The sequence below is a fragment of the Rutilus rutilus genome (assembly GCF_951802725.1).
Source record: "Rutilus rutilus genome assembly, chromosome: 10".
NCBI classification, from domain to species: Eukaryota; Metazoa; Chordata; class Actinopteri; order Cypriniformes; family Leuciscidae; genus Rutilus; species Rutilus rutilus.
Genome location: NC_140215.1, coordinates 39,236,981 through 39,309,069, shown reverse-complemented (window position 1 = coordinate 39,309,069; position 72,089 = coordinate 39,236,981). Strand labels below are relative to the sequence as shown.

Sequence of the window (72,089 nt, the reverse complement as noted above, 5' to 3'; positions counted from 1 at the left end):
ACATCCTCCAGTCCTCGAAGCACTTGACAAACGCTTTGATGCCATCAGCCATGAAGCAAAAATGGCAACAACCACAATGCCAACATTTGGCTTGTGTTGGCTTTCTCCAGAGAAGAGAGGAGATGGTTGAGGAGGAAACATCTTAAAAAACCAATGCTCCTTGTGCAGCTGAGATGAGCATTAGCCCAGAGACTGATGAATCAGATAAGGAGTTTTTTTTTTTTTTTTTGCATTCGAAAAAGGAAAAAAGTGCGGGAAGTGGAGGAAGAGGTTCAGAGATTCCTTGATGATCCTAAAAAAACATGAAATCTCTTAATTCTTATCCCTTGGTCAAGCAGCTCTTCATGAAGTATAACACCACACTGCCTCCTAGTACTCCCGCTGAACGCTTATTCAGTTATGGGGAAAATTTACTTTCATCATCTCGAAGCAGAATGTCCGATGCCCAAACTAAATCAACAGTTTGAATAATAACAATAACAATAATTCTGTCTTTCATTACGTATGGCAAATGCTGCCAACAGACTAACTGCAATATTTAACAGGATTAAAATTTGCAGTAATTTTGAATCCTATGATACTTTTATTTTTGTTTGATGTTGTGCAAAAATCCTAATTTCATATTTGCAGAGCAAATGTTAAGCATAGTTACAACTATAAGGCATTTTCTTAAATTGACTTTGTCAATAACATTTGTGCATTGAAGATCTCTGAAGTGATATTGGGTTTGTCTTTTTCTTAGGTCAATCCAGGTTCGGCTATTAATGTATGGAGCTTAAAATATGACAATATGATTTGAATTTGAATTGTGTCAATTTGAATTATTTACAAGTGAAATCTAACAAAATTGAATTTTAGGTGGTAGTTTAAATAGTTCTGAATTAGATTTTTTTTTAAACGAATATTGAACATTTGAAATTTAACAAATTGAAATGTTTTTATGGTTGAATTTTATAGACATGTATTTTCAAACAGCTAGTTTTTTTTTGTTCTGAATTCGTATACTGCAAATATTCAGTTTAAAAAAATACAGATTCAAGTTTTCAAGATGAAGAAATTCGGAACTTCAAATTCAGTTTTCTAAAATTAAAGTAAAAAAATTAAAGTTAAAAAATTCAGATCTTACAGAAAGTAGGTCACAGGTCATCCACAGGGAAGAGTTAAGGATCTCAGATAAGTCGAACAGAGCATTTTGGCTGCAGTGCAGTAGCTTTCTGACGCAAACGCGGTGGTGGTTCAAGAGAATCCGTGTATCTTTCGTTCAGTTGTTTTTTTATTTAATATTAAGAGTAGAAAAATGAGAAAACAGCTTGAGTATTAAATTTCTAATATTCTAGTAGCCTAATAATAGTCCGCTGCAGCAGTTGCACGGAGCTTACAAAACGCGTGTATTGCAACTATAGGCTACATTTAATTTTCTCATCAAACAACTAGACTAACGAATAGCTCGGTACAACAGAAGAGCCTAAGGGCTTTTTCTCTGTGTAGACCAGCAGTTGGTCTGAATTTGCTATAACCTATTTCCGGACTGTATAGGCTAAGTCACGTTTTATCATGAAACACGCTGTGATTTATTCCAAAGTGACTCAGGCATATATAATGCATTTAACGTTAAATAATCTAAATGTTGACTTTCAAAAGTAGGCGCGCCAAGAAGGCTATTCGCTGTATTTTGGTTCATTTTTGGTGAGCGCCAGAAAGATCTAAAGAGACAGAGACGCGCTAAAAATAATACATTTTACTGTTTCGGATGATGTCATATTATCTGTATGACTATAAATAACAGAGTATTAAGTTATTTCCCAGCAGTGGAACAAATCCAAGTGATGGCGCTCGCGCATCGCGCTCTCACACAACATAGTATCAGTTCTGGCGTTGCTTCATATCGCAGACTGCTCATTATCAAAATGAAACAGTCAACCAAACATATAAAAAGTTATTCTGCCTAATTTAATTGGTCTGTTGTACAATATAAAGGGCAAGCTGTGCCGCACACAGTCCTACGTGTTATTCCAAACATTTCCCTTGCTGTGAAGACGCTGATTTAGTCTATACGTGTATTTTGGGACTCGACTGAAGTATGAAGCCTTTGTTGTAAACTCAGAATCGAAGACCAGGAGACTTGGTTGTTTCTTCAGCAGGATTCTTTATTGAGATCACGAGCTGTCGGTAGCTGCAGTCACCAAAGTCTAACTAAAACATTATACATTGTAGTTATATACATTCCAAGGGGGAGGGATTACATAGAGGCGGAAACTCTGAATAAAGCATGCAAATGAAGTGGGAACACACCCTACTCTGAGAGCACTACCAGTCCAATTGAATCAGCATAACTATTCACATGCTGATACTGGCCAGGAACTCCAATTCCAAGAGCCATCCCAGAGCCATTAAAGACAAAAGGTGAAAGTCAATCAACCTAACGATTCAATGTCTGGGCTCCGAAAGGTGAGAATCTCAGTGATCTGACTCATTTAAAACACAATAGAGAAAACAGGTCTGGCAGGAAAGGAGACTCTTGCTGGAGACTCAATAATCATCTGAAATCAGTCTACTAAACTTTATCAGTTTATATACTATTGCAGTGGAAAAACTAAATTAAACATTTAATAAAATATGTAATACAACACCTTCTTTATATTAATAGTTAGCATCCACATGTTACATTGCAAATATGAAAACTTTTGACTGAATGAGAGATGTGCGACCGTTTCGATTTAAATAAATTTGTTTAGGCTTGGCGTTTAAAATAGGCTAAATGTTGTTTGTAATAAAGGGCACAATATAGGGTATTGTTATAGGCTATGTAGCCTATATTATTTTATTATACATGGCTACTTATTTTTCATTCTTGTTGTTTTCTGCATTCATTTGTCATACAGTAAGGGAAAGTAAAATAGGCAACACATAGCCTACATGTTAATAGTGTTTATCATGTAAATGTTGTATTTTATTTACAGGTCTTTTACACTATTGCTGAATAGGCTAATATTAAAATGTTTTTTTTTATGACGCGTTTCTCTCTCAACATGATCCGGTGTGACTTGCACTCATGTGCATGCGACTTATTTTCTGGCAAATACGGTCAGTTAAAAAATGTTGCTGTATTATTACAAAATGCAGAGAGTGGAGACCATTTGGGCAAAAAAACAAACAAAAAACCATATTGTGTTCATTACACCCACCCACATTTGGGCTTAATCACTGTTATTATTAGGAAATGCATTTAGTTGTAGACAAAATCAGTTATGTTTATTTATAAATATGAACGTACCTCGCATTTCCCGGACACTAGCCATTAGTATACTTCCTTGGCCTATTTTTTTTAGCTGGCCAATTCTCAAAATCTGTGTGGAAAAGCTGCGGAGAGAAAGCACAATGGCTTTGCTTTGGAAGTTTTTTTTTGTTTTTTTTGGAAGTTTAGTTGCCAGAGAAAATAACACACCGTTTTGTTTAACATCAATTGATACTCAATATTAAATAAATAAATAAATATAATGTCAGAGAATGCACAAAGCGCATCTTTTTGAGATGTAAATTATAATACATTTGAATAAAACACACAAGGCCTACATCATAAAACTCAGAAGATTATGTATTTTAATATATTATTATAATACAAATAAAAAGGCGTCATACTTCAGTCGAGTCCCAATATACATGTATAGACTAAATCAGCGTCTTCACAGCAAGGGAAATGTTTGGAATAACACGTAGGACTGTGTGCGGCACAGCTTGCCCTTTATATTGTACAACAGACCAATTAAATTAGGCAGAATAACTTTTTATATGTTTGGTTGACTGTGTTTCATTTTGATAATGAGCAGTCTGCGATATGAAGCAACGCCAGAACTGATAGCCTACTATGTTGTGTGAGAGCGCGATGCGCGAGCGCCATCACTTGGATTTGTTCCACTGCTGGGAAATAACTTAATACTCTGTTATTTATAGTCATACAGATAATATGACATCATCTGAAACAGTAAAATGTATATTTTTATTTGTGTACATTCAAAATGACTACAAAATATCATGTCATTGAAAAATAAATAAAACAACATGATACGCTGCTTTAGCGCGTCTCGGTCTCTTTAGATCTTTCTGGCGCTCACCAAAAATGAACCAAAATACAGCGAATAGCCTTCTTGGCGCGCCTACTTTTGAAAGTCAACATTTAGATTATTTAACGTTAAATGCATTATATATGCCTGAGTCACTTTGGAATAAATCACAGCGTGTTTCATGATAAAACGTGACTTAGCCTATACAGTCCGGAAATAGGTTATAGCAAATTCAGACCAACTGCTGGTCTACACAGAGAAAAAGCCCTTAGGCTCTTCTGTTGTACCGAGCTATTCGTTAGTCTAGTTGTTTGATGAGAAAATTAAATGTAGCCTATAGTTGCAATACACGCGTTTTGTAAGCTCCGTGCAACTGCTGCAGCGGACTATTATTAGGCTACTAGAATATTAGAAATTTAATACTCAAGCTGTTTTCTCATTTTTCTACTCTTAATATTAAATAAAAAAAACAACTGAACGAAAGATACACGGATTCTCTTGAACCACCACCGCGTTTGCGTCAGAAAGCTACTGCACTGCAGCCAAAATGCTCTGTTCGACTTATCTGAGATCCTTAACTCTTCCCTGTGGATGACCTGTGACCTACTTTCTGTAAGATCTGAATTTTTTAACTTGAATTTTTTAACTTGAATTTTAGAAAACTGAATTTGAAGTTCCGAATTTCTTCATCTTGAAAACTTGAATCTGTATTTTTTTTAAACTGAATATTTGCAGTATACGAATTCAGAACAAAAAAAAACTAGCTGTTTGAAAATACATGTCTATAAAATTCAGCCATAAAAACATTTCAATTTGTTAAATTTCAAATGTTCAATATTCGTTTAAAAAAATCTAATTCAGAACTATTTAAACTACCACCTAAAATTCTATTTTGTTAGATTTCACTTGTAAATAATTCAAATTTACACAATCCAAATTCAAATCATATTGTCATATTTTAAGCTCCATATTAATGGGAGAAAAAAAACCATGTGTCTTGGCATTGTTTGTGTCCAAAAAAAGAGTTCAGCTTTTTCATCAGATGTTCCAGGGTCCTGTAAGGACAACAATGTTTTATTTTATTTCTATTTTATTTTATTTATAAATGCATTTATCAGTAGCTCTGAAATGGTAAAACTCTTCTTTTTTTTTTTTTTTATGACTCCAAACTTTAGGGCTCCTATAGTTTACACAAAAAAACAAAACAAAGCAAATGTCCTATCTGTATCTGTTTTGATCATAAAATCATGATTAAACTCAGTATTTAGAACTACGCATTATGGTTTTGAAATTGTTTCAGCAAAGGTGGGGTTACCCAATTATACAATATATTGGAGAGAGATTTATATTGGAGGATATTTCATTGGATGGGGTTTACCACACAAATCATTAATGCTCGAATGAGATTAATGCAATGTAATTGTATAATAAGGACACACATGTTCCACCATGCCACATGAGGGCGCCACCTCCTGAGTATTAACACACATCAGAGTTACATTTGGTCAACTAATACAGTCTATATAAGCCTCGATCTATCCACCATTTCCCTACGCCTCATGATTTAAAACTGCAAAAGCATTAATAAATGACTACAACAGACAATGAATAACCCCAAAAGCTTGATTTTTCCACACAAATATTACTGATGTGTTAAATATCACTGTAGTAATATAAGTCCCCATATGAAAAAAACCTGCATGCTTCATATACAGCAACCATATATCTTCCTTACTTAAATCGGCCAGAATTACCTTATGTGTTTCATGTAAGGCCAATACATGTCCTATACAAAATCAGACCGATTATGGCCCATTTCATACTAAACAGCACACATACAACTTGTAGGGGATTTTTGTGTTATATATGAATACTGTAAAAAGTCTTATATGAGTTTTACATGACAAAAGTATGCAAATGTGTATGGTATTAGTAGAAAATAACTGATATTCATATATAAATCATTTAAAGTTCTTATATTGAATCATATGCTAGTCAAATTAAAGCCATATAGAATTTATACACATTTTGTGTCATTTGTGTTTTATACAGATGATGACCTACATCTGATTCACTTATATATTGAATATAAGATGTGTGTGAATATGTGTGAATGTGTGTGTGTGAATACAAGAACACATTACACCTATACTAAAATCATTACATTGGTTACCTGTTAGTTTTCGTATTGATTTTAAAAACCTTTTATTAGTTTATAAAGCACTGCATGGACTTGCTCCAGACTATCTTTTAAAAATGCTTATAATATATGAACCTATAAGGACTCTTAGATCATCGGATTCTTTACTTTTAACAGTACCACACAGTAGGACTAAAAGATTTGGTGATGCTGCCTTTAGCCGCTACGCTCCTCGCCTCTGGAATAATCTTCCAGAAGAAGTAAGACGTGCTAGAAATATAAATAGTTTTAAGTCAAAATTAAAAACATATCTTTTTAGCCTGGCCTTCCTATAAAACCCATAATTTCCTTTTCTTCTTCTTTTCTTCATTTTAATACATTTTCATACATTTTTATTTTTATTCTTGTATTTGACTTGTACTTTTATTTTTGGTGTGCCTGTAAAGCACTTTGAACTGCATTGACTTGTCTGGAAAAGTGCTATATAAATAAAATTTGCTTGCTTTCTTATATGCTGTTGTCAAATTTTTTAATTGTACAGTGCAGAAGCCAGTTTGAGGATTACTGTTAGAATATCTCTGAGCTTTATGAAGACTGATGATGAATATCACTGACCTTTATGAAGACTGTTCATTTTCCTACAGGATTTGAAAGAGCAGTTGAAAAGCAATGACATTGTAAGACCGTGTATTTACATTAACCGTGAACTGTCTGGGCCTGTTGTTTGTTTGTGAACAAATCATAACATATTATTGCAAATGAACAAAGTTGAGTCAAATATGTTTCTAGAACAGTGATTAAAATGTTGAAAATTGGCTGGAATATGTTTTTGTATATGTGACATGAACTCTGGTGGTGATGCACTCTAAAAACTTTTAATATGATTTACTAAATTTTTTTGGTGAAACATTTTTACACTTAGAATATTGATTACATTTTTAAGCAGTGAAACCAATTACATACACTGTATTAACTGAGTAAATGTAAGTAAAACAAATTAAATAGATCTGAGTAACTGCATTTAACAAATAAACTTCAGTAGAAATAATTGGGGGGGAAACATTTAAAAACAAATATTTATGAGTAATATTAACTGTGTTTATATGTGAGTAATATTCACTTTTTTTATTTCCTCTAAACCTTTGCAAAAATATTCCATACAACCACCGGTATAACTACATGACATTGGCCTTTATTGTCGATGAGTAGCCTACAGCAATACAGCATATTTTATACTATTTTAACACGTATACAATATTGCCTACATTTAAACTCATGTAACAAACATTTTCGAAGTAAAAATTAAACATGTAGACTTAAACATTCAAGTAATTCAAGTGTAATCAACCGGTCTGTTATCCAGTATCCACCGGATCAGCGCTGATTCCCGTGCCGGAGATGGACTCGCCTCTGCGGGGGAACCTCTAACTTTACACCGCCGTCCTGCGTCACTCACAGCCGAAAGATGCTGCGACGCGACTGACTCCATAACCTGCCAATAAACAAACAGTGCACAGTTCTGAGGACATTTTATCATCCAAATTAGTTATATTCATTATCTTTAGGAATATAGTCGTGTGTTTTTTATGCAAGGCGTTACACGCGAAAAGACAGGCGCGAGTCGACACTCGTATAAGGTGAGTAACATTGCGTCTCTGTATGTTCTTTCGCATTAAATAAAATGATTTAAAGCACATTAATGATCATACAGATAAAATAAAACATACACACACCTGAATTTCACAGAGGAAATGCACAAAATCTGCGCTGCTGAGAAGAGAAGAGAGAACTGTTCTGGACTGGAGAGAGCTCAAACAGCGCGCGCTCACTCAACCGTTGAGCTGTCGTCACGTCAGAGGGTGGGGGAGGGGTGCGTTGTTTTAATTGAGTAAACTTAATCAATTTCTTATACGTGTTAAATATGAATAATATTTATTTTATTTAAGTAATATTTGTGGTTCTTGAAACAGATCAGTTTAATTATCCATTCTCAAATATTGTGATGGAAATTTCACAAATATATTATTAGCTAAGTGTATTTTAAATAAATAATTGGTTAGTCAAATACTAAATTATTTTAGTGAAAAACTTCAAACTTAGATATAACTGTAAATTTCAGACAAAATTAATTGTTGGAGTTTTAGTCAAGTATTTCGGTATGTTCAACTCAAACGATCAAGTAAATGATATTCAGAGATTTTATTAAGTTAATAAAGTTAATTATTACTGTGATATTTACTAAGCCACTGAATTATTAATTCAGTGTAAATATTAACTATTACTTAGCCATATTAATTTTTAGCGTTATAAGCATAAGATTCACTTTGACATTTATGAAAGTTTTATGTTTGTAGGTTAAGAATAGAGCTGTTGTACTATAGTAGTACTGTGATAAAGTTTAGAGAAATTGTCACAAATGAAAATGAAATCTGGTGATTCAGGATTTAAAATGAATGATGTGAAATATGCAACTGTATCTTGTAGAATACACTCTAATAAATAATTTTGTAATTAAAATGTGTGCTTGTGTGTGTAGTTTAAATGTTGTGTTTCATATAAGGCTGATTATACAGTATATAACCATGATTGACTACAGGCATAGGGCTTGACTTAGGACAAGATAAGAACAAGCATGAGTGAAGTCCAGCCTTATACTGATTGGTAAACTGCACTGTGTTTTATACACGTCCATGCTGGACATTCATATTAAATAAGCATTATTTTCCTATGTTTTTACATCATGAAAATCTATATGGCTTTAGTTGTATGTAGGACATATATGACATAATATGATAAAAATACATTAATATTATGCAATTTATATATGTGTTTTTTGCAGCATATATGTCCCTTACAATATTCTGTTGGAACATATAAGAATCACAGGTGTTTTTAGCAAACCTTTTCCATACCGGTCTGTATTATGAAACATACGTTGCCTAATCAAAAATGTTCATTAACGGGAAGATTGAGTGATGATATTTCCATCATTTTGACAGTAAATATTGTATTCATCCGGTTTAAAAGCATTTCAGTAAACACTGCTAATAGAGATTAGAAGTTAAAAGGGGAGAGAAGTACGTTTTAAAGCATCCGTGTGAAAAACCTGGATTTAGGGGGGAAAACGTGAGATTCTCAGTGCATTCCAATTAATTAGTCATGGGATTTATCATAAATTAAATCGGGAGAGCAGACACAATGTTGACACAGTATATGTTGTCTTTTTTTCATATGTCACAGCGGAATACAAATGAAAAAAAGAAAATAATCATGAGGAATAGAATGCAAAAGCGCTTTTGATATTTGGATAATGGTTATTTGTGGCACAACCTTATGATCTGAAATGATTTGTTTCAGTCTTTTTGTGTGGAAATTCCCCAAACCGGAAGTGCCACCCTTAATCGAAAACGACTTAATCGATTTTTATGGTGCTTATAAACCCTTTTATGTTCATTGTAAATTGCTTTTAAACACGTCAAAGGTAATGGTCGCCTTTCAAGTTAAACGTGCGGCTCACAGGTTTGAGTTTGTCGTGTTGCTGTGGTCCTGGATCTTTCACAGCAGTGATTGTGTATGTGATGTGACACACAGTGCTTTCTCCTGCTGTATGAGCGAGAGACGTCTTTCATCATTCATTCAGTTCCGACATCTGCTTTAGCTCAAAGCTCAGTGACAGGATAGTCTGGTGTTTTGTCCCCGGGAACCAGAATCATTATGGCCATTTATTCCTGGAACAGCTGAAGAGATCAGATCTTTAACATGATGGAAAGCTCTTTCGGCAAAGGTAGCTTGGAGATACGAGGCACGATCCAGCCCTCACGTTCTTTCAATTCTACATCAATCACCATTCACTATAGAGACCTGAATCGGGCAATTCATATACATATACATAAAGATACATAAAAACATACAAAAGAAATGGTATGCAAAAAAGGCTACACAGAAACAAATAAAAACACAAGTAAGTTTACCATTTGAAATACTGAGATAGCCACAGATGGGTGTGGATGTGTGTGAGAAGTCAAATAGGGAAGGAATGATTGCTTTTAAATAAATGGCTTGATATAAAAAATGTATATGCTCAAAATGCGGAAGTGTGGATGATTTGGCCTCTAGTGGTTGAGGCATTAAACCCTTGGTTACAGGTTATCACTTTATCACAAATTTCACTAACAATGTCAAAACTCACCCCCTCTTAAAAGAAAAGACATAACAGCAAAAGATAAATACCTGTAAGCGATGTCTTCTGAGCAGGTTAGTTATAATGATACAAAATTTAGGCAGTGGTGACATAAAGCATAATGATGGTTAAATATCTTACCCGTGGACAGGGGCGATCGCAGTCTCTTGCTTTGAGGGTGTTATGTTTGTAAAACGGTCATACTGATGTTTTTCAAACTTTCCACAAATATCAAACAGGGAGAGCAATCCCATCTGTCCCATCCTGCAAAAGAACAGCTGTTGCTCCTACATTGCTAGCATCTACTTCCAGCTTGAATGGGATGAGTAATTTGGGGCAGATAACACCAAAGCACTGCATTACAGGGCTTTAATGTAGTTGAAAGCAAGTGACCATACAGATGACCCTGCAGGACTAAGTAAAGGAGAGGCAACAGAAAAATCCTATAATAACCAGCCATGCCAAGAAATGCTTGCAGCTGTGTCTATTAGTTGGCACACACTTGACCCTGTCCGACCCATTTACCTAAACAGGTCCCAGTCGTGATCTCACACTTTGCATTTCAAGGTGTTTAACACTGTTTCTAGTAAAGATGCTCTGCAGAAAATAAAATAAAAATAAAAATCAAACCAACCTTTAAAATGTGGCCACTGCATTTCGTAGCCCAAATGCCATAACATTATATCGTAGAAATCGATCTGGCATCACCAAAGCAGACATTTCCAATGGTGGATTCCTGGTTATCAAAGGAACTTGCCTTTCATGATTCCTGTCTTGTGTGGACTTTTGTTATTTCCTGTTCTGTGCCATGTTTTGTAGTCCTTTGTAGTTTTTCTAATTAGTAGTTTCTAATTAGCCCCGCCCCCTTGTTATCTTGTTTAGCTTGTTTGCCTGTGTATTTAAACCTCTGTGCTTCAGTTGTTGTTTGTCGGTTGTTGTTGCTTGTTGCTGATTATTGTTCCTGTCCTGAGTTTCCGTTGTTTGCTCTGGATTACATTTGCTTTATTAAAGCTCCCATTGCATGAAAATTTCACTTTATGAGTTTTTTTTAACCTTAATATGAGTTTCCCTAGCCTGCCTATGGTCCCCCAGTGGCTAGACGTTTTGATGGGTGTAAAGCTCAGACGGGCGAATCTAGGGGAAAGGTCACCTGCCCTTTCTCTTCTTTGCCTGCAAAGATAATTTGGCCCGCCCATGAGAAAATGAGCGCGAGCGCGATACTGGTTTTTCCTCGAGACATCATGGCTTGCAAACGAGCGAGAATGGCAGTTGCTCAGTGTTTGGATGTACAAATGAACACAAAAGTATTTTTTTTTTGTTCCTTCATCCGAGCCTCTGAAGAACCAGTGGGTTATGTGAATTTCTGATGTGTAATTGTTCAAGTTCAGACAGGTAATCTTTCTCTCAAAGTCATTCAATACTGTTTATGCATCAGTAAATCAAGCCAGTGACTAAACGATCAACTTCACGTCGTTTCTCTTAGTAGGATGAAAATAATCTTACTTAAACTGTGAGCATTAGCGAGAGTGCAGAAACTGCGTTGCAATGATAAGATCTTCATTCACGCGATCAACCGACTGTCCTTTTAACTGCAACCTTTTATGTGATGGAAATAGATCTAAATAATTAAAAAACTTCTCTCGATTCGGTAATCCTGATAGCTGTAATAGTAAAAACGTATAATAGCTGTAACAGTAGAAGTTTTCGAGAGAGTTCCACATGTAATGCTAAATATTTCATAAGCAAGCATGTCAGCCAATCACAGCAGTGGGCGTTTACACTGAAGTCTCACAGCAGCCAATCACAGAAGTGGGCGTTTACACTGAAGTCTCACAGCAGCCCTTCAAACAGAACGTCCAAATCAGACGCTAAAATCAGGCTAGGAAATATTCCTTTTATTTCTAAATTATAACAACGTTTGATCTAAAAAACATACTAACATTATAAGGGCACCCCAGGAAACATTATAAAATAATAAAATAATCCATGCAATGGGACCTTTAAAGTAGTGTTTGCATGTGGATTCTCTCTCCGCTTCATTCCTGCCTCATCATTACATTGCCAATATCCTTTAAAGTCGCCATGAAATCAAAATTTACCATTCTTATTTTTTTATATGTAATTTTTTATTTTTTATTCATATGCCCTCATAATCTTTTATTGAAAACATTAACCTCCCCTCCCCCCCCCTCGAAACGACTTCTCTTCTCTTCCTGTCACGTGCAATGGCGCGCGGGCGGGACTATCGTTTCTGCCCCTCCTCTCCAGAAACCAGTAAAGCGCCAATATGGTGGTTAGGTGCATTTTTGGATGCGCTCCTCCGCAAGTCCTTTACACTATCCCCAAACAACCCTGCCTGCGTGCTCGCTGGCTCGAATTCTTACATTTCGAAGAAGGAGGAATAACGGCGAATTCGCGTATGTGTGCTAGGCATTTTACCAAAGAATGTTTCAAGAACTTGAGACGGTATGAAATGAGCTTAGTCCAAGTCCTACATTTGTGTACACAGTTGGGACGTCAATGAATGTGAAGGTTAGTACAATGAATTAACTTGCTAACTAGAAAGAAATGTGTAATGTTTTTAGACGGATGCTCTGAAATTTAAGTTGTTTCATTTGTCCAATAGCCACTTACACGAGATGTTGGATGCCAATGTCCCGCCAAAACAGTTGCCAGCATTGGCGTGCAAGCGGCATTTTCTATTCCAAAACCGAAACGACGGAGTAAAGGTAAAGTTATATTCTACTACTTGTGTGTTTTTGATATTATGAGTAAATGGTGATCTACGTGTATTTCATTGGTTTGATTTATTTTCTTTGTGTTGTGCCCCTCTGTGTCCTGCTCTACTGAGGATCTTGGCGCCTTCATCGACCCTCCTTTTATAACGTCTACACCAATCAAAAGGCCACGGATGGAAAATAGCGCCGATGAGATCAAAGACACCTCGTCGGGTACAATAAAGGACTCAACAAAGTTCGATTCCACATACGAGCCTGATATCACTCAAGAGGACAGCCAAACGTAAGTCTATCTTGGGGTTTTGCTGTGTGTGTGACTTAATTTAGTTTATAGTGCTAATGGTGTACGTGTCCTGCTTTCTGTACAGGGTTTGCCAACCCCTCTACAGTGCATCAAAATACATAGTGTACGAGGACAACTTGCTGGACCTATTTAGAAAGTGTCCGAGCAGTATGCACACCTGCACTGTCAACAAATTTGTGATTGGAACCTTCTTGTCAGTCACTCAGGTGATCACAACATAGCACACTACACTTACACACACATTCAGTATACATGACCATTTGTAATATTATTATTGCTCAGATATGTTCTCACTGTCTCCACAAAACCCAGTGGAACAGCCAGCCGTACATCATGAAGATCCCAGCTGGCAATCTGCACCTTCACCGCGTCATCATACATACAAGTTCACAAGGTTTGCGTTTATTCTTCCAATGTATAAATCTAATGGGTCATATGCTACTTGTGCAGTCAGTAATGTTGTTGTTGATTTTAAGGTTCTCTCAGCTCTGCGCCTTGAATGTATGTGTCCCAGGACGTTTTTTTTTAACCATCAAAAGGCTTTCCTCTTACCAACAATTTTGTGGCACTGGAGGTCTGAGCAAAAAACCCTTGTGGAACATGCAAAGCTGTCTGGAAAGGCCATAGTTCTGGGTGGTGATCTGAGAGCTGATTCACCAGGTTTGATCTTTTTTGTTGACATTTAGCATTTAACTGTTCAAACATGAAGCAACTATTCATGTTGTCAATAAGACACTTGTATGACAAATTACAAAATAAGATTTTAGATCCAAAGGCTGCTGGTGATATCTAGTCAGTTATTTAACTTTTTAAACTTGCAATACAAACACAACTAAACACAACTTTTTTTTTTTTTTTTTTTTAATGCTGAAGGACACTGTGCAAAGTACGGTAGCTACACAATGATGAGCTTGGATGACAACAGGGTGGTGGACATTCAGTTGGTGCAGGTAAATTAAACATCCCCTAATTTGTTTATTTTCCAAGATATTTAATGTGTTAAAGCACTAACAAAATTATTTTATTCTTTCAGAGTAACGAGGTAGGTTCAAGCCCTCGGATGGAACTGGAAGGTTTTTTGAGGAGCATCAGTTTCTTAGAATCTGCAGGTGTGAATATTGGTGCACTTGTCACTGATCGCCATCCTTCAGTTCAGAAGTACCGACATTACTTTGACACTTGGCATGTATCTAAAGGTATGTAGTTTTCAACGTGAATTCGAAATTGACAATTACGGCTGTTGCAGCGAAGGAATTTAGGAGTGGCTCAATATCACAATATGCAATATTAATGTCTTTTGTATATTATATTAATAAGATGGTTGGGCTTTTATATGTATAACAGTTAGTTCCGACAAATTCCCTTTCAGGGTCTGTTCACTCAGAGTCTGTTCACTCAGCGGTCATATTTGCAATGCCATACAATCTCTCTCTCTCTCTCTCTCTCTCTCTCTCTCTCTCTCTCTCTCTCTCTCTCTCTCTCTCTCTCTCTCTCTCTCTCTCTCTCTCTCTCAGGTCTCGCCAAGAAAATAGATGTTCTTGGAAAAGAACGAGGTTGCGGAGAAGTTCTTTCCTGGAGAAAGAGTGTCGTGAATCACCTCTACTGGTGCGGAGTCTCTTCAAAGACCGGAGAAGAAGCTGTGGCAAAGTGGAGGTCGATAACAAATCACGTGCAAAATGTGCATCATCACAACAGTGAGCTATTCCCTGTTTGTGCCCATCAACCTCTTGAGGAGCGAGCATGGCTGAAACCTAGTAAGTAGCTTAGCATATATATTATAGTTTATAAAATGTTAAATATGGATTTCACTCTATATGTCACAACAGGGAAGAGAACACTATCAAAACTTATATTTTATGTAGACTTTAAAACAACATGGATTGTGCACTTAAAATTATGTTATACACATGCTATGGTTAAAACAACATTGTACTCTTCTGTGTGACTGTAGAGTGCCATTTTATTAGATTTGGAAGTAAAACATCCTTCCATCCTTTTCTGTTAATATCTCATTCAGGCATTATAAAGCGTGTGAAAAATGTTGTGACCTCATGCTGCAAAATCGTCTCTTGAAGGACATTCGTAAAATTGAGCCCTCACCACCAGACGTCTTCAATTGAAGGCTTTCATAGTCTGATATTGAAATTTGCACCAAAGAATGTGGCATTTCCATTTTTAGGAATGTTGAGCAGGTAGGACAACTGGTCATCCATTTCTGTTTCAAAGACAGTCTTTTCTTGCAATTAGAAAATTAAGTTCAATTCTAATCATAATAGGTCACCTGAATTATTAAATTTAAAATTATATATTTTTTTGCTATTTTGTTGTGTAAGGGCACAGAGAACTAGGAAAGAGACCCATTGTTTGGCTGCAAGACTGTGAGACAGAATGCATTCAAATGAAATGATGCAATATTAACAACTTTATATACTGATAAACCTGATAAATATCATTCTCTTTGTAGCATGTCTAACAGGCTTAGCAGTATACAAAGTTGTTAATATTGCATCTTTTCATTTGAATGTCAGATGACATAACATATAAAGTACTTCTCTATGCATCACTCAAGTTTCTCTAAAGTATATTCCCTTTTTGGAAACATGTAGATTACTCCTTGCTGCTCTCCACTACAATGAAATCGCAGATCGGGAACCAGCACGCAACGAGAGTGGTGACATCTCGGTTATAGTCAGATGGCAAAAGTTCAAAAAGGGTGAATGCAGTATTTTCAGCAGAAAACCAGCACCCACACACAGTAAGTTGGACAAGCTATATTAACATGCATACACAGTATACATTTTTTTTGACGCAGTGTAATTTTTTATTTATTTATTTATTATTATTATTATACTGCTGCTTGTTTTACCAGGATGTGATTGAAAAATAATTTTGCCATTTTAGACTATGTGGACACCCTGCTGAAGATACTTTTTGAAGATGTTGTTCCTAACCCTGGCCCATACCAGGAACTGAAGGTCCCTGACAATCTGTGTGCTGCCGTCGAAAGGCCTGACCTGCAGGAAGCTGCAGCAAGACGTTGGTCCCGCTTTTCACAGCCTCCTTTGGTTGTTTCAAGTGAACATGTAATGTATGAGTGAAATGCATGCAGTCTTGTGTATATAGTTAATATCAAACACTATATAGTTCTAAAAAAAAAAATAATAATAAAAAATAATAAAAAAAGGAATGATATGGTACAAATTAAGTCTTGGAATCATTTATTTAAAAAATAAAAATAAAAAATGTAATCACTAAGCATGTAACCAAGGCAGTTGGAATCCTTGGTATTGTTCAGAAGGAAATGCATTTCTGATTTTATCTACAACACATGATGGGACAGACACGGACACTTCTTCCCAAGTAGCCCCAGCACCACCTGACAAATGTCCTGTAGGCAGTGTGACGGTATTGCCTGAAAGTGGAAATTTGACAACCAGTTATGATTAATAAAATAATAAAAATAAAAAAAACATAAAATTGTAGGTGTGAAGCCTACATTAAAGCATATAGAACACTGACTTATGCAGAATAGTAGTTGTAGCTCAGGTATTTAATATATTACTTACTCCTCCTCTGTAAATTCATCTTGGTCATAATCATCATAATACTGGAGCATGGATGCATACTCGACTTGCAGAACCCATGGATTGAGACAGACTGCTTCAAACCCAGGGTGTTGAGTCATGCATTCAGGTTGGGGGTGAGCTTCAGAACATTTGTCCATAACCTTTAAAAACGGTAACAACAAAGGTTTGTTGCAGTGATAAATGTATACTAATATAACATCAATAATAATGTATTTGGTTATTCCTGATTCCTGTTTCTGATGTTTAGGAAGTTGAGTCTATCTTTAAACTTTATCTACTGCTTATGTGTGTGTGTGTGTGTGTGTGTGTATATATATATATAACCCCAACAGGCTGATCAGTACCCCGACGTATGGCAAGCCGTTTTAACTTTTATTCATTTCCAGGATATGAATCCTTGATATCAACAATTCAGTTTTCACTAGTTAAAATGATAGTTATTGATATCAGGAATTAGATTTCTACTAGTAACAATGCTAATTCTTGATATCAACAATTGAATTTCAACTAGTAAAAACTATAATTCTTGATATCTGTAATTGTATTTTCACTAGTGAAATGTCACCATAGGCTGCCATTCAAAATCAATTGTTGATATCAAGAATTTATTTCTTACTAGTAAAAATGCGAATTACTGATATCAAGAATTGATTTTCTTACATTTTTGATATCAACAATTCATATCCTGGAAATGAATAAAAGTTAAAACGTCTTGCCATACCCGACGCGAAGCGGAGCTTGAATCAGCCTGAAGGGGTTGTATTCGCTATAATTTGACACAAATTATTGATTTAAAAAGGAGTTTATTGATTTAAAAACGATTGTATTGCTTCCCCTAAAGAAAATAGTCTGTTCTGCGTCCATAGCAATGCTCTGTTTTTCATGGCAACGGTGTGTTATACTTAGCAGTGGTCTGTTATCAAGAAATAACAGACCACATTCCAGGCACGGCGTTATGGGTGATACCACCCAAAACTTTTTTTCAACAAAAAAAAAACTTTGGTAACACTTTATAATAACTGCACGCTATTAATCATTAGTTAAGCATTACTAAACAGTTAATTCAGCATTTATAAAGCATTAATAGACATTAATAAGCAGTTTATAAATACAGCTATAAATGATTTATTCTTGATTTATAAGCATATCTATAATGTGTTTAATAATTGTATTTTCATACTTTATTAATGATCAATTTATCATTTCTAAATAAACTACAGCATTATTTACAAACCAGTTATATTATTTACCATTATTTACAAACTAGGTGTTGTCATTGATTAATAAGACCACTTAGAAAGTGTGAGTAAATGTAGTAAATGCAGGGAGTTATAAAGCATTTAGTAGTGGTCAGTTAACTATTTTGTGAGCTCATCTGAAGTGAGGACTAGTTATGCCTTGTAAAGCATTTATAAAGGAGATTTAAAGGCTCATTTATCTTCTAAACAGAAAAAGGAAACAAACACACACAGTGATACAGAACATAGAAATATTAACAGACTTTAAATCTCCTTTATAAATGCTTTACAAGGCATAACTAGTCCTCACTTTAGATGAGCTCACACACATAGTTAACTGACCACTACTAAATGCTTTATAACCACCTGAATTAACCCTGAATTACAGTAGAAATACATGTTAATAAAGCATTTATTAACACACTAAGTAACTATTACTATATGTCTGAATAATAATGTATTTAAACAGTTTATTAATCATTTACTCACACTTTCTAAGTGGTCTTATGAACCACTGACAACTCCTAAATAACCGGTTTGTAAATAATGCTATACTTCATTTAGAAATGATAAATTGATCATTAATAAAGCATGAAAATACAATTATTAAACACATTATAGATATGCTTATAAATCAAGAACAAAGCATTTATAACTGTATTTATAAACTGCTTATTAATGTATATTAATGCTTTATAAATGACACATGCTTAACTAATGATTAATAGCATGCAGTTATTATAAAGTGTTACCAAAACTTTTAATGTATATTCTAATTTTGTCAAGAATTATAAAAAAATCGTCAATAAGCTCATAATTTGTGCTAAAATAGTCTAAATATTTAGTTTTAAAAACAATTTTAACTCCATGTCTCCAGACATATTGCGCATCTCATAATGTATCATATCTTTCTCATGCTGCATGCTCACTTTCATAATCAACATTGATAAAATTAAAAAACATAATGACGTCACATATTTTCCAACCCAGCCCTCAGCCCCCCCAGCACTTAACATTAGCTTGTGAAAGTGTGAAAATAATTTCCAGTAAAGGACAATGCAGTCGTTGTTTAGGTCCCTTAAACGCGCACGTACAGTCTTGGAGTCATCGCTGCAACCATGAAGGAGAGCTGAGATCCACATCACCTAGCACATCTTATTCTCTGCCACCCCAGGATGCTAGCACGGCTAGCACAGCTAGCGCGACCAGCGCCGTTGCAAGGAGGGCGCCAGCGCCTCTGCCTCGCGAGTGGATGATACCCCTGAAGACGCCTAGCAATGATATACCTTTAGTGGTAGTATACCTTTAGTTAAGTTATACCTTAAGAGTCTTCGTAGCGCGCTAAGAGACAACGTTATTGGAAAATGCAGCCAAGGTATGGATGTGTATGATGATGCGTAATGGAGATTCCAAAGCGCTCTTCTTTGGTCAGAACCATGGAGAGCGATCGTGGAGAGGTCCGTCCTATGCACCGAAACTTTTTACTATGCAACAAAATATTTAAAGAGCATCAAGCTATTAAAATCTATATTATGTATACTCACAGATAATATAACAGTATATTAGTCAATATTTTTTATTAGGTTAAACAGTGATTGCATAACGTTTTTAATTTAACGTTTTTAATTTAAGGCCCACCCACAATTGGTCTGGCCTATCCAAAACTGGAATCCTGGCACCGTGTCTGCCGCATTCTACATTAGAATTCAACCAAGCCATGTAAGGACAACTCTTCTGATTATTCTTTTCACTCCTCTGTCAGAAATCTTGCGAGGAGCACTGGTCGAGGCAAATTTATGGTGAAATGATTGTCTTTCCACTTCCGTATTATGGCCCCAAAAGTGCTCACTGGACCATTCAGAAGCTTAGAATGGCGCCTATAACCAATGCCATCATTATGTCTTGGAACAATTAGGTTGCGAAGGTCTTGAGACAGCTCTTTGCTTTTACCCATCATGAGATGTGTCTTGTGTGACACCTTGGCAATGAGACCTTTTTGTAGGCCATCATCTGGGACTGAACCAGCTGTTATTAATTTCCACTGACAGGGGGCTGGATTGCTTTTTAATTACTAATAGTTTTCAGCAGTTGTCTTGGTGAATATTGCGAACAAATAAGAATTGTAAATTTTGTGGTGACTGTAAATGCCGGTTATTGTCATGACAGTTGTTGTGGCAAATCAACAGCATTTAAAAAATTAGTTTTACCATTCGGACACGTCGAGATGCTCTCGAGGGTGAACTTGACCATCAGCCGCCTCGTCTTGGTCCCTCTCTCGGTTCGCAGGAAGCAGTAGTTCGAATAAATATGGGCTGATTCCGTCCGTAAGCTGCAGTTGATTGTCCTCCTCGTACTCGTCATTGTCGTTGGGCTCCTTAATAAAAAATCCTACATAGGAGGATGCCTGCGGTGAGTCCGGTGGAGAGTAATCCTCCACAACTGAGTGCATATTGCTGAGTGCAAACTGGCATTCAAATCTGCCTCCATTTTGTAAGCAACGCCCAGTGTCGGCTCTGGCAACGCCTAACTTCCAACGATCCAATCAATTCTCGATGGATGAAGTGATTCGATGGAAAAAACAATTTTCCCATAAATATGATGTATCCTCATTTCTTTTTTTCGGCTACGTTCTGACACAATTTCCTGTCAATTTCTTGGAAGCAGCCGACTTCAAGCCGAAAAGTAAGCTTTTCTTTGACTATTAGCATTTTTAAGACCCTTTTTGGGCTCGCCATCTTCTAACATTACACTCTGACACACTGTATTTCTAGGCTGCTTGAAGAGTTGTTCGATGACTGCTGCGTTTATCACCATGAGCTTAAAGTTTGCATCATAACTTCTCCTCAGTTGCTGGTTTACTTGCTCGACTTTTGAGCCGCTGTGTTCGCCATCATGCAGTCCCCTGACACTGTAAACAACCGGTCGTTTACAGGGGCGTATCGCTTCAGTTCAATTTCGAGCCGACGTCACAGTTACGTCACGGCGTTAGCTGGTGGCAAAACAAAGGGAAATCTGGAGGGCCAATACAAACCAGCACAGATTCAGCTACATAATAAGGAGCTTAAATTATTATTATTGTTATTAAATGTCATCTTGTTGTGTTGTTGGGTGCAAGAATCGACGGACTACAGGCTCCAATTTGAAATTTTATCGCATAATATTTTCTAAATGATTGTGATTATTTGTGAATCAACTATTATTGTATACTGTATATTGTATATGTACAGTATATTGTTTTGATTGATTGTGACTAGACTTTTTGAAGAACCTGGTAAGAAAGGGTAATCAAATACATAGTTAAAAAATGAATATGCTGTATCTGGAATTTTTATTTTCTAGAAAATATTCACATCATTAAAATTGCACCGTAATGTCACTCTTGACATTCGTCTTCTGTCTGGCCTTGGCGCTGGCTAGGCAGAACTGCGGATCGTAGGCTACTACACAAGTCTTATGACTATTTTACAGTTTAAAACTAGATTAAAGAAGCATCTCTTCAGCCAGGCATTCATATAATATTTTGAATCTTACAGTTAAATCCTGTCTCTAGTTCATAAATGCCAGAGGAGAACTGGCCCCCGACTGAGCCTGGGTTCTCCCAAGGTTTTTTTTTTTTTCTCCATTGGGTCACCTGATGGAGTTTTAGGAAACCATTAGGTCACTTGATGGAGTTTTTCGGTTCCTTGCCACTGTTGCCTTTGGCTTGCTCAGTTGGGGATATTTTGGGGATATTTAATTTAATTTAATCAATCAATAAATTCCACTAGAAACAAACCTTATTATTTTAATTTAATACTGTGAAGCTGCTTTGATACAATCTGTATTGTGAAAAGCGCTATACAAATATACTTGACTTGACTTGACTTGACTATTTAGTACAGTTATAGGCATCTAAATATGTATATGCCCTCAATTTCTCTTTACCCTCGGTTTCTCTATCGGGTAGGTGTAGAAGTCAGGCCACTCAACCACAGGTAGCGTTGACGTTAATCCTGTCAGATTGTCCATCCATTGACTGAGCGTGTACGGGTCACCCAATCTGGGATGTCCGTTAAAATGAACTTTTGCAAATAACAATTGCGGTCCTGGACAGTGAGTGACCTTGCACATTAAGATAAAATGGGATTTTCTCCAGTCATTATTAAAAAACAAGCTAGCAAAACTTGCAAACTAACGTTAGTGAAGCGGCCGGAAGGATCGTTCTGCCTCCACCTAAGCTCCGCCCACAAAAAAAACGTCACCATGTTTACCAACTGAAAAGGGGTCTATTGTTGCGGGTGTATTATCGACATGTAAAAGTCTAGACCCTGACTATAAGACGACCCCATTTTTTCAGATGTATTTGGTACATAAAAGTTAAACTCAATCCAATGTATACAGGGCTGTGTTTCTCAGAGAGTTTCTCAGGGTCTCAAATGTAAAAAAGAAACATCTGTCACTACATTACTACAGTAATTTATAGGCCTACACATTAGGAATATCCTGAGCTGATCTCAAGAATCGGTATTGGGGCTGATTAAGCATTTTATTAACTGATCGGTATTGGCTATCCCATTTGTAAAGCAGGACAGATGCTTTTCTTCAGTAGTTCCTTCTTATGGGATCATCAGACTGTAATTGGAGAGCTGTTACATGTGCTATTCAACACAAATCAGGATTATTTTTAATGGACCCTAACAAGCTGAATAATAATGAGATAGCAATTTTTATTGCAATATGGTGTGGTATCTTTTTATCAGTCAAACAATGGTACGGATAGAATCTTTTAATTGGTTGCTTAAAGAACCATTGATACATGGAGCCATATTTGACATTTCTGGCAATGGCAAAAATTTTCCTGAATATTTTTTTCTTTTGGTTGATACAACTTGGCATTCTGTCCTTGAGTATAATAATAAAAAGAAACCTCAATTGAGAGTATTGTATAAACCACTGTTCAATTCAATTCAATTCACGTTTCAATTATTTATTCACTTTTCACAATATATGAACATATAAACATTTCAAAGCAGCTTTACAGAAAGTGCATGAGTCCACATTACAGTTTAGAGTGTCTGTTATCAGATGAAAACTGTCTAAGTATTTAAGAAATGTACATATACAAAGTCACAGTTAGCTAAAAGTTTATTAATTTAAAGAATGTAATAATTGAATGCAGAGACACTGTTGACAAAGAATCGAGGTGATGTGTAATGGAGAATGCTTTGGTGTCAATGCCACAAATGTTTCTGTGTCTGTTTTAAACCCTGAGGTTGATTGTCTCTTTTTGTTCATTTGTTGTTTTGTTTCTTAGAGTGAAACCCTTATCTGATGTTTCACAACATGTTTTAGCTGTTTTACTGAAAAGGTTTTGCATGGAGTATTTTTATTTAATTTTGAGTTTTAGAGTTAAAACTCACTCTTGTTTTTACTGATTTGGTAAAATCAAGAATCCTAATTGATTTGTGTTTGTAGTCTATACAAGATTTTTTCAGTTTTGAGATGATTCGGTGTTGTAAGGCAGCTTTGTGTTTTATTTTTGAGGGGGAGCTAATATTTTTGCACATTCAGTATAACTACTTTTATATCTATTTTTGTGGTTGTAACCATTCTTACTTATGAGGTTGTAAAAAATTTTTTATTGTACTTGTCCATGACTCATGTAGTGTAAATCTATTAGTTTATTTTGTAAAAAAGGTCTTTAAAAAAAAAAAATGATATCACTCTCTCAATCTCTCACCCTCTTCAAACAAACTCCCATTCCTCCCTCCCCTTCTTATCAGCTGTGACACAGACAAGCACACAGAGACACACACACACTTCTGCGCGTATTCTCCAGTAAAGATGCTGCATAAAGTCCGAGCTCAGGTCAGGAAACATCCTGGAGTGAGTATTTTTAATTCTACTTCCCTGTTTTCAAATTAGATTTATTAATCTATGACAAGCATTAATAAGGAAATAAAACATAATCAGCTCATTTGATTAGGTTGCTAATATAATGCTAAAATACATCCTGAAGTGTCAAGAATAATCTGAAATATATAAAATGTTGCATGCACTGTAGGACTAAACGTTTGTTTGGCATTAATAACTTCTGAGCAATGAGAAAACTGCTAACAATGTAGAATTAGTACACTCATCTACTGTGAATGCTCTTCAAACGTTTAAAAATGTTAAACTTAACTTAATAAAAATAACTTTGAATTAAGATAATTGGTACTGAAAAAAAAAAGGATCATTTCATTTCATTTCATTTCAAAATATGATAATAAAGATCTAATCTGATGGCAAACCGGACCTTTTATTTGATAATACTTTCCAAGAGAGCAAACCATAAATCATCTCCTCTTTCACAGCTCATCCCGCAGTTTTTCTTCATCTGTCTGGGAATGGGTGGAGCGTTCCTTTATTTGTTTCGTCTTGCCAGAGGACCTCATGTCACGTAAGGAAATTATTAAATACAATAATGGGTAAAACATATGAGCAGTGCCATTTAAATACACGTTGAACTGATTCTTCAGACATGGGACAATTGGTTTGGAAATTGTAGATAAATAATTCGATCCCATTACCATAAAACACCATAAAATGGCTATTACATTTAATACATGTGTGATATGCAAAATAAGGTATTTTATCACCAGAGTAAGCATAATTTATGTCTAACTGTGTCATAATTCAATAAGCAAAGCTGAAAATGAATGCTAGATTTAATTTTAATTATTACATTTATTAAACTTTAATTTAAAATAAACAAAGTAGGCATTATAATTTTACATCTGACAGTGTTACCTGTAACTGCCATCTCTGGGTCAACACTGTCAGATACGAAATGTGATGGCAAGTACTTAAGCAAGTGTGGTTTATTTGAAATATGTCTTAATCTTTTGGCTCTTGACAGCTGGAACAAAAGCAGTAACCCTGAACCCTGGAATCAGCTCAGCCCAGGATACCAGTACAAGGTACATGTGCCCACTGGGGACATCATAGCAGTAGACTGGGGGTTTGGACCATGACATTAAACTATAAACCTCTATAGAGGTACAGACCATAACATAACAATTAATATTATATTTTGTGTTATCCTCATTTGCTTCATCAGCAAAAGGAATTTGCATGTCCATGACTTAGATAGAGGTGGATTATAGCAAAAGAAAGCAGCAAGCAAAAGGGAAGGATGTCAAAATTACAATAACTCCCTCAGTATATGTTTAAGAAACACTTGCTTTTTCTATAGTTTAATGCTAGGGTATTATAGCACAAAGTATAATGTTACAAATTAGCATTAAAAAAAGAAAATAAATTGAACCATGTTAATTATTGCAGAAATAGATCATCACAGTCTGTGAAAATGGTTAACACCAGCAATCTTCTCTGTTGTTATATGTCATACTGATATGTCAAGGTTTAGCACTAAATCCATATTTCTGCCATCAAAAGTGCAGGTTTTAGTTTGCAATGTGATAAAATATCCATTTACGGTTGTTTTTGTCTGATCAACAGACCATGAGTTATTTCATAGCTACTTTCTAATTGCTTATTTGCAAACATTTCACAGTCACAGTTGCATTATAGGTTACTATGGAGCTGATATATATGTGTATAAGTAAATATAGAAACAGAAGTAGCTCTCCTCGCGAGAAGCACAAAAAGAGACACAAAAACAGAATTTATCTGGACGTGTATTTTGAGAGTGATTCATCGCTCGACTAAGTGGCTTCATTAGTGTAGAACAGTATGATTTGGTATTTCCTGTGGATCTCATTTCCCTGAGGGTTTGATTTGCAGTAAATAAGGACTCCAGGAGGAGCCAACAGAGAGCTGTTGTGAGAGTTCAGACATTTCATCAGACTGATGTCCGGCATGACTGACTTCAGCACAACATCAAAGTTCAAATTAAAGCTAAACGCTGGTCAATAGGGCCATTCCTCTGTGGGTGACAAACTCCTATCTGCCCAGCTGAGACATGATTTAACAAACAGCCTGGTTTCCATTACAGATTTGCGCAAAACTTTTGCAATATTTTCTAAATGTCGATAAAAAAATTACGGCATTTCCATTAAAGGGATAGTTCAAGCAAAAATTTTAATTAGCCCATGATTTACTCACCCTGAAGCCACCCTAGGTGTATACGACTTTCTTCTTTCAGACGAATACAATCAGAGTTATATAAATAAAAATGGAAAAAAATGATTCGTTGAATTTAATTAAAAAAAATATAGTAAGTGGTTGCACAAAATTGATTTTAGCTACATTTAAACAAATGCATTAAGTTGAACTTAATCAATTTTAGTTCAACTTAATGCATTTGTTTAAATGTAGTTAAAATCAATTTTGTGCAACCACTTACTATAATTTTTTTTATTAAATTCAACGAATCATTTTTTCAGTCTCGCTCTTCCAAGCTTTATAGTGAGAGTCAATGGGTATATTCCATATTTAAAACTTTATATACTAAAATAACTGATGATGGATAGATGCACTTTTATGATGGATAGATGCACTTTTATGATGGATAGAGGCACTTTTATGATGGATAGATGCACTTTTATGACGGATAGATGCACTTTTATGACGGATAGATGCACTTTTATGATGGATAGATGCACTTTTATGATGGATAGATGCACTTTTATGCCGGATAGATGCACTTTTATGATGGATAGATGCACTTTTATGACGGATAGATGCACTTTTATGATGGATAGATGCACTTTTATGACGGATAGATGCACTTTTATGATGGATAGATGCACTTTTATGACGGATAGATGCGCTTTTATGACGGATAGATGCACTTTTATGATGGATAGATGCACTTTTATGACGGATAGATGCACTTTTATGACGGATAGAGACTTTTATGATGGATAGATGCACTTTTATGATGGATAGAGGCACTTTTATGACGGATAGATGCACTTTTATGACGGACGGATAGATGCACTTTTATGACGGATAGATGCACTTTTATGATGGATAGAGACACTTTTATGATGGATAGATGCACTTTTATGATGGATAGAGGCACTTTTATGACGGATAGATGCACTTTTATGACGGATAGATGCACTTTTATGATAGATGCACTTTTATGACGGATAGATGCACTTTTATGATGGATAGATGCACTTTTATGATGGATAGATGCACTTTTATGATGATAGATGCACTTTTATGACGGATAGATGCACTTTTATGATGGATAGATGCACTTTTATGATGGATAGAGACTTTTATGATGGATAGATGCACTTTTATGATGGATAGAGGCACTTTTATGACGGATAGATGCACTTTTATGACGGATAGATGCACTTTTATGACGGATAGATGCACTTTTATGATGGATAGATGCACTTTTATGACGGATAGAGGCACTTTTATGATGGATAGATGCAATTTGATGGACTTCCAAAAATATATACCCAACCATATACACTCACCTAAAGGATTATTAGGAACACCATACTAATACTGTGTTTGACCCCCTTTCGCCTTCAGAACTGCCTTAATTCTACGTGGCATTGATTCAACAAGGTGCTGAAAGCATTCTTTAGAAATGTTGGCCCATATTGATAGGATAGCATCTTGCAGTTGATGGAGATTTGTGGGATGCACATCCAGGGCACGAAGCTCACGTTCCACCACATCCCAAAGATGCTCTATTGGGTTGAGATCTGGTGACTGTGTGGGCCATTTTAGTACAGTGAACTCATTGTCATGTTCAAGAAACCAATTTGAAATGATTCGAGCTTTGTGACATGGTGCATTATCCTGCTGGAAGTAGCCATCAGAGGATGGGTACATGGTGGTCATAAAGGGATGGGCATGGTCAGAAACAATGCTCAGGTAGGCCATGGCATTTAAACGATGCCCAGTTGGCACTAAGGGGCCTAAAGTGTGCCAAGAAAACATCCCCCACACCATTACACCACCACCACCAGCCTGCACAGTGGTAACAAGGCATGATGGATCCATGTTCTCATTCTGTTTACGCCAAATTCTGACTCTACCATCTGAATGTCTCAACAGAAATCGAGACTCATCAGACCAGGCAACATTTTTCCAGTCTTCAACTGTCCAATTTTGGTGAGCTCGTGCAAATTGTAGCCTCTTTTTCCTATTTGTAGTGGAGATGAGTGGTACCCGGTGGGGTCTTCTGCTGTTGTAGCCCATCCGCCTCAAGGTTGTGTGTGTTGTGGCTTCACAAATGCTTTGCTGCATACCTCGGTTGTAACTAGTGGTTATTTCAGTCAAAGTTGCTCTTCTATCAGCTTGAATCAGTCGGCCCATTCTCCTCTGACCTCTAGCATCAACAAGGCATTTTCGCCCACAGGACTGCCGCATACTGGATGTTTTTCCCTTTTCACACCATTCTTTGTAAACCCTAGAAATGGTTGTGCGTGAAAATCCCAGTAACTGAGCAGATTGTGAAATACTCAGACCGGCCCGTCTGGCACCAACAACCATGCCACGCTAAAAAATGCTTAAATCACCTTTCTTTCCCATTCTGACATTCAGTTTGGAGTTCAGGAGATTGTCTTGACCAGGACCACACCCCTAAATGCATTGAAGCAACTGCCATGTGATTGGTTGATTAGATAATTGCATTAATGAGAGATTGAACAGGTGTTCCTAATAATCCTTTAGGTGAGTGTACTACTCTCACTATAAAGCTTGGAAGAGCCAGGATATGTTTTAACATAACTCCGATTGTATTCGTCTGAAAGAAGAATGTCATATACACCTAGGATGGCTTCAGTGTGAGTAAATCGTGGGCTAATTTTCATTTTGGGTGAACTATCCCTTTAACTGATGTTATGCCACTAAAACGTAATTATTTTCCTCTCGCCATAAGTCATTCCAAAATTCATGTCAGTGGGTTTATGTATATCTCAGCCACCGCACTAGACATTATTTTTAATGGAAGGAGACGTAGGTATGTTACCCAAGTATTAATGGCAAGGAAAGCGCCTGTGAGCGGCACATATGAGGTGTTTCTGGGTTTTTCTCCCTCATTTCTGCTTCAAGCTCTTGTTAAATTATGGCATTTCTTAGTGGTTTAGAATCCAGTATTCCCGTAATTATTTTGTCTTTTATGAGTTTAATAAAGAACTCGTCTCTTCTTCTGTCCAAACACCCCGCGCCATCAGTCAGGTGACTTGTAAATACAATAAAACTTTTTGGCGATATATGGCAGTTTAGGTAAATTGTTTCCATTGAGCATATTTTCAATTTCAATTTGCGCAATTTGAAGGGTAATGGAAACGTAGCTAGTGAAGCTCTTTACTAAGTGTTTTGGACAGATTGCTTATTTCCATGCCATCAGCATGCCATCAGTTTCATACACTGCAAAAAATGCTTTCTTAATTAGTATTTTTGTTTTGTTTCCAGTACAAATATCTAAAAATTCTTACATCAAGAAGCGTTTACTAGAGAAGTAAAATGACATAAGAAATTCTATTTTGTTTTAAGATAAAAAGAAAGTAATTTTTGCTTAAAACAAGCAAAATTATCTGCCAATGGGGGAAGAAAAATAATCTTGTTTTCCATTTGAATTAAGATTTTTTTTCTTACCCCATTGGCAGATAATTTTGCTTGTTTTAAGCAAAAATTACTTAAGATCTAGTTCTAAATGACTGAAGTCTAAAAACTTGCACAGAAAGTATACATAAGTAATAATACTTCACTGTCTGCCTCGACCTGCCATACAATCAACATGTTTTCTTTCTCCCATCTTTAGTTTGTGGCCATTAACACAGACTACAAAAACCTGAAGAAGGAAGGACCAGACTTCTGAAAGCGTCACCGTTGTTGGCTCAACTTTCATCACGAGATGCCCTTTACCTCACTAGTACAAATACAAAAAATAAAAATAAAAAAATGAGGAAAACAAACCAAATGTGGGTTTAAGAGAAATTACACTTTAAATCTTCACAAAACGCACTGGGAGAAGCTTTTAGCATGAAATGAAGAGCTGAGGAGTGTTACTTTTATTTATGTGCATTAGACATTAAGCTTGACAGAAATCCCTGAAATTGCAGAGATAACATGACCTCCCCTTAGCAAGCATGAGAAAGGGCGAAAGGAAGACGAGCAGATGTTTGTCTTTCTGTAAACAGAACCTGAACAGCAGAGACTCATGGGAAGGAGGTTGAGCTCCCTCAGGCCTGCCCTTGAAGTCTGGGATTATTGGGAAAAGCAGCATCTGTTCAGAGTGACACACATGTTTATCTCTGTCTCTCTCACTATCTTTCTATCTGCACGTATTGCTGTCTTCATTTTTATCGTCACCACCATCCAGCCACCATCATACAACACACGTTCTCCTCGCTGAGTGGGCAAACCGTACAAACAAACACAGGAAGTAGGCGGCCATTAGACTTGCAGTGTTTATTCTCCAGACCCCCAGAGATGTTAGAAGAACACATACAAAGATGCATGTCTTTTTATGCAAACATTTTATGCACGTCCTTAGCTACTGACAAAAATCCCATACACTGGGAATGAACTAAGGAGGTTTGTTTTATTGGTCTGATTTCCAGTGTCATAGACTGACTCGACAGACAGATTCTCTTTCTCTGAACTGATTTAGGCACGTCTAATAAAACTAAGGCGTAAAAAGATTTTACATCGCAGAACCGTGAAGATAAAATGCATTTCAAAAACTGAGAATGGACACAGAGCTTTATATATATACTGCTGGATTCAGTTACTGTGATGAATTGGGCAAAAGGTCTTGTGGGGTGTAATGACTTAACTTTACTCAGTATTATATACAAGATTTGTACATTTTAATGGAAGTTTGTGCAAAACGTGCCACTATTCCCTTGTCAGTTCATGAGTTCATGAGAAATATTGATTTGAATTAGAATCATGTTCATTTGTTCATCCATGTATTTTGTTTAAAAATACATATTTTTTAAACTACCGCAAATTATTTAATTTTAAACGTTTTAATTCATGAACAATTAGGAAACTTTTTGGGGGGAAAGGATACATAAAATATAGGATAATCATAAAAACAACAATGACAAATTGTCAAAAACGAAAAAGACAATGTGGGTTTAAATTAAAAGTTTTAGTGACATTTGTTTACAAACAGATGTTGCCAGTTCACAATGGCCTTTTTACCATGGTGTTTGTTACAGTAAATATACATTTACGGCTGTAATCTACTGTGTCTAATCTAAAGTGGCGCCATTATGGGTGATGGCCTGGTTCACACACTGTGAATGTATTCAGTTACACATTGCTGGTTTTCATAGAGTTCAGTGTTTGATGCAGTTTGAGAAATATATATTCCGTGTTTTGTGAGCACTGCTGCAAAAAAATCTACCTCTGTCCAGTGACTTTCTATATATTCAGAAACTGTATATTTAATTTATTTTCATCAGATTGCAAAACCAAATTCGAATTATGGTACGATATGCACGACACCATTGTCAACCACTAAAAACGCTGTATTCTGCTGCCAGGCCATTAGATGGCGATGAAACACTATAGACTGAACACGTAATACCATGGGCGTCGGAAGAAAAAATGAAGTGGGTGGGTCCTCCCCCAGAAAAATGTTACTGGAGTAAATACCATTTCATGTAGGCTATTCTGGTGCCTTTTAATTAAAACAAGTAAACTAAACTCGTTCTTTGCCTCCACGTCGTGCATTAAATGCACAGCTATCCGTGGATTATCCCGCTAATACCATGGTCATTTGCCAGCAATGACAATTTAAAGCTGTTAGGCTATTGATGTTTGCAACGCAATATTTGACTGAAGGGTACAACGGGCGGTTACTTTCGTCAGTTGCGGCTCGTTGAGAAATATAATGTAGCAATTCAGCGGAAATGAAGTTTAATTTATTAGGGAATTCCCTAATAATTGGATTTGACGGACGGCGGCTCTGAAAAGCGAACAGACAAATGCGCTGAATTAGAGACGGTAAAAGTAAGTGGGTCCAATATCATTGCTCTTAAAAAGTGGGTGGGTCTTGTCCCACCCATATACAATGGTTCCGACGCCCATGCGTTATACGCATGTGCATGACGCAGCAGGCTTCGGCTTCGTGCACGTCAGAAACAAAGGACAGGTTGGGTGCTTCTCATTTCTTATTTGTGCATCCTCGTTTCCTTTCCTCGTTTCCTTTCCTCGCTTCCTTTCCTCGTGTCTCAGCTCCACCCCCTGTAGGATGCGAGGGAAGGCTGCAAGGAAAGAAAAGGAGGATGGAGGAATCGAATTAAAGCTTTTTTTTATACATTGGAATACTTGATCACTCGATCACTCTTCATATCGTCATCAGCAGCGCTCAAAGGATCTGCCCTTATGTTGTTGAAGTTTGGTTATTTTAGAAATTCATAATAAATAATAATAAAGCAAGATACCCTGTTGAAATATGTGAGATGTGTGGTTTATATAAACTGCAAAGGTAAAGTATAAATTAAAATGACTGTGACCGATGTGAAGGGGGAGGAGAATTTATACATGCGTCACGTTTAGTCGATAAAACTCTTCCGCATAGGATACACCTGTGTATCATCGCTCATAGCTCCTCTGGAAGCTCCTCGATCCTCAACTCCTCGCGGTGCAATTAGAGAATTAATGGCCCGGTTTCACAGACAGGGCTTAGACTAAGCCAGGATTAGACCATAGATCAATTAGGACATTTAAGTATTTTTTATAAACATGCTTAGAAAAAAACATTACCGATGTGCATCTTAAAACTAAAAAGGCACTGATATATTTTTAAGATCAGTCAGTGCAAGTTTATTTCAGTGGAAACAGCTCAGACTTAGCCTACATTTTAGTCTAGGACTAGTCTTAAGCTCTGTCTGTGAAACCAGGGGGAGATGTCCTAGAAGATGGCTGAGCTCGATCGGTTTCCGGGTCATAGGATGGAGGACGGAGGAGCGAGGAGACGAGGAGACGAGGAGGGATATTGAGAAACACCCGTTGTGTGTGTTCATCTGAGCCTCATTGGTTTGTCACTGCCCGTCAATGTCAGATTATTTGAGATGGCCAATCAAATCAAAGTAGGCGGGCTTTATGTTCACAGACGTTGCAGAACGCGAATTTTAGCAGCGCGAGGTGCGACTCGATGCTTCAGTAGTTATGCTCAAGTGTGAGATAAGATGTAAGTATAGCTAACTAAACATTTCATATTTGACAGCTGTTTTAGGTCATAAATGTTAGACTGACAGAAATAATCAGGCAAACTAACAAACTTTTGTCTAATTTCGCCATTTTTAACTGAAAATAGGCCTACGTCATTCCTGTAAAGTAATAATTAGTTTACTGTCATTGTGAGGGGAGGGGACAAAAAACATTAACAAAGCCGTTTTCATCATATCAGGCACAAGGTTAATGAATGTGTACATATTGAGAATTAATATTATAATATAGTTTGTAGCATTTAGTAAATTATAAAAGACCAGCTTTAGGAAGGGAAGAGACAGGGCAAGATGAGGAGACTGAGAGAAAAAGAAAGAGTGATGGAGATGAGGAGAGAGCAGGTATTGACAAATAATCTACTGCCCGCTGACATGGTTTTAAAGCTATTTCTTATCCTTTTTTGGCCTTCAAAACATCTTAAAATGCACATATGTAGATCAGAAAAATCAACATTTTCTCAGGGGAGTCCCCGAATCCCCCTAACTGCCTCACATTTGGGACCTCAGTGATTATAAAACCCTGCGTTTATTCTAATAAACAGCCAATATCCTGGTAATATGCATGTTAATAAGCAACTTAATAGAGAATTAGATCCTAAACTAAAGTGTTCATTTTTTTTAAATCACTCATTGGGGGCTGAGCCACCCTAAAATGAAAATCCTAGAATCGCCCCATGTCACATGTATGTTCTGGTTTCATTTGGTTTTCATTGTGTTGTGTTTCTAGTTGGCTTCTCCATTTGTTCTATTAGTTCAGTCATCCTCGTTTCCCACCTGTTTGTCTCCATAGTTACTGTAACAAGGTTAGAAGTTTTGGGAAGAAGGAGGCGGGAACCGGCGAACATTCAACAACTTTAATAATAATAAAATAATCCAATACAAAATGAAAGTAAAGACAGCAGGGTTATTATAGTTTTGCATTTTTCATTAGTTTTTATTTTTATTTCATTTTGACGTTTTGTTTTCAAATTCAGTTTAGTTTTAATTAGTTTTTAAAGTGGGTTTGCTAGTTTAGTTTATTTTTTATTTTTGGAAAATGCTTAGTTTTAGTTCAGTTTTTATTCATTTTAGTGTTAGTTTTAGTCTTTTTTTTTTGTAATTTGGGTTATTTGTCAGGAGCAAAATTCAAAAAGGTCAGAAAAAGTATATTGTGTAATAATAACTCAACAAAAACATCATACAATTTTAGAAAGAAATTCACACCCCATTGAAATTCCTTTACCTCTTACAAAATCCACACACTGTACCAAAAATCTACACATCTTCTATACAGAATTCACACCCTATACAAATACCACAGCTGTACAATTTTCACACCCTATACTAAATTTACCCTTTACAGTCAATAGCCTACTCATCTGGATTGAAGCAGCAAACATTCAGTGTAAAAGTAAAAAAATGACATAACATATGTCATATTTGAATCACAGCTTAGTGTTTTGACATCGACAACCACAACCAAAAAGTGCATTTTACCTCAAACTTGCGACTAGTTAACTTTCTAAAGAAGGCGCAATCGCTTCTCGGGTCGACATTAACACAATTATATTCAGAATTTAAAATATTTTTATACCACTTTTTAACGTTTGATTGTGTAAAGGTGTTCACGAGATAGAGATACCAACCTTTCGTGAACTTGCTTTCAACGTCGAACGAACACTCGTTCTCATGGAGACGCGGTGTGCACGGAGGGGAGGGGCTGTGTGTGTGTGTGCGTGTGTGTGCGCGCGCATGTGAGAGACGCATGAGTGACAGAGAGACGGAAGGAGAGCAGGGAAAGGAAATGCAGCTGAACGAATACGCTGCGTGTTTTAAATGGCGTTAAAAAACCTTGACAAAGACGAAAACTAAGGACATTTACTCTATAATTTTATTTTATTTTACTTCGTTTTGCCAAACACACATTACAGTTTTAGTTAGTTATAGTTTTTTTTGTAATGCCTCGTTTTTATTTTTATTTCAGTTAACGACAATGTTTTTTCCCACCTAGTTTTCGTTTTTCGTTCGTTTTCGTTAACGATTATAACCTTGAAAGACAGCAGCCCCTCACGGACGACTGCTGTCACATATAACAAAACACAACATAAAATCCAGGCCTGGCCTCTCTCGTCCCTCACGGTCGCCGCTCCTCCTTTTATGCTTCCGCTCCTCCGTGAGAGATACGAGACCGGTGCGTCACGCAGGTGTCATTCATCAGCCATCACGCCACCGGCCTCGCGCCGCTCTCTCACAGCCCTCGGCCTCGTCCTGCTCACCACCCCTGTCAACACACCCATGTGGGGCCCATAAGGGATGGATATGGGCTGTCGAGTGATGGGCTGAAGGTGGGCTTTACATGGGCCCTAGCTAAAACCCACATGGGCAACCCAGGTTTCTCCCATCTGGGGCCCACACTACTAGCTGGGCCCCATGTGGGCTGATTATGGGTCCCTGCTATTCTACCCATATGGGTAATAACCATTATTATTATGGGCTAAAAAAATCTTTTTTGGGGCTTATTTTACAGTCAGCCCATACAGTTCTTTAACAATTGTAAGATGTTAATATTTTTGTTACACAGCCAATATTCCCGGGTCTGGTGGACCCACCACATTATTAGGCTTTTAAATCAATACAGCCATAACAATTTATGTAAAAATACTTAACAGATGTTTACTTTAGCTCAATATTACCAATGGTATACATAATTTATGGTTCTTATTCGCCATTTACCCCTGTGAGATCACAATTATGATCATATGATAGCTTTTTTTTGTGAGAAAACAAGGAAATTCAATTATAAAAAATGTTTAAAAAAAAACAAGATTTTTTATCATTATTGGTGCTCATTTCTTAGAACTTAATCAGAACAGGTGAAAGTGCTTGAAATGTAACAATTTTGTAACTTTGTGTGGGAATAGCAGTTTCAGAAAAAAAAACAGTCACGCACACAGACAAGACACACACACTGCAGGCCCAGTTAGGAGGAGGACACAGTTAAGTTTCATAGCGCCTACAATTATTACTCTCGGGTTCAGTAGAGCCGAACACCTCATATGTAATAGTTATGTGTAGGAGGGTGTACCATGTGCAGTCATTGAAAATAAGTAATTTTTTTATGTTCTTCACAGAAAATGAGCCACGGCCAATAAGTTTGAGTTAGAAGAAATAATAAATAGCATAACTTTTTCTTTTAGCAAACACTGAAAACGGGTCCCACAGACCCGAACACAACAAGCTACAATAACAAAGAGACCAGTAATACAATTAATCACGTTTTTATTTAAGTAAAATTTATGACAACATGCTTTTGCAATGTTCCCTCACTGTTACAGACAGTTTCTTTCCACCTCAAATGAGCCTGAAGTCCTTGTTGAGGGGTTGCCTGCCGGGCCTGTCTATTACCCCCCCCCCCCCCCCCCCCCCCCCCCCCAATTCACACCCCATTGAAATTCCTTTACCTCTTACAAAATCCACACACTGTACCAAAAATCTACACATCTTCTATACAGAATTCACACCCTATACAAATACCACAGCTGTACAATTTTCACACCCTATACTAAATTTACCCTTTACAGTCAATAGCCTACTCATCTGGATTGAAGCAGCAAACATTCAGTGTAAAAGTAAAAAAATGACATAACATATGTCATATTTGAATCACAGCTTAGTGTTTTGACATCGACAACCACAACCAAAAAGTGCATTTTACCTCAAACTTGCGACTAGTTAACTTTCTAAAGAAGGCGCAATCGCTTCTCGGGTCGACATTAACACAATTATATTCAGAATTTAAAATATTTTTATACCACTTTTTAACGTTTGATTGTGTAAAGGTGTTCACGAGATAGAGATACCAACCTTTCGTGAACTTGCTTTCAACGTCGAACGAACACTCGTTCTCATGGAGACGCGGTGTGCACGGAGGGGAGGGGCTGTGTGTGTGTGTGCGTGTGTGTGCGCGCGCATGTGAGAGACGCATGAGTGACAGAGAGACGGAAGGAGAGCAGGGAAAGGAAATGCAGCTGAACGAATACGCTGCGTGTTTTAAATGGCGTTAAAAAACCTTGACAAAGACGAAAACTAAGGACATTTACTCTATAATTTTATTTTATTTTACTTCGTTTTGCCAAACACACATTACAGTTTTAGTTAGTTATAGTTTTTTTTGTAATGCCTCGTTTTTATTTTTATTTCAGTTAACGACAATGTTTTTTCCCACCTAGTTTTCGTTTTTCGTTCGTTTTCGTTAACTGGGTTGCTGGGTTGTTAACTGTCTAATTAGCCAGGACTGTAAAGACAACTATGTTAAGAAAAGCGCTATATAAATTAAGATTTTTATTAGAAATACACACATTCTCTTAAACACACAAGCTAAGCAACTGAGAGACATGTGCGAACACACTGCTTAGCAAGGACAACAAACGCTCCATTAACAATATTTAAAATCGACATGTTTATAATGTTAGGGTATTGTGACACCTTTCTATTATCGGTACAACTTCAAACATTATCCACATGCACACCTACCATATATTACTTCATACAGTTTTAAGGCCTTGAACTCTCTCTTCCCATTTCGGCCCAGAAAGTTATACTGCCCGGATAGGCCATGGTCTAGGAGGAAGGTCATCATCCTTTTTGTGGCCTCGTCACGGTTCGGTGCATGAATATACATGGAGAATACACGGTATAAAAATAAATAAAACTTGCGGGCAAATTAATGTAATGCGGAACTACTGGGGAACATTGTACTTTTGTCAAACTGTAAACTCTTGTCAAACTGTAACCTACAACTGTTACCCAACCAAAATCTCTCTCTCTCTCTCTCTCTCTCTCTCTCTCTCTCTCTCTCTCTCTCTCTCTCTCTCTCTCTCTCTCTCTCTCTCTCTCTCTCTCTCTCTCTCTCTCTCTCACACACACACACACACACACAGTTTAAAAGCAAAAAATATTTATCCAACCCCATTTAAAAACAGTCTGTCGGTGCCGTCTTTTGGACATTCATCATATTGCATTGGTTTTCATTTCTTGAACAGAGCACTAATCTGTTTATTTTTAAGTTACACATTCTACATTGATTAAAAAAGAAAAATCAAATGTTTTTAATGGTAGTATTATTTTATACAGAAATAAAGTATTTATAATTCAGAAGAGAATAAAGTTAGTGTTAATTAAAATGAAGGAAAACAAATATATTGATCTGAAATATAGCAAATTAATTTTAAATTCATTCAGGTACAATTACCAAACATATCTAAACAAACAAAAAATATATTTTTGTCTTTTTATTAATTTAATTAATAAACTAATTATATAAAACTATTGTCAGTGCACTACAAATAAACTGGTTCTATGCCTTTACTTTATTAATAAAACTTTTTTTTAAAATACAAGGTTTAAGACATTTATTTTACTTTGGTGGTACAGCCTGATATATGCAAAATAAAATAAAAATGCTTTTCTTTCTTTTTTTTGCTTTTCACATTCAAATCATCATCACTACTGATCAACCAGCGGTAGGCCTATACGTAGAAGCTTGGACACAAATATTTCTTTTAAATCCTAGACTGAATCAGTATGCTGGATAGTCTTTGATCATTCAGTAAGAACATTTAATGTATGGAAATATTATGCAATTGTTGTGTTATTAAAAAACAACTTAAATGTTTGGTTGATTGCTTTTATTCTGTACAAGGATTGGTAAATGGTAAAATGAACAAGAAACACAAATGGCAATGCACATTGCATTGGAGTCCTCATTGAAAACTTGCCTCATCATATTCAATCATGCTTAAAACATTAAAATATTTAATCTGCACTTACCATCGCTTCCGACAATCTGGACAACATCCCTCCAGGCATCATTTTTTACCTGGACATTTCTATATATGTCCAGGCTGGAATCATATATTACTGGAAAGTTTGAGACAGCAATAATCAATTTTTCCTCCATTTTCGCGCCAGGAAAAATGTACTTTAAATATGAAACCATAGCAACACCCATACACAAATTCTCGCCGCCGAGTTTCCATTGGCTGCTGCCCCGCATTTTGACGCTCTCATTTGCATAAAGTATCCACCAAGATACTTTTTTGCAGCGCCGCTGTTGACCAAATCGACGCGACGCGACCCATCATGCTTTGCGGGGGCGTTTTTGCTGCCGACGTAGTTCCATAGGAAATGAATGGGCTTTGGCGTCGCGTCAGAAATCGAGACGCTGGTGGACAAGCGGCTTCAGGGTGGATGGAGGCAGTGGAAGTGTCAGCACAGATCTGAGGGTGGATGGAGCCGGTGCACTGTACAAAAATCCACACAGTAAAAATCTCGTAAAAAAAAAAAAAAAACTCACACAAAAAAGCCAAGAATCAAACCACCCAACCAAAGGAAACGATCATCACCAAAATGGTAAAAAAAAAATTACAGTGTGGAGGTGATTACCTGAGGGTGGATGGAGGTGTAGGCCTGATTTGGCTGCCGGACCAATTGTCATCATCCTCATCCTCACTGGACAAAATCACTCGCCTAGAAATGTATAATATACAAGCACAATCAACGAGTTAAAGCATTTTAAAAACAGTTGGTTAAAAAATATATATACATTTTGGACAACAGGTGATACCACTATACACAGGGTTCATACACATTTCCACCAGAGAATTGCCATGACTGATCTATATAGAATGACAACACCCTGGGTACAAGAGAGACCCTCACATGGATCCTTAACATCTGTTCCAACACCCCATTCCTCCTTCAGGCATGCACACAACCATTTGTATACATCTCTTTTTCCCCCTAAACATGTGATTGTTACTTTTATTAATTGATTACATTTAATTTTATTTATTAGTTAATCGTATATCTGTTGTCTACCTCCCTCGTTTTGACAGCTTTGAGCCAAATACACTTAACAAAACTCCCACAAAACTTGTCCTTCCTGTGTCATTGGGAAATTCAAATTTTCATCATCCATTTAGTAGTAGTAATTCAAATAGCCTCACCTCTTTTTGCGCTTCCCCCTTCCCGTCTTCTCTGTAGAATCGGACTCGGTTGGTACATCTGTGTTCTGTTCATACTCGACTAATTTTGTGCAGGCAATTTCATACGTTGCTTTGGGAAAGAGACAAATGAGTGGCAATTAGTTTCATTCAGAGCTAATTTAAACCGAATCAACAGTGAACTCATCATGTCAGGTAATCTCATACAAATGGACATCTTACCGACTTTTCTCTTGACAGTCAACTTGAATGTCGCCCAGTCAGTGTGAGGGTCCTGTTGCTCTATGACCGCCTTTGCCATGTTCATCCTTGCTGGTGGCCAGTAGCATTCATCCTCCTCAGGCCCGATAAACCATTTTGTCGGTATAACTGCCAATCCTCCACTATTTATAAATTCTACTATTGCAAAAGGTAACATGCTTAAAGAAAAACAAATGCATACAAAAAATTAAAACAATAAAAAAACAAAAACAAAAAACAAACAAATAAATAGCACACTAGTGCAGGAGTGGCAATGCCACATATCCAGTCTTGAGTGGCAATAACACCATTTTTGTTTTTAACTCCTCCACAGGTAACAGCAGCAAGTCTTCAGATAAATTAAAAACAAAAAGAATTCCAAGGCATGATGAGTCCATTGGATAGGTGAAAAAGGATTTGGCAGTTTCAAAGAAATTACACAGGACTTTAACAGTTCCAGAATGTGACAAAATGTTCCGCACAATAAGAATCCTTCCCCCTACAGAAAAACAGTCATCGCCACGAGAGGAGGAGATCAGTGTCTGTCCATCATTGTAACGCCTGTATTGTTCCCATGTTGCAATTGAATTAATCAATGGTCCAGAAAAGTGGAGCTGTTTAAGTGGGCTGAAAACTGATGTGGTCTTTTGGCTTGCCACTTTCTGCTTCTCATGGATCCGCCTGATGAGTTGTTGGACAGGGTTTTGAGGCCGACGGACAAGTTTTTTCAGTTTACCTAAAAAGGTCTCAAAGGGAAAAGCTGAAACACTATCTAACGGGCCGAATTTTCGTGCATCTTGAGCTAGGTGGATCAATGAATGCATGTTATAGCTGACAAATTCAGTGCCATAAATTGCAGCAAAATCTGTTACAAAGAGTTTCAAAATCTCCTCAGCATAGTCACAATTGTCAGGAGAACATAAGGCAGGACTCAGAAGAATTCTCATAGATACCGATAGAAGTAAAAAGTTTCTGTACATTATACTGGGTATATTATTGAGGAGAACAACAGGGCCAGTGTAAAGTAAAAATTGCAGAAGCTCTGTAGCTTTCCATGTGCTGAATTCAAACAAGGATCGTGGTTTCCTTGCAAAATTGCTAGGTAAATATTGCCTGATAGAAACCATATATGCTGACATTACAACAAAAAACTTCATAGATTGCCTGCATTTCAGCGGCCCCTTCAACCAAAGAAATATTAACTTACGCATTGCCCCCAAGCACACAAGGTGCATATAATCTAACACAAAACTGGTAACTAAACCTATACCCAGATCATTTAGGGGGAGGCTGACAGTTGGTGCTGTTGATAGCCTTGCCTACCAAATTGCTCATCTGTCCTGAGCTCTGCTGATATTTCAGGATAAGCCACCTTCCCATTAATGTACTGGCCTTTTTGAGTGCACCTCTCACACCCATAATAGCCTGTATGGCCTTTGGAGCATTTAAGAAAGGCACGAGCAGGTGCATCACAAATAAAAGCATCGGGTAATGGTACCCTGAAATGTACACCATTGTATACAATACCACTCTGAGAAACTGCTTTCATATCTACAATGAATTCTTGTAAATACTCTTGCACATTTGCGGGTTTGGACGCACCCGAGTACACTCCAATTACAAACACACTACACTCTGGAATTTCCTTAATCATACCCAGAATAGGCCACAGACTCATACTGGAGCTACGGAATAAGGGCAATCCATCGATGTTAATTCGAATTGTGAGAGTATCAGTCACATTTGCTAAATGTCCTAAAGATGTTAGTTCAGCTATGAGAGCATTTTCGATTCCAAAGTGGTAGTAGGACCGCCCAGCCATATTCGCCACATTACAAGATCTGTCAGTTGACATAAGAGTTCTGCCATCCATTGGGATATCAAGGCCCTTTCTCCTTAGGATTTTAAGAAGTGCAGACAGCACTGTTTGTGGTATGTTGAATTCTGCAGCCCACTCTGCAAGCCCATGCGAATCATCATCATTATCATCTTCCAAGTCAGAACATTCATCTCCATGCAAATCACAGTCACTATCACAACCAGGCACCCAGTTTTCAGAATCCAAATCATCAAATGAGGAAATGTTAAAATCATAAAAAGAATCTGAGGAATTTTCATCTTCTAAATCATTTGATGAATTCTCAAAACAGATCTCATCACAAGCATCGTAGAAAGTGTCCGTGGAATCTTCGCTTTCAGTGTGCTCTAACAAGTCATCCAGTGGGTTTTCCTTTTCAGAATCATGTGCCAACAAATCATCAATCATAGACTCCTTTTCAAGGAGACGCAAATGTTCCTCCACTTTCGCTGATATTTTCCTCCTTTTAGTTCTTTCTGAACACTCCATTATTTCTATAAAAAAAATAGAAAATAAAAAAAAGCATTTTAGTTTTTAGCTATGATTACAGGGGATCAGGAATGACAAACTCTAGAGTACAATTGCAATTCATATAGTTTGGTGAAGCTGGTATTAATGTGGCTGATTTTACCAACTGTTCTTCTAGTAGCCTTCAATTTGATCAATAGGCTACACTATTTTAAAGATAGCATTAATCTCTGTTAAGGCCTAACCTTTTACTATCGTGTGTCAATTGATTTCGATTAATATGCGCGAGGGAGAGAGAGCAAGACAGCGCTCGTGTTGTTTGAAGACGGTGAGAGTGCGCGCGCGCGGCCGGGCGGGGCTCTCTCTCTCTGCTCGTTCGTGTTGTTTGAAGACGGTGAGAGTGCGCGCCGGCGGGGCTCTCTGCTCGTTCTAATATTCGCCCAGCACTGCCAGCAGTACGGTGTACATTTTAGGACATCCTCAGACCTCAGACATATGAAGACAAGGCATCATGCCTCAGACTAAAAGGCTTCAGTCATTGGACAAAACGGCATCGCGCCTCAGACTGAAAAGCTTCAGGTCTCAGGAAAAACAATGTCAGGTGTCAGGTCTCGTACAATTAGGCATCAGACAAAACAGCCTCAGACAAAAAGGCATCAGACAAAAAGGCATCAGACGAAACGGACTCAGACTAAAAGGCATCAGACAAAAAGGCATCAGACGAAACGGACTCAGACTAAAAGGCATCAGACAAAAAGGCATCAGACGAAACGGACTCAGACTAAAAGGCATCAGACAAAACGGACTCAGACTAAAAGGCATCAGACGAAACAGCCTCAGACAAAAAGGCATCAGACAAAAAGGCATCAGACAAAAAGGCATCAGATGAAACGGACTCAGACTAAAAGGCATCAGACAAAAAGGCATCAGACGAAACGGACTCAGACTAAAAGGCATCAGACAAAACGGACTCAGACTAAAAGGCATCAGACGAAACAGCCTCAGACAAAAAGGCATCAGACAAAAAGGCATCAGACAAAAAGGCATCAGACGAAACGGACTCAGACTAAAAGGCATCAGACAAAAAGGCATCAGACGAAACGGACTCAGACTAAAAGGCATCAGACAAAAAGGCATCAGACGAAACGGACTCAGACTAAAAGGCATCAGACAAAACGGACTCAGACTAAAAGGCATCAGACAAAAAGGCATCAAACGAAACGGACTCAGACTAAAAGGCATCAGACAAAAAGGCATCAGACAAAACGGACTCAGACTAAAAGGCATCGGACAAAACGGATTCAGATGGAGTTTGGAGGTTCGCATTGCCCCGCCCCGTATGACGTCACATGTACGCGGTTCATAGCTCGAAAGAACGCTTTAACTCCACGTTAGTTTGCCAACATACAAACTAGCTAGTTGAAATATGGCATCTAAATTTTAAATGTGCAAATAAAACTTGCGAAATGCATGTTCTCTTCTGTAAACAACTTAATTAGTGTAACATTTCATTAAAGCATATATATAGTACAGGCCAAAATTTTTTAAACATAGCCTATACATTTTTTTTTTTTTTTTACAAAAAAAGTTTTTAACCCTATACAAATATGTGATACATGCTAGGACAGAGAGAATGTTTTTGAAAGAAGTTTCTTCTGCCCATCAAGCCTGCATTTATTTGATCAAAAATACAGAAAAAAATTATAATAATATTGTGATATATTATTACAATTTAAAATAATTGGTTTTCAATTTATTATACTTAAAATTATCATTTATTTCTGTGATGCAAAGCTGAATTTTCAGGATCATTACTCCAGTCTATCACATGATCCTTTAGAAATCGTTCTAATATGATGATTCTTTATCAAAGTTGGAAACAGTTCTACTGCTTAATATTTTTTCATAACCTGTGATACTTTTTTAGGATACTTTGATGAATAAAACGAAAAAAAAAAAAAAAGTGAAAAAAAAAGAAAGAAATATTTTAAAAATATAAATCTTTTGTAACAACAATATACACTGGTCAGTAATTTGGGGTCAGTCATTTTTTTCTTTCTTTTTTTGAAATAAATCAATACTTTTATTCAGCAAGGATGTGTTAAATTGATCAAAAGTGATAGTAAAGAAGCAGGGGCGGATCACCCCATTTGGCAGCAACGAATTAAAAGTTATGGCCAATTTAACTGTGATTAAATTCAGTATATATACGTCTGCCATATGTTGCCACCCCTCAAAAATTCCTGCACCCCTCTCACCATAAATATTTTTCTAGATCTGCCCCTGTAAAGAAGATTTATATTATTAGAAAATATTTTTTTTCTTTTGAATAAATGCAGTTCTTTTTAACCTTTTATTCATCAAATATATTAAGCAGCAGAACTGTCTCCAACACTCGTAATAAATCAGAATATTAGAATGATTTCTAAAGGATCATGTGATAGACTGGATGTGACATGTGACACTGAAGACTGGAGTAATGATCCTGAAAATTCAGCTTTGCATCACAGAAATAAATGATAATTTAAAGTATAATAAATTGAAAACCAATTATTTTAAATTGTAATAATATAGCACAATATTACTTTTTTTTTTTTTTTTCTGTATTTTTGATCAAATAAATGCAGGCTTGATGAGCAGAAGAAACTTCTTTCAAAAACATTAAAAATAGTAATGTTTCCAAACTTTTGGCCTGTACTGTGTATATATATATATATATATATATACACTAATTATGTTGAAGAGAACATGCATGTCGCGAGTGCATGTTTTAATTAAAGCATATATATATATATATATATATATATATATATATATATATATATATATATATATATATATATATATGCTTTAATTAAATGTTACACTAATTATGCTGTATGCAGAAGAGAACATGCATTTCACGAGTTTTATTTGCACGTTTAAAAAGTTAGATGACATATTTCAACTAGCTAGCTTGTATGTTGGCAAACTATCGTGAAGTAAAGCGTTTTTTTTATTTTTTTTTATTGAATATGTATCAGATAATAAGCGGATATAAAGGACATATAACTTCTACAGGAATTAAATTATATCAAGTATATATAAAGCTTCACATAAATAAATAAATAAATAAAAGACATACACAGAGGAAACATTATGCATCAGTGCTATTGTCAAAAAATCATCATAATATTTCAAGAATCTTGTTTTTAATCAACCTTAGAGACTTCAGAAATGTATCAAGTAAAGCGTTCTTTCGAGCTATGAATCGCGTACATGTGATGTCACATGGGGCGGGGCAATGCGAACCTCCAAACTTTTCCGTTTGTCCGATGCCTTTTAGTCTGAGTCCGTTTCGTCTGATGCCTTTTAGTCTGAGTCCGTTTCGTCTGATGCCTTTTAATCTGAGTCCGTTTCGTCTGATGCCTTTTTGTCTGATGCCTTTTAGTCTGAGTCCGTTTCGTCCGATGCCTTTATGTCTGATGCCTTTTTGTCTGAGGCTGTTTCGTCTGATGCCTAATTGTACGAAACCTGACACCTGACATTGTTTTTCCTGAGACCTGAAGCTTTTCAGTCTGAGGCGCGATGCCGTTTTGTCCAATGACTGAAGCCTTTTAGTCTGAGGCATGATGCCTTGTCTTCATATGTCTGAGGTCTGAGGATGTCCTAAAATGTACACCGTACTGCAGTCATTCACCGATCAAATAAGGCTTTGGCGGGACAAAATTTTTTGCTTTGGCTGCCGCGAAAAAATGCAGGAAAACCCCTGTATCAGTCGGCCTATGTAGCTAAGGTGCATGGCAATATGGAACTTTGGAAAACACTGTCGATTAATCCACAATATTAAGCGACGCATTAAACAATTCACACGTCGCCTTAATGTAACAGACAAATAAATATATTTAGGTAGATAAATGAGTCCCTTATTACTATGGAAAACCCTTCCACGTCGCTACACTGTAAAAAATCCAACTTGCAAATTGTTAACTCAGTTTAAAATTTTAAGTTGAGTGGGCAAATTTTTTGCTGCAATGTTGAGTTTACTTATAAAAACTATTTAACTGCAAGTGCACTACTATTTTGTCCAATGAACACAAACAATTAAGTTGAGAAAACTTAATATTTTGATTTCATAGTTCGAACGTTTAACTTCCCGTCATCGCGCATGCGCAGTCTGTCTCGCTGTACGTTACTTGGGGTTTCCTCCTCCAACCACGCTATCGAAGGGACTGGATTTCATCTGATTGCGGTAAGTTTTCTTTAAGCTTTATGAATGAAAATAGGCTATAAATTGCACACATGTTGATAAAATATAGTATTATGTTAAAAGATATATTTCGTGGTGACGATAAGTTTCTATTGTTAGAGATTATCCACGTAACGTTAGCACATTGCTACTTAACGTGCTAACGTTACCCAGACTAACGTTAGAGTGAGGAAACATGCTTGAAAAAGAAGGACAAGGACGTGCATGGTGTTTAAAAGATGTTAAAAAATGTTAAGCTCAGTAAGTCGTGAATAAAGACTTAAATGCGGTGCTTGCGCTGATTGAGAGACAGAAAGCCGCTTCTCTCGGACTCGGACAGAATCTGAGTGCGAATTCAGCTATCTTTCGTGGCGTATTGCGATTTAATAATGACATACACATACAATTATGTCAATAACAAAAAACAAAACAAAAAAAGTATTCAAGTAAACACAGTCGGCAATGTCTTAAGTGAACATAACCAATTTGGTGAAACCTAGATGTTTCAGTATTAATAGATCCATGAGCTCTTAAAGTGACCGCAGTCCGTTCAATTTAATTTCAAGTTTATTTGTCACGTATACAAATTTCAGTTACAATTTGTACATGCTTAGGTTGAGGCTCAGTCATTCTACAGTGGTGCAATATAATTAAATACAATACAATTTAGAGGAAAAATTGAATAATAGAAGCCTATGCAAAACTAATGTGTTATGTTAAAAATATGTATGTTAGCTTTGCATATCAAATAATAATAGAATGGGTAGTATGTGTGCGGTATGTTTTAAAGTGAATAGGATAAAAATATTGTGTATCCTTAAATATTAGGCTAAATCCTTAATGTTAATCAATTAACAAAAGACAAAATCGCTGTAAATACAGTGAAAACTATGCATTGATTCTTTTTCACATTTGATTATTCATTTTCTGTATTATTTTTGCTACATGTTAAATTAACCTACTGTAACTGATTTTTTTGTTGTTGTTTTGTTTAAAAAAATTATGTATCTTTGTTCTGTTGTATTTGTCCTTTTTAGACTAAAGAACATCAGTACAGTGACAAGATCCTTGGATGTGCTAAAACAGTGGCTTTTATTTTTTAAAAGATCAGGTGAGTTGAACTGAATTTACTTACTGTTTCTTACTGTTTCAACAATGTTTTTTTTTTTTTTTTTTTTTTAGGGTCTCTGCTGAGTATTACAGTATCACACAAACTGATCCGAAGAGCACCTTTTTCTCTTAGTTAAATGAATACACATCTAGTTGTACAGAGCAAGTGGTGGAGATGAAGATCCTCACTTGATCATCAAGTAATTATTTTGCATGTGATCATATCTCTCTGGTTAAAGGCTGAATGGTGCCATCTCTTTTTCAAGGTAATTCCCATGCTTCACTTTGTATATAACTTGTTCCGTATTTGTTTTTCTGTCTTTCAGACACAGAAACTCCAATGTGCTTCCTCAAAGAAAGTCTACAACTCTTAAAGGTCTGCCTTTGTTTATGAGGGAAAAGTCTGGAAACATCCTCAAGACTTGCTTGGTAAGAAGATCATCAGCATATACACTCACACCTGATATATTTCACCTATTTACCAGATGCTGTTAAGAGATAGGTTTTGTGTGATATACAAAACGTATCATCAACAGACAAAGTCATGGTAAAAATTACTTTATTAAATAATTGTAGTTGAAACTTTCTCAGTGATTAGTTTGACTTCATCTGATAGCACAAATTCAACAAGCTGTTATTTTACCAAAGCAAAGACAGTGGAAAATTACTGCTTCACAACACTGTCCGGAGACATTCCCTCTGATATCTAACCTGTTAAAACAATACAGTGCACAATCATAAGGTTAAACAGTAATGTAGCAATAGCAGAGTAAATAAAATTAATATAATATGAAAGAATATGAATATAGGAGATATAAACAAGAAAAGGCAGCATGAAAGTAATCCATGTGACTCTCGTGATTTAAACCAATCTTCACTGATGCAATATGACCAGTTTTGGGTGATGAACAGAATGTGTGCCTTAACACATGTACGATTTTGGGTGACCTAAAATAACTAAACTAAAACTAAAAAAAGCATTAAATCAGAATGGCTGTGGATTCTGCTGTGGACGAGTGCCACAGGCAATCACATCAATGCTGATATGGCATTGTTTGGAGTTGGGAAAATGTTTTCCGTTTATCAGTTTTAGCTCTATGGCTGAATTTGAACATGCTTAAAAAACATGACCACCTTTACTTTTCAAGTGAAGTTACATGAGCAGACCTTTAGGAACACTCTGTGGTCTAACATAATTTAATACAATAAAAAAAATGACCCTAATTTTATGTTGATTTATTTTCTACTGCAGGACACAGAGCCAGAAGACATTCACAAGGGGAGAAGATGAGGACCTTAACTATCGTTGAAGATGATGTTGCCACTATCCACTCAAACCCAAATATAAGGTGCCTCTCTGTAGTACTATAAGAGCAGTTTGGGCCAGATAATGTGCAAGACCTTTGCCACAGTTGTTACTCTCCTCTTTGGCTTGATTTATGGCCCCAATGTTAACTATTCTAAAGCATTAAAATACACCAGTAGTAACTGGTTAAGAAAAAAATTGTTTAGTTTGTTTAGAAAAAAAAGGTTTATTTATCTTGACCTAAAGTGCTTTTTTTTTTGCATAGTCCTTCAAAAGATTGTCCAAGTAGCTGCAATCCATATGGATAATTGTAAGGTTGAGCATTTATTTATTCCAGTTTGTACTCTAATTTTGTGCATAGTGTTTTTTTTTTTTTTTTTTTTTTAAATCTTGAAGAGTGGAATAGAACTTCATCACCTTAAAATATGTGTACCTAATGCAAATAGAAAATGTGTTGTTTTGCAGAATATTTGTCAATAAATAAGTTCTGTAATGATAGCAATGTCTTTTGTATTGTGTTGTATTTACAGTATGGTTTACTCCCTGCATTTGGATTCTTAATGTGAAGGCTGTACAAGTATCTGGGTGAGATATTTGAAAAAGTTGAATCAACTTAAAAAAGTAAAAAAGTTGAATCAACTTAAAAAATTTAAAAATTGAATCAACTTAAAAAAGTGAAGCAACCAGCTGCAAAGCTTTTTTGAGTTTACTGAACTTCAGGACCTCTGTAGTTGTGCTTACTCGTTTCTTTGAGTTGGACTGGTAGTTGGATGAACTTCGACCACTGAAGTTGAGTAAACTCAAAAATGCTTTGCAGCTGGTTGCTTCACTTTTTTAAGTTTACTCAACTTTTTATTTTTTACAGTGTATTTGTTCCATTTAAGAGGTGAATTCGTAGTGCAGCAGTTAAACTCCGCTTCTCTGCGTGCTCCCGCGGCCAGTGGATGCAAATCCTGGCGCAAATAAGTGCCTTGACACGACACCCTAGCCGATAAAACTTTGCTGACATTCAAATGGACTTTCATCAGTGTTTTTGATAATTAGTGTAATTAGATAATTAGTTAGTGCTTTCAATAGCATCCATGTCTGACATAATCAATTTTGAATATATTATATATGAAAACATAATATCTTAGGAGTGGAGCCCAGCTGGAGCCCACTTAGTTTAGCCCAACAACAAAGCCCACTCTGAGCCCATGCTCAGCCGAAGCCCAACTAGTCCAAGTGAGGCCCATGAGGGCCCCAAGTGGACGTGTTTGCAGGGACAGTTACTGATTTAATTTGAGTTTTCTGTTCAGGTGTGTCTCGTCTATTATCTTGTTAGCTCCCCTGTTTGCCTGTGTATTTAAGTCTGAGTTTGTCTAGTTGTCTGTCATCTTCGCTGTAAGCCTGGTTGTTCTGTTCGTGTTTTTTGAAATTCCAAATTATCCTGAGTATTTCTGTTAGTTTGAGTCTGTGATTAATAAAGATTGCTGCATATAGATCCTGTTTCTTCTCTGCTGCAACCAAGACCCATGACAGATCGACAGACCTTATGAAATGGATCTTCCAGCAGTCCAACTGCTGTGTTTGGACCAGGAACAGCAGTCCCTCGAGGCCCATGCCCGGAGGTTTCATCAACTGGCGTGCCTCACTAACTTTCCAGACCATTCGCTGCGTATATTCTACCGTCCAGCTTCTAAGCGGAAATGAAGGCACGCCTATCCGGTGTGGGTCCTCTGGAAGTTTCTCTGAGTTTGCTATCAACACCAGCTGCCCAGTGGAGGATTCCAGCCCCACTCCCAACGCTCCTGAGTTGGCTCCAGAATTTCTTCCAGTGATTACTGTTCCCGAGTCCATTCCAGTGCGGAAAATTCCTACTCTAAGGAATTAAAGCATTGCCAATTACAGTGGTCACAATGCATCCAGAGTGATCTCCCCGAATCCGTTCCTGAATGTGAAATCCCAGAGTCCGTTCCTGAGTGTGAAATCCCAGAGTCCTTTCCTGAGTGTGAAGACCTAGAGTCCGCTCCAGAAGGTAAAACGCCTCAGTCTCCAGTCAAGATAGCCGTCACGCCTGAGCCTGGGTGAAATTAGCAACCATGCAGTACTTTTACGTTTTAGTCATAATCTACAAGCGTACCATAATTAAAAACATTAACATTTTAATTAAAAGTGGCTAAAATAATCAACCACAGTAATTTGTACATTATATAGATAGCAGACTTAAAGTAAAAAAAATAAGCAAGAATCTTTTTCGTGATCATAATGTAAATGCCATTATTGAAAACGATACCATTATTGTCTCTGTGTAAACTACAAAAATGTGAATTTGTGAAAAGGGTGACATCATGCGCATTACGTGTTCAGTCTATAGGCGACTAGTTTTTTTTCTTTTTTTTTTACAAAGTGACATCGCCAACTACTGGCCTGGCAGCAGAATATAGCATTTATTACAGCATTTATTACAGAATTACAGCATGGATATTGTGGCGATGAGTGGTGTGAGGCTTTCCCATTGAAAATAAAAAGCACAGAGGAGGTAACAACTTGCATAATAAACATCTTCTATAAATGTGATGCCTCTAAAAGGCTCTTAACAGATCAACTACAGTCATTGTTATAGTTTTTTTTTATTATTATTTTTTTTTTACTGTAATATTATGTTATGCTAATATTGTTCTTACAAATAAGAAAGTAGTAGAAATGGTTTCTTACGGCTCAATTGAAAATTAGATTTGTGTTGATCTGTACACACAGAACAGACTGGGTGTGTGCCAAACACTTGGCATTAAGAGGAGTCTATGTGCCCCATACCATCCACAAACAAATGGACTGGTGGAGAGACTCAATGGGTCAATTCAGAGGTAATCAACAGTACATATCTTTAAAAAAATTTACCATTTGTATATACAGTAAATTGCAATAGAACCTTATTCATTTTGTCTACTTGTTTTACAGATCTTTGAGCAAGTTGATGGAGAACAGAAGCTCCTGGGCTGATTATGTGGAGGCCATAATGTTTGGTCTGCATACCAAAAAGCAGATAACAACCAAATTTTCCCCTTATCTGCTGTTTGGTTGTGAGGCTAGGTACCCATGTGAGGTACCAGACACCTATGAGAATTAGAAGTTAGAATTCTAAATTAGAAGGCACAATTAGAAGTTACTACTTCATACTTCAACATGTATGCACAATTTGCCTCTTTACTCTAGATCCACGGTTGTCAAACTGGGGTACGCATACCCCCAGGGGTACGTGGACTGATTTCAGGGGGTACACGAAAAAAGATCAAAGTCATATGCCTTTTCAAACGTTTTCTCTGTTCCACGGTGGTAACTTAACTTCCGCATTTGCGCTGCACATTAAAAACGTATTTTCTCCGCATTAACAAAATATTCGAGAGTGGAGACAGAGAGGGTAAAAGTAGAGCTTTTATTAAGCCTAATAAACGTTGCTATGACGACAGATATATATTATTTGTGGCGCGCAAATGAAAAAAAAAAAATCATCCCAGTTACGTCTATTTGACAAAAAAATAATTTCAATCGATGGATAAATGCCTGAAACGGGTTCAGGCCATACCCAGAACGACAACAGACACTTCAAAGGAGTCACCTGCTGTTGGGACAAGCTTTTCAGGTCAAGACACTATCATAGCAAATCCTAACTCTGACGAGAGGCCTGATGCTAGCCAAACCATTAACATGGACAGTGATGGAGACAGGGAGACACAGACTCTTCCCTCGAGACAACAAGACGATGGTAGGGAGGCACACTCAAAGATAAGAAGATATATCGAAGATTATATAACTCTGGGCTTCACATACACAGGCAATGCGAATTTCCCTCAGCCACAGTGTGTCATATGTGCGCAGGTTCTGTCTAATAACTCGTTGAAGCCTTCACTCTTACAAAGACATTTAGAAACGAAACATGGCAATTTGAAAAATAAGCCACGGGAGTTTTTTGAGCGACAATTGAGACTGCTTTCTAACACCAAGAAATGTCTGATAGCGCCAGATGCTGTAAAATAAGGCAGGACTAGAAGCATCTTACATGGTCAGTTACAGAGTGGCTAAGGCAGGCAAGCCACATACTATTGTGGAGGAACTGATTGTCCCTGCTGCTATGGACATGGCTGAGAAAATGTTGGGGGAAAAGGCTAAACATACTTTCCAGAAAATGCCTTCATCAGACAATACCGTGTCCCGACGGATTAGTGATATGTCAGCAGATGTTTTGAGACAGTTACTATTTCGCATACATGCCAGTGAATTCTATGCATTACAGCTAGATGACTCAACAGATGTAGCAGGCCTGGCTCAGTTGTTGGTGTACGTCAGGTACATATATGGAGGGTCAATCCATGAGGACATCCTCTTTTGCAAACCGTTACCAACGAGGACAACGGGGCAGGACATTTTTGGACTCATAGACAGTTTAATACGATCACACGGAATAACCTGGACTAAATGTGTTGGTATATGCACAGATGGTGCCAAAGCAATGACGGGGAGGCACAGCGGAGTGGTCACCCGTGTACAAGCAGTGGCTCCAGATGCCACTTGGGTCCACTGTAGCATACATAGGGAAGCGCTTGCCGCCAAAGGAATGTCAGACAGCCTGGCACAGGTGTTGGACGACACAGTAAAGATGGTTAACTTTGTCAAATCAAGACCCCTAAACTCGCGCATTTTTTCCTCCTTATGCAGTGAGATGGGCAGTGACTATTTGACGCTTTCGCTCCACACTGAAGTGCGATGGTTATCCAGAGGGAAAGTTTTAGCACGCTTTTTTTAAATGAAAGACGAGCTGAAACTGTTTTTCATCTACAATCCTTTTCGCTTGTCAGATAGGTTGCATGAGGATGAGTGGCTCACAAGACTGGCCTATTTGGGAGATATCTTTGGTCGTCTAAATGAGCTCAATCTCGGGCTGCAAGGTCGCTCTGTGACAATATTCAATGTGCGAGACAAGGTAGAGGCCATGATTAAAAAGTTGAACTTCTGGTCTGACTGTGTCAAAGACAACGACATTGGCGCATTCCCATCACTGCAGGATTTTCTGTGTGAAAACGAACTACGGCTTGCATTCGTAATCCTTTTTTGTCACCCAACACATGCCAGCTTCCTATGCTCGAGAGAGAGAGCCTCATTGAAATATCCACGAACGGGTCGGTCAGAATCGAGTTCGGTCAGAAGACACTGAGAGATTTCTGGATTAGTTTGCGGGCAGAGTATCCGGACCTGGCAAACCGAGCGATTAAGACGTTGATGCCATTTGCTACAACGTATTTATGTGAGACTGGATTCTCAGCTTTGGTCTGCCTTAAGACCAAGTATAGGTACAGACTGTTTGTGGAAAATGATCTAAGACTGAAACTGTCCCCAATTCGGCCTAACATCGCTGCATTATGTAAGAACATCCAGGCACATCCATCACATTGATTAAACTGGTGATGTGGATGGAGAGGTGGTAGGCCTATTCTGTGTGGTTTACTACAATTTAGTTTACTGTTTACTATTTAGTTTACTATTGTTAATGTGTTCTCTTTTTTATTATTATTTTACAGCAGAGAAGTTAAGAAAATATACAATGTTATCATATGTGAAAAGCAATACTTATCAGTATGTGAAAAGTTAACAATAGTTTTAATGAGATGTTGGATATGTGTTGTGGGCCTATTGTGTGTGAGATTGGGTGCATATCTGTTTAAAATCATTATATTCAGCACATTTGTATCATATGTTGACTTTTGATGAGATTTGTATCATATGTTTATGATTCTATTCACTATTATCGACAAAATTTATAAAAATAAAGATTAATAAAAAAAAAAAAAACTTGTTAACAATTGGTGGTGTTGGGGGTACACCGGAAGATCTATAATGTCTCAGGGGGTACATGCCTGTTAAAAGTTTGGGAACCACTGCTCTAGATCAATAAAAGTATGCAGGGAATGGTTACAGAGGAGTGCATTTCTGAATGTGTTAAACGGCAGGACAGGTTGTACCAAACCTTTCAGGACAATATGGCACAGGTGTAAAGAAAAAAAGAAAGAGGAAACGCAAAAAAAGGAAAGGGCGTTGTCATGCAGGTTGAGGACAGAGTACTGAGGCAAACCAAAAGAAGTCAGCAGAGAAACGAAGGAAAACTAGACCCTGATTATTTTGACCCATACACCATCACTAGTTCTAGGAAAAGCATAGACCTTGTGGATGACAATGGCAAACTAATTACCAGGGTAAACCTTGATCACCTGATAGACTTTTTAGAAGATCCTCCAACGAAAACTCCCCGGCCCCACCGCTCACTTTTATCTATCCTGTCACCCTGCCATTGAAACTTTCTCTGCTAAACTTTCACTGTCCTGCGCTCCAGCCTGTGGCCTCTCATCCTGCCCCTTGGGCTGATTGCATGTATCCACCTGTTAAAGGGGTGGTATAATGCCCTTTTCACAAGATGTAAAATATGTCTTTGATGTCCCCAGAGTGTGTATGTGAAGTCTGTGATGGATTTTTTTAATTAATCAACTTTAATTAATCAACTAACATTTGTTTTTCTTGCAGGAACAACATTCATATGCTTTTAAATGTTTCCAAACTCTTTGGGGAAAAATTGTGACTTTGATTGTGTGTGTGTGTGTGTGTGTGTGTGTGTGTAAATAACAAATAGGGGAAGTGAACCTAGACAGATGACTAGTTCTCAAACCTTGTGATAAGTAATTACAAAATCAGAGTTTGCTTGTGCCAGTGACAGAGGGAAAAGGTTGGGGCTTTTGAACCAATTGAACCAATCATATTGAAGGTGACATGTTAGTCTTGTTTGTTTTCTCGATTCTATAAAAACTGTTGTATCCGTGTTATCTGGTGGGATTCTCAATGGAATTTGTCTGAGATCCTCTGGCCTTGCTTCTTGGGAGAGATTCCCTGAGAACTGCTCGGGAAGATCTCTTGGCCGTGATTAAAGCATTTAAAGGACATTTGCTGAAGTCTGTTTGTCGATTATTCCTGCGCATGAAGTAATCTAGTTTAGGGAAGCAAGTTAGTTAGAGTAAGACTCGGCCAGTTGTCGACTGAAGATGCAAGAGCTAGAGTATAAAGGTATTGGGTGTCGATTTGTAGACGCCCCAGATAAAGGTATTGGTGTCGATTTGGAGACGCCTCAGGTAAAAGGATCAATTGGGTGTCGATTTGAAGATGCCCCAGATAGTTAGGTTTAGGGAAAAATCTATACCCCACAGAGATTTTTATATAGCATGTTAAAGTTGTCACTTTCTGAGGGTGATCAAAAACGCACCGTTTTATGTCTGTTCCTTTAAATGCAAATGAACTGCTGCTCCCTGCACAGAGGGCGGAGCTTCAACAGCTCTTGTCCTTAGCAGCTTCGATTACCTCACACAGACATGCACTGAAAATTTCAAAAACTTTTAGCCTAACCGGAGTCAGATGATGTCAACGGAGTCAATGATGGAGAGACTCAAGAAGAAGTGATAACATGTAGAATGCAACAGGGCATTTCTGAATGGTTAGTATATGAATTTATGTTGCTGATGTGTAGGTATCTTCTACGAGCCATACTGTTACTCAAACAGTCCTCCATGGTCGGCGCTGATGTACTTGCTGTATCCATCCTTGGTCAGATCGTTCGGTTACGTCAGAAACGAGGACACAATATGCAAGTAAAAAGCTCTTTATTAATAGTCAGTAATGATGATGATGATGAATAATCTGGGTGATACAGGCGGTGGCGCAGGGACTTCGATGGTCAGACACGGAGTGATGGATGAAGTGCAGCGTGCTCTGATGAGTGATGACATGATCCAGACATGAAACGTAATCCAACAAGACGCGAAACCGGAACACAGGAACTCAAGACAGGACACGAGGCATGGGAACAGGATCAGACAACACAGAGACTTCATGCAACGATCTGACAAAGGAGATGAGAAGGTGGTGAGCATTTATAGGAGATGAGATGAGTGGCAGCTGGTGATGATGATTGATTGCAGCTGGATACTGATCAACAGTAACGATCCGGACACACCCACTCACACACTCACACACATGTAAACAACAAAGCACGAGACTAGAGAGAGACATTGGATCTATGAACCGTGACATTAACACCAAATAATTTGCTGTCTATTATATTCAGCATAACTTTTGTTTTACAGTATTAACTTGTTTTACAATAAATGTGCAAACTAATATGGTATTGCTTTGTCATTTGTTCTTACCATCTCTTTTCTTTATTGCGCTCATCTTTTTACCAGTCCATCAAACAAATCTGGTAAGTTGGAATCAATCAACAAACATGGTGAGTTATGGCATCTTCTCCTGTTATTGTTACTTGCCCAGCCTGCCTCAGATCGTAGCCTTCTCTGTCAGCGGTGAGGGTTTCACATGTGATAAATGCAGAGAAATAGTTAGACTGACAAAGAAGAATTCAGAATTAGAGACACACATCCAAAATGTAAATCGATGACAAAAATAATGCAAGGGCTTTAGATACTGCTTTGGATGCGACAAGTTTAGCGATCCCCATACATTGTTCAGTTCCGGTTGCACAGCCCGCACAGCAGGGCAACTGGGTGACTGTGACACACCATTTTCACAGGACAAAACATCACTGTTCCATTCCGTTTATAACATCAAACAGGTTCTCCCCACTCAGTGACGCACACACTGAAAATCCTGTTGAAAGTGCCCTAGTGATTGCCGATTGTAATACACGGAACGTGAAAATAGTCACCAGCCACAATAGTCACATGTTTGGCCCCTCCCTGTTCATTGTTTCATTATGTAGATAATGAAAAATACACATTGTAATGGAATTTACATACATTCTGAACTCTATTGGAGTTGGACAACACGTGTCAGGACCCACTCATTGTCGTAATCATACTGTAGATGTAATATTGCCACATGGAATCCATGTTGATGCCGTTGAAATTCTGAAGCAGAGTGATGGCATCTCAGATCATTATCTAGTCTAATGTATACTCCATTTAGCCAAGGCTGCAAAACCAACCCTTTATTACAAATATGGTAGAACTATCACTTCTACCAGTAAAGATTTCGTTATAAATAATCTTCCTGACTTGTCTCAGCTCCTCAGCATACCAGATAGCTTAAGAACTCAACATTGCAACATAAACTATCACCTCTCTTTTCTAGCACTTTAGACTTGGTTGCTCCTTCAAGCTTAAAAATGATGTAAACAACAACACATCCATTTCATACTTATTTAGAAAAATAAGTACTCTTTATCACAAAATCATCTGTTATTGTTCAAATGAATGCATGCCTGACAGTTCAATCTTTGTGCAGATTTCTTTTTTCTTTTCTTTTTTTCTTATATTTATTGTAGCATTTTCAGATTTTCAGACAAATAGACAATACAATCACAGGACAGGACCAAACACAACTACACATCCAAAAAAAAAAAAAAAAAAAACTCCTTCAGTTAGATTCAAGTTTGCAGATAACCACATCACCAGGCACAGGCAAGGAAGGTCAGAACAGATTTGTGCCTAGTGTGACATTATAGACCAGGTGAGATTGTACAACTGGAACACATGAGATATACATAGGTATCTTTACATTGAAGACAGAGGTCAATGGAAATGACAATAAAATCCTAATAAAAAAATAAATAAAAAATGAATAGAAATACATTTTAAATAGCTTCATCATTATTGATTTTTAACAAATGGTTGAAAAGAGGCCTCCAAGAGGCTTCAAATTTATCTATATTTCCAGAAATACTATATCTGAGTCTTTCCACATGCAGAGTGGAGGGAAGTTCTGACAACCAAATCTTGAATAGTGGCTTCGAATTTTTCTTCCACATGCAGAGTATAGATTTTTGGGCAATCATCAAACCATACTGTATAGGTAATCGGGTGGCATTATTAAGGCGCAGCAAGGAGGCCGACCAGCCAAGAACGGCAGTCGCAGGATCTAAGGGAAGCTCACAAGCATAAGCTTCAGAAAGAAACTGAAAAACTTCTGACCAGAATTCACCCAGTTTTGGGCATGCCCAGAAAAGATGACCAAGAGAGCCCTCCGCAGATTCACACTTATTGCAGAGAGGGGAGATAGTAGGATAGAAAGAATTAAGTTTAACCCTTGAGTAATGTAATCTGTGTAACACCTTATACTGAATAAGTTGGTGCCTGGCATTAATAGAACAGGTGTATATATTTTTAAGACATTTTTCCCAGTCCTCCTCAGAGAGCTGAACATCTAGTTCCTCTTCCCAAACGTTTTTCAGATGAATAGTGGAAAAATCGAACTGACTTGTGAAGAAGTCAACAAATTTTGTAACTAACTTTGGAGTGTTGGGAACGCAAGTAAGCAATTTATGTAATTCATTATCGACTGATAATATTTCAAAATTTGCCACAGTGGAACGAACGTAATTTCTAATTTGTAGGTATCTAAAGAAGTGTGAAGCAGGAAGGTCATATTTCTCTGTTAGTTGAGTGAATGTGGCAAAATTATTGTCAATATATAAATCTCTCAAGGTAAGGATTCCTTTTCTAGCCCAACCTGTGAACACTGGGTCTAGTAGTGAAGGTTTAAAAGCATGGTTACGACAGACAGGAGCAAGAAAAGAGGTATTTGGCAATTTAAATGCCTTACCAATCTGAAGCCATATCCTAAGAGTTATTAATCATAAAATGCGATCCTACTGTAGCTTTAAAAGTTGCTGGGTTAGCAAAAAGTAATGAGGAGAGTGACGAATTTGAGGCACCTTGCTCAATCATAAGCCATGAAGGAATGTCAGTTGAGGGACTGTCGGGGCGCGTGTCCTGCCAATAAGTTAAGGCTCTACAATTGGCAGCCCAGTAGTAATGTTGAAAATTTGGCAAACCCAAACCCCCCAGCGACCTAGGCTTACACACATGTGTTTTAGATATTCTATGTGCTTTGAAGCCCCAGACAAAAGGCAGCACAATAGAATCTAAAGCTTTGAAGAACTTTTTGGGTAAATAAATCGGCAAATTCTGGAAAAGATACAAGAATCTGGGTAACGTCACCATCTTAATAGCATTCACACGCCCCATCATTGATAGTGGTAAGGTCCTCCAGCATTTTATATTGTTAGGTTTTCAAGCATTGTTAAATAATTAAGCTTATATATATCCTCAGGGTTTCTAGGTATATTAACTCCGAGATATTTCAAACTGTTTATGGCTATTTTAAAAGGTAGACTACGCATACAAATTTGATCGATGTTGTTAGTCACAGCCAAGAATTCACTTTTTTGCCAATTTACTGAGTAACCGGAGAGTTTACCAAATGTTTCCAACAGATTTAGTAAGGGTGGAATAGACTGTTCAGAGTTGCTTAGATACAGAATAATGTCATCTGCGTAGAGGGAGATATGATGGTTAATTTGGCCTAAATTCAAGGGAGAAATTAAAGGGTTATTTTTAATTGCAAGGGCGAGAGGTTCGATTGCAATTACAAAAAGCAAAGGCGAGAGAGGACAGCCCTTTCGAGTGCCTCTGTGTAATTGGAATTGCGATGACTTGTTAAAATTGGTGAGAACTGAAGCCGAAGGATGGAGGTATAACACCTTCACCCAAGAGGCAAAAGCATCACCCATATCAAATTATCTAATCACAGCTAAAATATAATCCCACTCAATTTGGTCAAACGCTTTTTCTGCGTCTAAGGCAAGAATTGCAACGCTAGCTTTAGATTCAAATCTGGTGTATAAGATATTCATTAAACGCCTGACATTAAAAAAAGAAAAACGGCCAGGAATAAAACCAGATTAGTCGGGGTGGATAATTTCCCCAATGCAGTTATTTAATCTATTAGCCAGAATTTTAGTAAAAATTTTAAGGTCAGTATTCAAAAGAGATATGGGTCGATAAGATGATGGGTCAGTTTCTTCTTTACCTTTTTTAAGAATTAGAGAAATATTTGCGTCATACAAGGACTGGGGAAGTTTATGTTTGTCAAAAGAATGATTAAGCATCCTCAACAGCAAAGGAGAGAGCACCTGCGCAAATCTTTTGTAGAATTCAATCCCGAAACCATCTGGGCCAGGTGCCTTGCCACTGGGTAAAGATTTAATCGCGGGTAGTATTTCCTCTACCGTTATGTCCGCATTCAAAGCTGCCTGCTCTGTGCACCCCAACTTTGGAAGATGTAATGAATGAAGGAAATCAGCTAAAGCTGAGGGGTCAGAAGAACCCTTTGATTTGTATAATTTTTCATAAAATTCTTTAAATGTATCATTGATTTCACCAGGAATTGTTAGAACGACACCATTCTTGTTCTTGATTTTATGAATTGCTCTAGAGGCTTGTAGCCCCCTCAGCTGGTGATAAAGCAATTTGTCTGGTTTATCCCCAAAGTTCAAACTGTTTTTGCTTCACTTTTAACAACATATTATTAACTTGGTTCGAAAGAATCAAATTATATTCCAATTTAAGTGCTGTAATTTCGTTAAGCACTTCTGAATCTGTTGAGTCTCTGTAAGTGTCCTCCAGCCGAGTAAGACGATTATCAATTTGTGAAAGGCGTTTTACCCTTTGCTTTTTTAGACTGGACTCGTATGAAATAATATGCCCTCTCAGAACAGCCTTTAGGCTTTACCATAGGGTCGAGTCAGAAACCTCGCCCGTGTCATTAAATTTGAGAAACTCCGCTAGCAATTCAGTTAATTGTTCACAAAATTTGACATCCGAGAGCAGAGTAGGATTAAACCGCCAGTTATTTTATTGGAGCTATAATAGCTCCAAAACTCTGGAATAGTCTTCCTGATACTGTTCGTTGCTCAGACTCGCTCTCCCAGTTTAAAACTAGATTAAAGACGCATCTCTTCAGCCAGGCATTCATATAATACTTTTAATCTTACAGTTAAATCCGACCTCTAGTTCATAAACGCCAGAGGAGAACTGGCCCCCGACTGAGCCTGGGTTCTCCCAAGGTTTTTTTTTTCTCCATTAGGTCACCTGATGGAGTTTTTCGGTTCCTTGCCACTGTTGCCTTTGGCTTGCTCAGTTGGGGATATTTGGGGATATTTAATTTAATTAATCAATCAACAATACTATTGATCAGCATTACCAAACGTGGACGTTTTCCACTAGAAACAAACATTGATGTATTATTTTAATTTAATACTGCGAAGCTGCTTTGATACAATCTGTACTGTGAAAAGCACTATATAAATAAACTTGACTTGACTTGACTTGACTTATAGCTGGGCTTAATTTCTACGAGATCTAGAGAGATTGTCACTGCTGAATGGTCGGAGATGATTCTATTGTGATGCTTCATTGATTTTACACAGGGAATAATTTAGAATCAACTAAAAATAAATCTATCCTGGAGTATGATTTATAAACTTGCGAAAAAAAAGTATACTGCATGTCCTTTGGGTGTTTTAGTCTCCAGATATCAACGAGGTCAAAAGAAGTAATCAGATCGTTAAGAACAGAGGTAGAGTTGGCCAAGGATATTCCAGAGCGAGAAGGAAATCTATCTAGAGTAGGGTCCAACACCAAGTTAAAATCACCACCTATTATCAGGTGCGTGTTCAGAGTGCTTGGTAAAAGATTAAAGACTCTGCGAAAAAAAGCAGGGTCATCAAAATTAGGTCCGTACACATTAAGCAGAGTGACATGAATTGAGGAAAGTAGGCCAGATACAATTAAATAGCGGCCGTTAGGATCGCTTATAGTGGATATGTGCTTAAAAGGAGCTGACTTACGAAACAGAATAGCTACTCCTCTGGCCCTGGATGAGAAGGTAGATTGAAATACCTGGGAGATCCAATTGCATCTCAGTCGCCTTTGTTCAGAATTCCTAATATCTCTTGTAAAAATATTATGTCAGCAGGGATGGACTTCAAATAAGAAAAAACTTTAGCTCTCTTAACCTGGTTATTTAATCCCCGGACATTCCAACTGGCGAGAGTGACATTGCCACCTTTAAGTGAAGACCCCCTACTACACGTCATGTAGTATAATATCTATTGTAATGGCAGCTGCAAAATGAATTCGAAGGGATATTAACCACTGAATAACCATTGAAGGAGATGTACAGACACTAAACTCGAGACAACAACCAAAAAAAAAAAAAAGACAAGACCACCCACCCTCCCCCTTTCATCAACTTCCGGAAATGATGCCAGGAAAAAACCCTCATATGAACAGCGGAGCTGCAGGGCAGCATAAGGAGTAAGAGGAAAACCTGCCTACCAAAATAACCTCTAAAATAGAAACCAGGGGACTCCCACGCAGCCTCCGTGTAACTAAGTTATTAACAAAAGAATTGCTATATAAAGCTGAACTATAGTGTGTGTAGCACACAACCCTTGTAACACAGAAATGAAAAAATATATTATTTTTTTTAAACACGGTTTAAACTATATAAATTATATGACAGATAGTATGAACATGTACGTGCAGATAAGACACTAATAACGTGTATAATCTGACCAAATAACATGATCGTAAGCAGTCTGTACAATGTCTCATTTTTTTTCTCTTTTTTTTTTAAATACTCACAACCTCGTACTAAAGGCCGCCGGGAAAAAAGCCGGAACGATGATTCAAGTCATTCAGCCATGGAAACAGCATTGAAAAACAATCCTACGCAGCAGATCAAGAAGGGTCTTGAACAGTGATGGTGTTAACGAAGAATTCAGCATCCGAAACCAAACCAAAGATTTTCTTGTTAGTGCCCTGGGTGACAAGAAGACGTGCGGGGAACAGCATTCCGAATCGAATACCAGCATCCTTCAATTTCCTTTTCACTCCGTCAAACGCCCTTCGCTGTGAGAGTACCTCAGCCGTGAAATCTGGGAAGACGGAGATGTGAACTCCGTCATATTTTAAAGGCGAGTGTTGCCGTGCAAGCCGCAGGATCATCTCCTTGACCGGGTAATGATGTATCCTCGCGATCAGAATTCGGGGACGCCCTCCTTTCGGGGGTAAAGGCCCGGTGCGATGTGAACGGTCAACTTTGATCCCTGCAGGAAAGTTCTCGGCTCCCAGGAGGTTCGGGATTAGTTTTTCCACAAACTCAGTGGGGCGACCAGACTCCATGTTCTCGGGTAGGCCGACAATCTTAATATTCTGTCAGCGGGAACGGCTCTCGAGATCATCCAGTTTAGCACGTAGGGCCTTATTAGCTGATAGTATTTCCTGATAGGAGGCCTCCAGGTCAGAAATGCGGCTTTCGTGCTCAGCTTTAACGCTCTCAAGGTCCGCGATACGCGTGGTGGTTTCAGACAGCGCTGTTTGCAGCTGAGATAGAGTTGCTTCCAGCGAATTAAATCTGTCGTTCATACCGTTATTCATGGTTTGAATGGCTGACAGGATAGCAGTTGAGTCCGTGGCCGTGCCGCGATCGCGATCGGTCTCGTGCTCAATAGACGACGGATTCTCGGCCAGTTGTTCAACTGCGCTGGTTGGTGAATCACCTTTCTTGGGCTTAGTCTTCTTCATCTCACTGTTAGATATTGTTGAGCAAACTTTCGCGATCAAAATAGTCAAATAGTACTAGTTTATGGAGGCTTGTTGAGGGAGCTCCCTAAATTTACGTCCACTCCATGTGGTGCTCTCTAATCTTTGTGCAGATTTCTGGACAAATTCCTGGCTGGCCTGTCTCGTGAGATTAGAAGGAAAGAGTCATCTGACACTCTCACCTTAGGTGGTGTATGATGTATGAACTCATAATATTCATTTTGTTCCACCTGTAAATCATCACATAACAGGTGCCTTGTGTGAGAGAAAGTCAAATTATTTACAAATTCTTCATTTGACATTGAGACCATTTGTGGTAATTTAGATATATTTTTAAGAAGTGTTATATCCTGTGATGTATTATGTGATGATCTGTGGGAAACTGTGGTGTTCTTGTGCGTCCGGATTAGGGATGGGACGGTATGAAAATTTAATATCACGATTATAGTGACCAAAATTATCGCGATTATCAATATTATCATGGTTTTGTTAAAACGTTTTTTCAAAATGAGTTGATGCTCACACTGAAGACATTTCAACAAGTTTCATATTTGAAAATCAACAAACAACAAATAAAACAAGCAGCTCTATGCACTTTTTAAAGCAAAATTCTATTATGTGGTATTTCCTTCCTTATAATGACGGTCGTCAATAGCAACGCATTATAACACCGCGCACATTCATTGTAACGGCCGCCTAGTGTTAAGCAGTGTTCATGACATGAATGTTGATGTGCCTTTAAGATAACTTCTTCTATGGTGTACGTTATTGTATGCATGCTGTTTTTATGTGAGCGCGCACGCACAGTGAGAGTGAGATTGCTCGCGCAAAAAGGAAGATGACCGCTCTACTGCTGGCCGTTGTTTTATTATAATGTGTTTACTTCCACTTTGATTTGTAGCGTGTTTTAGAGTGTTTTCTTTTCCCTTTTAACATTCGCTCTTCGACATGAATGTGAAGAGTGTGCTTAACTGAGAGAAAACATCTATAAAAGTCTCGTGGAACTATCAGTTCATTTGCACTGTCTTGTATCTGGGCAGACTTCAAACTCTCTTACAGACGTTAATGCTACACCATGTATCACAATGGACGCGCTCTCTCGTTTCATTCAAATATCAAACAATCAGAGTTGATTTATTGTTTACAGAGTTTGATAATATTGTTGTGATCATCTTGTCTGAACGATTGTTTTGTATGCTGTAGGCCTACATAATGGATTTATAAACAGGTAAGATTTAAAACATTAATCTCAATTTTATGTCCCCGTAATTATGTGGTAAAAAAAAAAAATCGGTGTAATAAGTGTATAATGAATATAAATTATTATCCCTTAAATGTCAAATAGTCTTGTTTGAACTTGTTCGTTCGTCTTTGGCTCAAAGCCACTTGCTTTTTACTTTTCTTTGCGGAAGCTTCACATTTATTTCAAGTGAGTGATATAAAATAGTTATACCCTTATTGAGGTCAAAGTTTTGCCTTGCGTTCGCTATACAACAGTGGGTAATGGTCACACAAGATGACTCGGCTACTTTTTCTTGTGCATGTTAGAGCTGACAGGGTGACCATCCTCGATTAAGTTTCCCTCAGGACTTTTGTTAAAGCCAAAATATGACCACATTCTGGTCTATATAACTATATTATTTATATATATTATATATATTTATATATATATATATATATATATATATATATATATTTGCTATATTCAAACTAATGAATACATATGATAAAATGTAGGCCTATAATCTTTTTTCTTTTTCTTTTTTACAAAGAAAGATTACACTTGAAATATTGTTGAAATTGTAATTATTGTTGTAATTGTAACATTTTTAATAAAATAGCAAAACATATTTACAAGATAGATGTAAGCGAAATCTTAAATGGTCAATATAAGTCTTCTTCTAAATACATCTTTTGTCCTTGCATTGTGGCTCAGTCAGTGTCACACCTGAATGAATGGCTAATTATGCAGAGTCATTATGCAGAGTGGGTGGGACATTGTAATCTAAGGTGTAAACTACTCCTCCCCCTCGCATATTGGCTTTCCAAGCAAAACCTGTTTTACACCATTTAAATCAATGTATTTTTTTTTGTGAACGATAAAGCAAGACTATTTTCACATAATTTTGAAGCTAGAACTCAAAGGGACAACATCCATTAGTCAAAAGTCTTGTGGACACATATTTAATATGTGTTTTGTGGTCTTAATTCAGCAACTTTCATTTAAATTTTTTCCAATAACCACGCATAAACATTATTCTCTTAAAAATACAAACATCTACATACACGTTGCTCGCATATTATGGTAGCCCTGTTTGTGCTATATAGAGTGAATTTACACCTTTGCCATTAACATGTTTATAAATAACTGAAAAAAGCACAAATGTCAGAGCATGTCAGAACATCTCACGGACCCCAAAAACAGCTTGGTCCCCAGAGGGTTAATACAGGTAATGAGTGGAGAACAGGAGGGCTTCTTAAAGAAAAACTAACAGGTCTGTGAGAGCCGGAATTCTTACTGGTTGGTAGGTGATCAAATAAAGAAAAATAAACACGAAGCGAGTTCTGCCTTCTCTCTGTCAGTTAAGTCCATTCTGAAACTCGTCCGAAAATGAACCATAACTCAGCGAATACTTCTCACACAGACACGTCTTTATGAAGCTTGAAATATCTTCTTTTAAATGAAGTAATTTATATAAAAAACAAATATTCTCAGCTTATGTAGTCCCTTTAAAAGCAAGGAGAGGTACCGTTTTTTCGTTCTCCCTTCATCAACTTATGGTTTTGGTTAGACTATGACACTGCTTATCATGCTTCCATACTGCCTTATGCACAGATGTTTGTGAATACAGGTGTAAATGTTTGAAATGCATGTGTCGTTCGCGAACGATCCGTTCATTGCGTGTGTCACTAAATACGTGCGGTCATGGCCCATAAACAGATACTCGCAGTGATATTTCTCTGTCCTATGGACCATCAACAGATATATACATACATTGTGCGTCCATAACAATTAATTGCCCATCAGTTTACTTTGGATAATGTATGCTAACAGTTTTTGTTGTTGTTGTTTTTTAGGAATGTGGGGAGTGTCTGTCACACCCCTGGTCTGAATCTCATTAATATTGATAGGCCATTACCACTCCCATGCATAAACCTCTTCTGACAAAAAAACTGTTTTACAAAGTGTAAATCAATGTATTGTGTTATGTGAACGATTAGGCAGGATGATTTTCACATCATTTTGAAGCCAGAACTCGAAGCGACAACATTCATTAGTCAAAAGTCTTATTGACACATATTTAGTATGTGTTTTGTGGTCTTATTTCAGCAACTTTCATTTTTATTTTTTTCAATAACCACGCATAAACATTATTCTCTTAAAAATTCAAACATATACATGCATGTTGATCACGTATTATGGTAGCCCTGTTTGTGCTATATAGAGTGAATTTACACCTTTGCCATTAACATGTTTATAAATAACTGAAAAAAGCACAAATGTCAGAGCATGTCAGAACATCTCCAGGGCCCAGAAAACCCCTCAGACCCCAGAGGGTTAAAATAATAAAAATAAATATTTTCTGATAAAAATTATAGACCTCTTCATGCTTTGTAAGTAGGAAAACCTGCAAAATCGGCAGTGTATCCAATACTTGTTCTCCCGACTGTATATATATATATATATATATTAGGGCTGTCCCCGACTATGGATTTTCATAGTCGAATCAGAATCGTCATGTCTTGCCTATAGTCGACTAATAGTCGAATCATGTGTGGGGGCGGGGCTTTAACGTTTCAAAGCCGCGATGTACAGAAAATCACACAAAGATATAGAAGAAAATTTATAAAAACATTTTGGATCAATAAAACTAAGAAATAACATAACTCCAGAAAGGCCACACTGCAGACAGGATTTGCATTTCACATGCAAATCAAATTAAATCGGCTAAATTACCTGTGCGAGCAGGCCAGCCTACAGCACAACATCGATGCACCGAAAAAATGAACAATTAATTTACTAAAATTAAATTAGAACAGAATAGGCCTATACCTTTCTAATAAATAAAAAATACAAAACGAAATAAATTAGAATCAAGTCACAAGATGAGGAGCAAATGTGTCCAAAATGCCTAAAGTGCAGGGGAACATATATTCAAAACACAAGCCACAAATAGTTAGATTAGATAACCCTGACAGATTAATAAATAAAATAAAAATAAAGAAATTATTAAAATAACGATAGTAGCCAGAATTTTCAACTTTGTCTTTTTAACTGCAGAAACAACAATAAATGCTAAACTGGAGTGGCAGTCTTTTTAGCTAAAAATGTTCACAGCATCCAAAAATCAAATTAGAACCGGCTGAAAAGTTTTGAAATCACTTGTACCCTACCTGATCGAGAGAACAAATCCAGTCTTTCACTCTGTCTGTGTCCGTTGGAGTCTTTTCAAATTGTGCGCGCGGATAAAATACATTCTAACGTGAAACCCAGTCTATGCGTGAAACGTGTTAACGTTGGCCGGCAGAAGTGCGATAATGGTTTTCCTGATGCTAAATCCAGCCTTGGAGAATATCCTTTCTGATGGTGTACATCCACACTTTAGATTTTCTTATCCCAGACATTGTTAAAGATTTAAATCCTTGCCGCGAAGACGCTCCTCTGTCGGTCACGGATCGAAAGTGAAACTTAAATCTGTCACGGGTGTTCGGATTTATTCACGCACGTTAAATTTTTTTTATTAAAAGCTTCTTTCTTTGCACATTTTTATATACAGCATTATCATAATAGGCTGAATATTAACGTATTGACATAAAAGCTAGTTCTATGTGAAATTGAGCGCCCTCATATAGCCAAAGGGGCATGATCCTCGTTTCATAACACCTCTGCGAAGATTCGACCATGAGATCGGTAGTCGAATCAGGCTCCTCCTATCGAAGCATCGAATCTTCGACTATTCGGGGTCACCCCTAATATATATTATTATTATTTTATTGTGATGGTTACTTTTTTTTAATCTTTTACTCATTTATTCATGTTTATTATTGTTGTCAGTTAATCAAATATAATTAATTTCATTAAATAATGCATCAATTCATTGTTTTACTGAAAATTTAGATGTGTTCACTGCAATTATCTAGTATAGTCATGTCATACGACAAAAAAAGAAAAGTAATATTAAGTATTGGTCAGCATGTATCAATATTATTGTGCCTAAGTGTTGTGGTGGGCTAGCAATGCAATTCATTTTGGGGTAATCTTAATTTTTAAGGAGTGATGCTTACATTTTCCCAGAATAAAATCAACAGTTTTCTCCAAAGGTGAGATCTTCGCACAGCTGCCCGTCTCCTTTGTACAGACACTACAAATGCAGAGGAAAACTGTTCTAGGTAGGGCTGTCGAATTACTGATGGTAGTCCTCCTGTCGCTCATATCATTTTGTTATGCAGAAGTTATAGTTACATAAAGATCAGAGAAAGATACCATGGTTGTATGAACAATCATAATGACAAAAAAATCCCCAGAAAACATAAATATCATGAGTTTGCATACATCATAATATAAGAATACACAGGGGAAAAAAGCACAATGACAAGGTTAAATATCTTTGAATAATTCATCATAATACATAAAGATTTGTTTGAGGGATAAAATGAGAGTTAAATTCAACAAGAAAAAGAGGAAAACTGGAGATTTAAAATGAAGAATGAAGAAATGAAGAAATTTAACAACGTATTCAAGAGATGACGATTTGTTTTTGTTTGTTTTTTAATAAAAAATTATATATTTAAGGATAAAACTGTGGGTCACATTAGTGGGTTAAAAAATAAGAACTTAAATCAACCCATAATTTATTGGTTATACTAAAATCACAAAATAAATGGGCAGCTGTATCTTCAACAAGACCACAAAATGAGCAAGTTTCGTCAATATCAAGATATTTACAGATAGATGAATTAAACATGTCGCTCATATCTTTTAAGTTGTTGCGCTTGCATGTGATAATGTCATAGGTCACATGAAAAAGTCAACATGGCGGATGATGTACGGCTCGCATTCATACTTAATGAGATCTGGCTATAAAGTACCTACTCGTTTAGCGCTCGTTAAGTAAGTACTTATTGAAATTAGTACCTACTCAGTGGGTATGCGGTTACGGTGCACCCACAGATTTTATCATCGAACAAGTGAGATGTGGAAGTTGCTCTTTATTTGGGATAAAACATGTACATAAGTGAAGAAGCCTTAGCAGAGGTTGGTTTCAATCCATTGACCTCTGGGTTATGGGCCCAGCACGCATCCGCTACGCTAATCTGCTGTAACCCACCCAAGATGGGACTCAAACCCACAATCCCTGGTTTAGGAGGCCAGTGCATTATCCATTAGGCCACTGGGTCTGTTAAGAACCTGTGATCATGTGCCCCCATTACTTTGGCTTCAGTGACAAAAACAGCATTGGCATTTAAACAAGGCCAGCATACAAAGTAATTCGGATGAACGACTACTTCGACAGGCCACTGGCTTAGTCAATGAGGCGTTTGAACAGGGCATACACACACAAACACACATATTTTCTCTATGAATAAGTGGGATGTGGAAGTTGCACTTTATTTGGGATAAAACATGTACATAAGTGAAGAAGCCTTAGCAGAGGATGGTTTCGATCCATCGACCTCTGGGTTATGGGCCCAGCAAGCTTCCGCTGCGCCACTCTGCTCGCCATAGAAGAGTTCCCACTAACAGGTGTTTTCAAAAGGATTTGCGTTTAGGCACACATGAAGTGACACATGAAGTGAAACATGAAGTGACACATGAAGTGCCTCGGTCATAAATTATATCAGGTGAAAACAACAAAGGGTTTTAGCTCAGATATTTGACAGCTTTTCTTCAAGTAAGAACAGAGCATGTTTATAAGTAAAGCAATCTTAGCAGAGGATGGTTTCGATCCATCGACCTCTGGGTTATGGGCCCAGCACGCTTCCGCTGCGCCACTCTGCTCGCCATAGAACACTTCCCAC

General features: G+C 37.2%; 2 protein-coding genes across 2 annotated transcripts; one reads left to right on the top strand and one right to left on the bottom strand.

Annotated features, from left to right (window-relative positions):
* The first annotated feature begins 24,013 nt into the window (after positions 1 to 24,013).
* Positions 24,014 to 31,557, top strand: ndufa4l2a (NDUFA4 mitochondrial complex associated like 2a). Its single transcript, XM_084420779.1, has 4 exons — positions 24,014 to 24,113; positions 24,584 to 24,669; positions 25,129 to 25,189; positions 29,974 to 31,557. The coding sequence occupies exons 1-4, from the start codon at positions 24,072 to 24,074 to the stop codon at positions 30,028 to 30,030; spliced, it is 246 nt and encodes an 81-aa protein (XP_084276905.1). The 5' UTR covers positions 24,014 to 24,071; the 3' UTR covers positions 30,031 to 31,557.
* Positions 31,558 to 39,353: 7,796 nt separating this feature from the next.
* On the bottom strand, positions 39,354 to 43,219 carry LOC311298100 (uncharacterized protein). The gene is made up of 3 exons (XM_084420780.1): positions 40,603 to 43,219; positions 40,384 to 40,492; positions 39,354 to 39,904 (listed from the first exon to the last, which is right to left on the bottom strand). The coding sequence occupies exon 1, from the start codon at positions 42,965 to 42,967 to the stop codon at positions 41,900 to 41,902; it is 1,068 nt and encodes a 355-aa protein (XP_084276906.1). The 5' UTR covers positions 42,968 to 43,219; the 3' UTR covers positions 39,354 to 39,904; positions 40,384 to 40,492; positions 40,603 to 41,899.
* Between the last annotated feature and the right edge of the window lie 28,870 nt (positions 43,220 to 72,089).

Coding starts and splice junctions, on each gene's coding strand:
- ndufa4l2a (XM_084420779.1), top strand. CDS start 24,072: ATGCTGCATAAAGTCCGAGCTCAGGTCAGGAAACATCCTGGA. Junction 24,114..24,583: donor AGGTCAGGAAACATCCTGGA/GTGAGTATTTTT, acceptor CCTCTTTCACAG/CTCATCCCGCAGTTTTTCTT. Junction 24,670..25,128: donor GCCAGAGGACCTCATGTCAC/GTAAGGAAATTA, acceptor GGCTCTTGACAG/CTGGAACAAAAGCAGTAACC.
- LOC311298100 (XM_084420780.1), bottom strand. CDS start 42,967: ATGGAGTGTTCAGAAAGAACTAAAAGGAGGAAAATATCAGCGAAAGTG.